The following is a 58,765-nucleotide window of genomic DNA, read 5'->3' as shown; positions in this document are numbered from 1 at the left end:
TTAAGATGGCGTTGTTTATTTCGTCTTTACAATGCATGTTTCCTCTCATTAACAGGAAGCAGGGTCAGTTAATAAAAATGGAACGAACTGATAAGAAACAGTTTTTAAAAGGATGAAAAATGTATATCATTTTCTTTCTTTTTTTATTTCTAAGACATGAAGTTCCAGCCAACATGGTGTGAAATTTATCGATATGATTTCCCTTGTATCATTCAATGATAATTCTATTGCTACAACGTGTTGTTTTGCCGATACCTTGCTTTCCACACTCATCGATTGGTCATTAAGTTCGTGTGAAAAAATATTTAACGTCTAAAAGTCTCCGAGAAGTAATTGAAATAAATTTATGTCAAGAAAACGGTGATGGTGCCTGTTGAGACTCTTACTTGGGAGACAGAGTGTAAGAGATATTTGCTCAATCACTGACATAACCGGATGTTCAAATCATGCATGACAAATAAATGGAAGTTTCCTCAAGGCTTCCGTAGATATGGATAAAGCGCCAAAAAATTCATTTCTTTATCTTCTTTTTTCTTTTATCCGAGGAAATAATATTTTTGGTTTCAATTATGTAAAAAAAATTCTCAGTGATAAAACGGTTAGCAAAATGACAGAGGAAAGACTAATCTGTTCTGTGATATACTCTAACAGCGCACTGAATAAATTACACTGCAATTGCAATAGTTAGCATGTCGAAAGTATCCATAATTGTTCTCCCCATTTTATTCTCATCTGATTCTGAACGCAGGGGCGAAAACGGAATCAAACTCGCGGTTTCTTCCTTGTAATATACTTGCTAGGTTATTCATTGAGAGCAAGTGGAGAAATTTTTCGTCACGAACGAGCAAGTGGTTTAAAAGCTTTTACAGGTCAGCGTTAACTCTTCAACTTAGTCAATTTATATTAGTTAGTGCGTGATTATTTACTCGAAGACTCGAAAGCGACCGGATATGTTGACTCCTGACAGAATGTAAGAAACCACTCCCTATCTGAAAAAATATACAAAATGTATTACTTTTGTACTTTTCAAGAATATTTTGGGGTGCATTCATGCGGCGCGAGGCCTAAAGCTAAATTTTATGAAAACAAAGACAAAACATTTTTGATTGTTTACAGATTTAAAATTTTTTCGTGATGTCCGACTGAAACGTGCAAATGTATGCGCTGAAATAGCTTTGCACCTGTTTTGTTTTATTTACGTCTTTTGCGAGCGCCAAAGGGTCATTAATTGAAGCTGTCAAAGTAAATGGCACGATAGCAAATCGAATCTTCATTTATCACTAATCTTGTGCCCTGTTTGTGTTGGGCAGAAACTTTCACCAAACTTTGATCCTTGTGACGATCGGGGCAATTAACATTTTGAAAAAACCTCGCTGTGCTACCGGCAGCTGATTAAAGAAGCATTCGTTTGCGCATGAGTTTAGTCAATTTACGTCCAGATTAAAGCTGATGACAATCAAATTTATGCTCACGAAATTGAGAACTTGCTAGGTGGGCCGTGCTTTTCATTGGGACAATCAACCAACAATCAAAAGTAAAGCTACATGTGCTGAAAATAAACCTTTCTTGACCAAATTGAATTAAAAAGATCCGCTGTTTTAATTATATGCTTGAAAGCGACCACCAAATTGTCAACTTTGAGAATAAGTGGACGCGTGTCAATCATTCATCGCTTTCAATTAAGCAGTATAAAGGTTTTGTGTTTCCTACAAAGGCTTAGCGGATTAACATCAAGGGAGCTTAGGTTATTTCTTCTCACTTCGTTCGACCGCGCACTGCGCCGATCAAGTTGTTTTGGATGAAGTTTTTCCGATTATTGTGACCATTTTGGATTTGTGTTGCTGCTTCCAGAATGGAGAACCTCTACACTCTCTTGAGGGTATTTTCAAGTCTCCTTGTTTTTTCAGTGACTCTTACGGCAAGTCAACTTCCAGAACCTCCACAGTACAACTGCCCGGCAGTCTGCTATAGATGTGCCGCTGAACATCTAACACTTAATGGAACAAGGAAATGGTATGCCACTGCGCTCTGCAATTTTCGAAGCGGTGTCAAGTTGAAAAGCATCCCTAAGTTACTGCCGTTAGAGCTTGGAACTCTAAGGATCAGTTCTCATAACATCCACGAATTAAAAACAACATCCTTAGAAAAATACCAATACCTGTACCGTCTATATTTAGATAAAAACGCCCTGAATAGAATAGAAAATGGATCCTTCCGTCGACAGCACTTTCTCAACTTACTGGACCTCTCAGAAAACAAGCTTGTGAACCTTAGCGCAGGCAGTTTTCGAGGACTGAACACTTTGCAGTTTCTTCAACTGGATCATAATCAACTCGAGAGAATTTCTCGTGGTACGTTTGATTCCGTGCCTTCCCTTAAAGAACTTGACCTTCAAGGAAACAGAATAAGCGTTCTCGAAAAAGGAGCATTCGACAGATTGGATTACTTGAAAAATCTTTCATTAAGCTATAATAATCTGCGCGCAATTGATAGCGGTGCTCTTGGGAACTTGATGTCTTTGAGGAAAGTAGAGCTTGCTTCCAATCAGATACGAACAATCGATGGAGATGCATTTAGCTGTGCTCCGCTTGTTAATAAACTCATGCTCAAAGACAATAGCCTGGATAGGATTCCCAAAGCCATTGGGCATCTTAGGTTTTTAGATTTTCTTGATATCAGTAAAAATTCCGCCATGAATTTTATAGAATCGGACGCTTTCATTGGGCTGGATAGGATTACAACAGTTGATTTAAGAGACTGTAACATTTCTTCGATTCAAAATGGCTCTTTTAATGACCTCACGAAGATTACTGCAGTTTACCTTCATAACAATCCCCTGAATTGCGACTGTCACTTGAGTTGGCTTCCAAGATGGCTATCAGGAAAGCCAGAAATGATGTTTAATGGCGCCGTTTGTCAAGTTCCAAGTGACATTTCTGGAAATAACTTGACCGCAGCTAATTTGTCGTCATTCATCTGTTCTTGTGCAGCCTGCGCTAACGATGCAGCGTGCAGCCTGGTACCGACCAACTGTACCTGTTCTGAGAACTGGGTGGGGTCATCTTGCAGTGAAACCTGCCAATCAAAGGACACCTCTGTCAACAACTGCAGACGTTTTGACGGGAACTGCTTCTGCGAGAGAAACGCAACTCGTCAACAAAGGCAAAGAGCTGCTAACTGTTCTTTTAGCATTACTTCAGAAAAATGCAGCAAAGACGGGGAAATAAAGAAATCCGGATCTCATTTGAGGTGTGTTTGTAAAGCAGGATTCGATGGGAATGGAACTTACTGCAATGACATCGACGAGTGCAAAACGGGAGAAGCAGTGTGTTCAGTACACGCAGACTGTGTGAACACGCCGGGATCACACTATTGTAAGTGTCATCAAGGGTTCGAGGAACAGAATTCGCCCATACCCCAGTTGAAGTGTAAAGATATTGATGAATGCACGGAACAGACACCATGCCATGTACATGCCAAGTGCCACAATAATCCAGGTAGGGGAGACTTAATTCTGGACGAGTGCATCAATGAGTAAATAAGTGACTGACTGACTGTTGGAATGACTGCCTGACAAAATGACTATAAACTGACTAATAGACTGACTGACTGACTGGCTAGCTGGCCGGATCATAGACTGTCTGACTAACTGGCTAAATAGAATCACTAACTGTTTGTCTGGCTAACTTGCCGACTGACGGACTGACTGACTGACTGACTGACTGACTGACTGACTGGCTGACTAACTGGCTAAGTAGAATCACTGACTGTTTGACTGGCTAACTTGCCCACTGACGGACGGACTGACTGACTGACTGACTGACTGACTGACTGACTGGCTGACTGGATCATAGACTGTCTGACTAACTGGCTGAATGACTAACTGACTGACGGACGGACGGACGACTGACTGGTTGGATCACGACTGACTGATCTCTGACTGACTGGCTAGCCGGATGGTTAGATAGACTAACGGACTGTTTGACTGGCTAACTTGCCGACTGACTGACTGACTGACTGACTGACTGACTGACTTACTGACTTACTGACTCACTGACTCACTGACTGGCTCACTGGCTGACCGGCCGGCCGACCGAATAAATACCTGCCCGACTATAAAACTTAATGAACAATTGACTGACTCACTGCCCAAATGACTGACGGACGGTCTGACTAAGTGACTGACTCAATGACTGACTGACTGACTGGCTGACGGACTGTGTGGCTGACGGACTGACTGACGAACTGATTGACTAACTGACTGACTAAATGACAGAGTGACTGACCAGCAAACTGGCTGGCTAATTAGCTGGTTGAATCATCGGCTGTTTCTCTATCTGACTGATTGCAGTCTGGCTAGATGGCTGGCTTGATCTCGACTAACTGATTGACTGCTGACCGACCGGCCGATGGTATGGTCTGGCGGGCTGGCTCACTAACAGAGCAACCTTATGTCTGCCTGATTTACTGCCTGACTGAGTGACTGACAGCTGGAAGGACTTTCCAGCTATGTGACAGACTGAACAACTGATTGATTGACTGACTGACTGACTGACTGACTGATTGACTGACTGACTGAGTAATAACTGACTGACGGACCCAGTAATGACTCCATGTCTTAACTTATCACACACTGTACCCAAGCAAAGCATAGACAAGTTTATAGTCAGTTATTCCACCCGATGACAAAAACAATTGTATATCAAGAGAGTCAAATGATAATTATTTAACCTCTTGTCTAGTCTACAGGCTGCTATTTCTACAGAAATCAAATCTTGAGAAGGCTGCCTGACATCATATTCCCACCCGTCTAAAGAACCTGTATATTTGTCGTCAGTTGCGCCATTAAAAATGATAGATTTCATCGCGAACAGGTCAATTGTGACCGAAGTTTTCTTCAATTTGATAAAATGCAGAAAACATTGTTGCAGTCAAAGGAATGACAACGATCATTATCTATGAAATTTTATTTTTAACATGGGTTTGTGAAAGTTACCAATATCATTGTCACCACAGCGTAATCGCTTTTGAAACTTGCTTAGTTTTTTTTTTTTATTTTACCTCATGAAAATCAAACCTAATATATATGTTACCTTTTTGACAGGTTGTTCCAAAACTCTTGGGATCTATCCTAAATGATTTATCAAAGTGCTCTTTAAGAGGAAATTCCCCCTGGGGGTCTTCTTGCAGTTCAATGTATTTTAACATCCCCTTGATTCATAAGAATCCGCTACAAGGCGATATCTAATCAATGATTTCACATAAACGGAAAATTGGCTACTGTTCGCTGCCTTTTCATGTCTTTTTTCTGATCAGATAAGGGAAATGTAATATTCTTCACAAGGTAGGTACATAACTAGTTAAAGATATTCAACTGCGCAAACATTTCCTTCCCTGAGGGTGCAAAATCTTTATCAGCGTGTCATGTTTTTTCGCTTAAACGTGCTGACATCCAGGAAACAAGGCAGACTTGCGCAATTCGCCAAGAAACGAACAAATTTGTTGTTTTATTTGCGTGGGTTCAAAAAGCTGTATTGCGCAAAATGGTTATTAATAAGTAATTCTATAGTGCTCTCGATCTATATATGTTTAAACTTCAACTGGAGGAAGGTGACCGGCGTCTCGCCCACATAGTTTTTGTGGTCGAAAATGTATTGCCATCAGCGAGAGTTTTAAAATCAAATAAATTCTGCGCTTTCAGTGTTTGCTTAGAGTTTTTTTTTTGGCCTCTGAAGGTTTATTGCTGTTGCGCAAACTGAAAACTGCTTACGTAAACCTTCGTTGAAAAGAGAGAATGAATTATATATTCTGTTTTTTTTAATACCCTGCGGAAAACATTTCACAATGCGGCTTTTGGTGTATATTTTTTCGGGAAGTCGAAACGCGCTGAAATTAAACCGCGATTATTAAGCTGAAAATAATTTGAACTGTTTTTTAGAACAAAGGAGAGACCAATTTTTCGTTCGAATCATATGAAATTAAGCCAGCAAATGTTTTAATTATTCTCCGTAAGTTCTGTGCAGAAAGCAATTTGTTCACTGGGGCTTTGTTTTTACAAGTACGGTTCTTTTATTTGACTAATCCCCTATGTTGACTTCACAACGTACCAAACTGTCGCAGTTATTCCGGCACAATTAAACTGTCAACTATAATAGATTTCCGTTGACGTTTTAGTCGTTTATATAATATCTGACCCACCGGTGGTTCAAACATCAATATTGCGACATATAAATGAAAGATTTTTAATCAATGAAGCAGAGTTTTTCATTTAAACATTATTTTCTGAGGCTAGAAGTAAATGCCATTAGTTTTATTTCTGGATTGGGGTCAAATTCAAACATTTAATCTTTACAATGAGTTTGTGACCCACCAGTCTCTATAGAACCAATATGCGTGCGGCTCTATTTGTTTTTTGTTCATTTACATAAAACATTTTATGATTATCGTTGTCGCTTTTAGAGCTACAATTGGTTTTGGTTTTTAGTTCTCGGTGTAGAAACCAAAGAAGATTTTATCGCAAAGAAGATTGTATCAATTTAATGCGTACTGGTAGCAACCACTTTGGAAAAAGAGTTAGCGGTTTTCACGCTGAAGCGATTTCCAGTTAATCCTTCTTTTTTATGGCCAACGATCATAATACAACGAAGTTTTAGAAATTTTAGCTCCGCGTTTGAATAATTCTCGTGAGAAGAATTTTAAGGGTTTTTTTCTTCGTATTGTCTAATGAGAAAGCTTTACGCGCGCTTAGAAGTCGTGACCTAAGCTTGATCATGTGATGGATCATGTTGCTTAGCTACCACTCTCGCGACAAACGAGCTCAAAAATTATCCAAGACAGATTGGGTTGTTATACATGAAGCTTAAACGACTGACTGATTTTTCGGAAACCCGGGAGCTTGTTTCCCTCATCACCCTATCTCATTTACAGAGACACCACATTCATGCTTATATGCGGTACTGAATGCCCGAATTTGGACAGTACAACGATATTAACTGTTACCTTTTTGTTTTTCTCCATGAAAGGCTCATATACTTGCACATGTGTCACGGGCTTCACGGGGGACGGTGTCACGTGTTATCCTGTACCAGACAGGCCAACAGACGTCAGCGTAACAGAGATTAATCCCACGAAAGTCTCTGTAACGTGGAATGTTGTTAACACGTCCATAGTAAGAGAGCTTAGAGTGGAGTACAAAGAATTTGAGATTAATGGCACGGAGTGGGAGATAAAAGCACTACAGCCTAACGAAACAAAGACATATTTAAAAGACTTGATCCCTGATTCAACTTACCTAGTTCGCGTGGGTAGGTTTCTAAGCAGAGTTTCTATGGCCCTGTTCACACTACGCCGGAGAAATTTGAAAACGCAGCTTTATTTCTACGGTTTGGCCCACCGTCTACACTAATCCTGACCAAAAACGGAGCTATTTGAAAACGCTCTTCAAACCGGAGGAATTTAAAAACGCCGGCATTGCGTTTATTCGAAAACGGGGCTTTTCGACGTGACGACAATGATGCGATTTCCCCGACTGAGTTTTCCTTAAGCACAAACCCAAAATGAGAGTTTTCACTGAATTTCTCCAGCGTAGTGTTGACGGAAAGCATTTGATGCGTTTTCAAAGTGAAACCTCCGTTTTCAAATTTCTCTGGCGTAGTATGGACGTGGCCTGTAACTGCATGCTCAGTCAAAATATGGAAGTTTTTGAAGATAAATTAGATGGGAAAGTTCTATCAGTGTGACGAGTTTCACTGATTTGATATGAATTCAAAGCTGTTCAATCTTTTGTTTAGAATATCTGCGGTCATAAGCAAGTACTAGACTACAAAATAATTTTAATATTGATGGGACGCTAACTTTTTGTTGATAATGTCGTTCACAGTGTTGAAAACAATAATGTTTAAATGATTTAATTATTGTTGATGATGTCATGACCGTGAAGATGAAAATAACTACGCTGTTTTTGTATAGGTGCCTTTTCCATTTATAACACAAGCAGATACAGCAGCGAGAAAACGTTTGAGACCTTCCCGGTCTCTACACCATCTGCAGCAGACAGCACAGCTGGCGGTAAATCACAAAATATCATTGTTATTGCTGTGGCTCTCGTTGTCAGCTTAGCCCTGTTGGTGATCATTGCTGCGGTGCTATACTGCTTGATGCGAAGAAAGAAGAAACAGAAAAAGAACAGCAATACTCAATATGTTCGTGGGCTCGAGGACTTGATTGAAATGAGGACTCGCACACACAGCGGAGGAGCTGAGTCCAGAGGGAACAGAGATCTGTTGGAGCTCGGTAATGAAAGGCTATTGTTTGTGTTCAATGTGAAAAGTTATAGTTTCCAAACTTGCGTCTTGTATGTAGGAGAATCGATACGTTCTATCATTTTGACCGGATCTAAAGAGCCAACAATGTATTACGACATTAGCTGTTAAAGCCAACAAGGAGGATAAAGACAATTCCATACATTTACAACGAATTATCAATCGGCATTTTCGTTACATTATCCTCCATACAGACAAGTAGTAAGTACACATATATGTACGCATTGCGGACCTATGTACCGTTTCTTCATGGCGCGCGCATGGCCAAAGAATCAGCTAGCTGCCTGTTATCTGACTTTTTCGAGCTAAGCCGCTTGTAAGACCAGTATATACTCGAGTAAGGCAATGAAATCGCTGACGGGAGGTAATTTTTCGCAGGATCTTTCACGAGCTGTGCTGTTGATTACACTGATGAATGGGAGATTCCACGCGATCGTCTCATGACTGGCCAGAAAATAGGCGAGGGACAATTTGGTATGGTACTAGAGGGTACCCTAATGACAGGTGAGTACATCTATGGTTGTGGATGTATGGTTGATATCCCGGGAGGGAGCGTGCTTAGGGATAGAATTGGACCATTTGGTTTAGGAAAGGGGAATGGTTGGTTAACTCTGGTCAGTAATTAGGTCAGTACAATTCTAAAAAGAAAATATATGGGTTATTGACCAAGAGTGAGGAGGAGATGGCTGGACATTGGCAAAGTCTCTTTTTGCGTATTTATGGACCGATACAGAGTCAAGGTCCATAAACACACAAAAAAAAACTGAGGCAAGTATCCAGCCATCTTTACCGAACAGGCTTGGTCAATAAAGGATTTATGATATGGAGAAAGAAAACTATTTTGTTGCGGGGCGCAGCGGGTGATCTCGAGCACTCAAAATAGCGCCATCTTGCCCGCTGGGGTAGCCAATCACAACGCAGGATTTAGTTCATCTTGCGCGCTCACGGAGCTAGCCTTATAACATCTCCTTACATCTGTCAGTACTGATCACAATTTTATGACCATCGCAGATGATGGGCCAATCAAGGTCGCCGTGAAGACGATCAAAGAGCATGCAGATCGTTTTGATTACAAGGATCTGCTTCAAGAGATGGAGATGATGAAAGAGATTGGTCAACATCCGCATGTCGTTAGCCTAATGGGCACGTGCACCACGCCAGGACCGCTGTACATCATTACCGAATACGTGTCAGGTGGTAATTTACTAGACTATCTGCGGGCCAGCCGCCCAGATGATGAAACCTACGTCAACATCATCTCCACGCTGAGTTCACGTGATCTACTCAAGATCGCGCTGGACTGCGCTCGTGGGATGCACCACATTGCTGAAAAGAAGTTCGTCCATCGTGATCTTGCTGCTAGAAATATTCTTCTAACGGAAGAATACGAGGCTAAAGTGGCGGATTTTGGGTTGGCGAGAGATATTTATGGGGATGGACAATATGTGAAGAGTGGTGGGGGACGGGTTCCCATCAAGTGGATGGCCCCAGAGTCTATTCAAGATCAGATCTACACCACCAACTCGGATGTGTGGTCATTTGGAGTCCTCTTATGGGAGATTATAACCATCGGGGGATCCCCGTATCCCTGTGTTCCCGTTAATCTCCTCCTTACGAAACTCCTCTGTGGATATCGTATGTCTAGACCAGCACACTGCTCCGACGAGCTCTATGACTTGATGAAGACCTGCTGGCAGTTGGATCCGAAAGAAAGACCGACTTTCTCTGAAATTTGCTGCACCTTGTCGGAGATGCTGTCGGAATCGGCGCGTTCTTACGTCAACATTACTCTTAGTGAGGAGCGGGTGGGGCCTGAGGAAGAGCTGCTTGATGACGCGCATGAGCAGACAACCTCTGTTTGACCTTGCAATCTGTTGTTAATAACGCTTGGCGATGATTCATGTTTATTACACGAGGTGTGCCACCAAGCCACGAGAGAATAAGCAAGCAATGATCTGTGTTCAGATATAATGTAGATAGTATTTGTTTTTAAAAACATGTATTTTGCTTTGTTTCATAATGTTGTAATTAGTACATATACGGCTGCGTTTGCTTACGTATACGACTTTTGCTAAGAAGTGTGTCAATTTTGTAGCATAGTTAAGTATAGAACAGTTGTAGAATGTAAATAAATAATTTGAAATAAGGCTCATAATTTAATTTTAAATGAACCAAACAATGGTAGGTTAATTAATCAGAGTGGTTCTTTTTCTTTTGAATTAGCATGCACAAATATCTAACTGGAGTCCTGAGGAGATAATAAAACGACAGACTCCACTGGCATGTGACGCCGGATCTTTTCTACAACAGACCTCCGCTTGCCTTGTTCTTATTTTATGGTTACATTTTTAATTCATTATTATTTCAGGTAATAAAATTAGCCACAAGAATGACAGTGCAGGAAGCAGGATCTGTTATACTAAAATCAGATCGAGCAATCTAGGAAGAAATTGCTTTTAAAAAGGTAAAATAATATTTCCAAAAGGTCTAGATAGCAGCAGACATGTAAAGATTTTAAGGAAAACGACCAATTTTTTAAGTTTGCAAGACATGTTTCGACAGAGCTTCTGTCATCTTCAGTTGAATGAATGATTACAAAGCAAGTTGAATAATAAGTAGGCAAAAATGCTAATTAAGACAAATAGTAACAACAGAACGTGAAAAGGTGTAAGTAAAAAGGATAATTTTAGATTTACATGGTGTAATTGCTGATTGAGGGAAGGTAGTTCTTTTTGAATATGAATAGCCTCCTTTATAAGTTTACATGTGCGGGCTGTAATGGCTGTAATGCCTGTTATGTCGGTGAAACCTCCCGACATTTTTCCACACGCGTACGTGAGCACTTAGCCGTTGATAGGGCCTCTCACATCTTCAAACATCTTCAGAATTGTGAACGTTGTCGCTCATTGTGTTCAATAGACTGTTTTCATATTTTAGATCACGCCACTACCAGCTTTCAACTCAAGATAAAGGAGGCTATTCATATTCAAAAAGAACTATTTTAGATCATACTCTTGAAATAAATGGCATTTTCGACACTTTCCTCAAGACTTCCGTAGATATGGATAAAGCGCCAAAAAAATTATTTCTTTATCTTCTTTTATCTGTGGAAATAATATTTTCTGTATCAATTATGTGAAAAATATATTAGTGATAAAACGGTTAACAAAATGACAGAGAAAAGACTTTTCAATTTTGGGATCTACTCTAAACAGCACTCTAAATAAATTATGCAGTGATAGCAATGGTCAGCATCTTTCCATTTTACTTTCATCTTTTCCTTAATTGAGCAAAAGCCTTATCTGCCTATAGGTTTATGCGTAGCTTCTAACAACAGATGTGTTTACACCATGGTTTAAGTCTATTTTGCCGTCTTTTTTGGTCTGAACAACAAGAAGATCATACAGTACTAGTACGCCATATTGGAAACTCGTTTCCTTGGTAACTAGATAATGCCAGTCTCTCTCGTGACCTCATTTGCGTTATAAGAAATGTCGCAGCGGTTATTTTTTGACTACATTACCACCCTCCTTACAACGGAATTTTGTTTCAGAAAACGCAAAACAATATTGGGTCGATCGGACGACGAGAAACAGAGAAAAATATTTTTGTTTCATTTTTTCCAAGCCATCCCTTCGAGACAGACCACCTGGACAGAAGAAATGCCTGCTGAAACGCTGTTATTCCTAATACGAAGATAATTGCTAAAGGAAACTGTAATTTAACAATCTGTGCATATCAGTCTTTCGAAAATGAAGTATAGAAGATTTTCAACTGAAAGACGAGAGTTTGACGCTTTTTAACCAAATAACCCCGTGTGACTTTGTCACTTAATATTGATGAAACTTAAGATGGCGTTGTTTATTTCGTCTTTACAATGCATGTTTCCTCTCATTAACAGGAAGCAGGGTCAGTAAAAAAAAAATGGAACGAACTGATAAGAAACAGTTTTTAAAAGGATGAAAAATGTATATCATTTTCTTTCTTTTTTTATTTCTAAGACATGAAGTTCCAGCCAACATGGTGTGAAATTCATCGATATGATTTCCCTTGTATTATTCAATGATAATTCTATTGCTACAACGTGTTGTTTTGCCGATACCTTGCTTTCCACACTCATCGATTGGTCATTAAGCTCGTGTGAAAAAATATTTAACGTCTAAAAGTCTCCGAGAAGTAATTGAAAAACGGTGATGGTGCCTGTTGAGACTCTTACTTGGGAGACAGAGTGTAAGAGATATTTGCTCAATCACTGACATAACCGGATGTTCAAATCATGCATGACAAATAAATGGAAGTTTCCTCAAGGCTTCCGTAGATATGGATAAAGCGCCAAAAAATTCATTTCTTTATCTTCTTTTTTCTTTTATCCGAGGAAATAATATTTTTGGTTTCAATTATGTAAAAAAAATTCTCAGTGATAAAACGGTTAGCAAAATGACAGAGGAAAGACTAATCTGTGATATACTCTAACAGCGCACTGAATAAATTACACTGCAATTGCAATAGTTAGCATGTCGAAAGTATCCATAATTGTTCTCCTCATTTTATTCTCATCTGATTCTGAACGCAGGGGCCAAAACGGAATCAAACTCGCGGTTTCTTCCTTGTAATATACTTGCTAGGTTATTCATTGAGAGCAAGTGGAGAAATTTTTCGTCACGAACGAGCAAGTGTCAGGTCAGCGTTAACTCTTCAACCTAATCAATTTAGTTAGTGCGTGATTATTTACTCGAAGACTCGAAAGCGACCGGAAATGATGACTCCTAACTGAATGTAAGAAACCACTCCCTATCTGAGAAAATACACAAAATGTATTATTTTTGTACTTTTCAAGAATATTTTGGGGATTCACTCACATGGCGCGAGGCCTAAAGCTAAGTTTTATGAAAACAAAGACAAAACATTTTTGATTGTTTACAGATTTAAATATTTTCGTGATGTCCGACTGAAACGTGCAAATGTATGTACTGAAATGGTTTTCCACCTGTTTCGTTGTATTTACGTTTTTCGCGAGCTCCAAAGGGCCATTAATTGAAGCTGTCAAAGTAAATTGCACGATAGCAAATCGAATCTACAGTTATCACTAATCTTGTGCCCTGTTTGTGTTGGGCAGAAACTTTCACCAAACTTTGATCTTTGTGACGATCGGGGCAATTAACATTTTGAAAAAACCTCGCTGTGCTACCGGCAGCTGATTAAAGCAGCATTCGTTTGCGCATGAGTTTAGTCAATTTACGTCCAGATTAAAGCTGATGACAATCAAATTTATGCTCACGAAATTGAGAACTTGCTAGGTGGGCCGTGCTTTTCATTGGGACAATCAACCAACAATCAAAAGTAAAGCTACATGTGCTGAAAATAAACCTTTGTTGACGAAATTGAATTAAAAAGATCCGCTGTTTTAATTAGCTTGAAAGCGACCACCAAATTGTCAACTTTGAGAATAAGTGGACGCGTGTCAATCATTCATCGCTTTCAATTAAGCAGTATAAAGGTTTTGTGTTTCCTATAAAGGCTTAGCGGATTAACATCAAGGGAGCTTAGGTTATTTCTTCTCACTTCGTTCGACCGCGCACTGCGCCGATCAAGTTGTTTTGGATGAAGCTTTTCCGATTTTTGTGACCATTTTGGATTTGTGTTGCTGCTTCCAGAATGGAGAACCTCTACACTCTCTTGAGGGCATTTTCAAGTCTCCTTATTTTTTCAGTGACTCTTACGGCAAGTCAATCTCCAGAACCGCCACAGTACAACTGCCCGGCAGTCTGCTATAGATGTGCCGCTGAATATCTAACACTTAATGGAACAAGGAAATGGTATGCCACTGCGCTCTGCAATTTTCGAAGCGGTGTCAAGTTGAAAAGCATCCCTAAGTTACTGCCGTTAGAGCTTGGAACTCTAAGGATCAGTTCTCACAACATCCACGAATTAAAAACAACATCCTTAGAAAAATACCAATACCTGCACCGTCTATATTTAGACAAAAACGCCCTGAATAGAATAGAAAATGGATCCTTCCGTCGACAGCACTTTCTCAACTTACTGGACCTCTCAGAAAACAAGCTTGTGAATCTTAGCGCAGGTAGTTTACGAGGACTGAACACTTTGCAGTTTCTTCAACTGGATCATAATCAACTCGAGAGAATTTCTCGTGGTACGTTTGATTCCGTGCCTTCCCTTAAAGAACTTGACCTTCAAGGAAACAGAATAAGCGTCCTCGAAAAAGGAGCATTCGACAGATTGGATTACTTGAAAAATCTTTCATTAAGCTATAATAATCTGCGCGCAATTGATAGCGGTGCTCTTGGGAACTTGATGTCTTTGAGGAAAGTAGAGCTTGCTTCCAATCAGATACGAACAATCGATGGAGATGCATTTAGCTGTGCTCCGCTTGTTAATAAACTCATGCTCAGAGACAATAGCCTGGATAGGATTCCCAAAGCCATTGGGCATCTTAGGTTTTTAGATTTTCTTGATATCAGTAAAAATTCCGCCATGAATTTTATAGAATCGGACGCTTTCATTGGGCTGGAAAGCATTACAACGATTGATTTAAGAGACTGTAACATTTCTTCGATTCAAAATAACTCTTTTAATGACCTCACGAAGATTACTGCAGTTTACCTTCATAACAATCCCCTGAATTGCGACTGTCACTTGAGTTGGCTTCCAAGATGGCTATCAGGAAAGCCAGAAATGACGTTTAATGGCGCCGTTTGTCAAGTTCCAAGTGACATTTCTGGAAATAACTTGACCGCAACTAATTTGTCGTCATTCACCTGTTCTTGTGCAGCCTGCGCTAACGATGCAGCGTGCAGCCTGGTACCGACCAACTGTACCTGTTCTGAGAACTGGGTGGGGTCATCTTGCAGTGAAACCTGCCAATCAAAGGACACCTCTGTGAACAACTGCAGATGTTTTGACGGGAACTGCTTCTGCGAGAGAAACGCAACTCGTCAACAAAGGCAAAGAGCTGCTAACTGTTCTTTTAGCATTACTTCAGAAAAATGCAGCAAAGACGGGGAAATAAAGAAATCCGGATCTCATTTGAGGTGTGTTTGTAAAGCAGGATTCGATGGGAATGGAACTTACTGCAATGACATCGACGAGTGCAAAACGGGAGAAGCAGTGTGTTCAGTACACGCAGACTGTGTGAACACGCCGGGATCACACTATTGTAAGTGTCATCAAGGGTTCGAGGAACAGAATTCGCCCATACCCCAGTTGAAGTGTAAAGATATTGATGAATGCACGGAACAGACACCATGCCATGCACATGCCAAGTGCCACAATAATCCAGGTAGGGGAGACTTAATTCTAGACGAGTGCATCAATGAGTAAATAAGTGACTGACTGACTGTCGGAATGACTGCCTGACAAAATGACTATAAACTGACTAATAGACTGACTGACTGACTGACTGACTGACTGACTGACTGACCAAATGACTGACTGACTGGCTAGCTGGCCGGATCATAGACTGTCTGACTAACTGGCTAAGTAGAATCACTGACTGTTTGTCTGGCTAACTTGCCGACTAACGGACTGACTGACTGACTGGCTGACTAACTGGCTAAGTAGAATCACTGACTGTTTGACTGGCTAACTTGCCGACTGACGGACTGACTGACTGACTGGATGACTGGATGACTGGCTGACTGGCTGACCGGCTGACTCGCTGACTGGCTGACTGGCTGACTGGCTGACTGGATCATAGACTGTCTGACTAACTGGCTGAATGACTAACTAACTGACTGACGTACGGACGACTGACTGGCTGGATCACGACTGAGTGATCTCTGACTGACTTGCTAGCCGGATGGTTAGATAGACTCACTGGCTGTTTGACTGGCTAACTTGCCGACTGACTGACTGACTCACTGACCGGCTCACTGGCTGACTGGCCGGCCGACCGAATAAATACCTGCCCGACTATAAAACTTACTGAACAATTGACTGACTCACTGCCCAAATGACTGACGGACGGCCTGACTAAGTGACTGACTAAATGACTGACTGACTGACTGACTGGTTGACGGACTGACTGACGGAGTGATTGACTAACTGACTGACTAAATGACAAAGTGACTGACCAACACACTGGCTGGCTAATTAGCTGGTTGAATCATCGGCTGTCTCTCTGTATAACTTATTGCAGTCTGGCTAGATGGCTGGCTTGATCTCGACTAACTGATTGACTGCTGACCGACCGACCGATGGTATGGTCAGGCGGGCTGGCTCACTAACAGAGCAACCTTACATCTGACTGATTTACTGCCTGACTTAGTGACTGACAGATGGAAGGACTTTCCAGCTATATGACAGACTGAACAACTGATTGATTGATTGACTGACTGACTGACTAACTAAGTAATAAATGACTGACGGACCCAGTAATGACTCCATGTCTTAACTTATGACACACAGTACCCAAGCAAAGCATAGACAAGTTTATAGTCAGTTATTCCACCCGATGATAAAAAAAGTTGTATATCAAGAGAGTCAAGTGCTCATTACTTAACCTCTTGTCTAGTCTACAGGCTGCTATTTCTACAGAAATCAAATCTTGAGAAGACTGCCTGACAGTCATATTTCCACTTGTCTAAAGAACCTGTATATTTGTCGTCAGTTGCTCCATTAAAAATGATAGATTTCATCGCGAACAGGTCAGTTGTGGCCGAGGTTTTCTTCAATTTTATAGAATGCAGAAAACATTGTTGCAGTCAAAGGAATGACAACGATCATTATCTATGAAATTTTATTTTTAACATGGGTTTGTGAAAGTTACCAATATCATTGTCACCACAGCGTAATCGCTTTTGAAACTTGCTTAGTTTTTTTATTTCACTATACCTCCGTGAAAATCAAACCTTACATATTTCTGTTACCTTTTTGACAGGTATTTGTTCCAAAACTCTTAGGATCTATCCTAAATGATTTATCAAAGTGCTCTTTAAGAGGAAATTCCCCCCTGGGGCCTTCTTGCAGTTCAATGTATTTTAATATCCCCTTGATTCATAAGAATCTGCTACAAGGCGATATCTAATCAATGATTTCACATAAACGGAAAATTGGCTACTGTTCGGTGCCTTTTCATGTCTTTTTTCTGATCAGATAAGGGAAATGTAATATTCTTCACAAGGTAGGTACATAACTAGTTAAAGTTATTCAACTGCGCAAACATTTCCTTCCCTGAGGGTGCAAAATCTTTATCAGCATGTCATGTTTTTTCGCTTAAACGTGCTGACATCCAGGAAACAAGGCAGACTTGCGCAATTCGCCAAGAAACGAACAAATTTGTTGTTTCATTTGCGTGGATTCAAAAAGCTGTATTGCGCAAAATGGTTAAGTAATTCTATAGTGCTCTCGATCTATATATGTTTAAACTTCAACTGGAGGAAGGTGACCGGCATCTCGCCCACATATTTTTTGTAGTCGAAAATGTATTGCCATCAGCGAGAGTTTTAAAATCAAATAAATTCTGCGCTTTCAGTGTTTGCTTAGAGTTTGTTTTTGGCGTCTGAAGGTTTATTGCTGTTGCGCAAACTGAAAACTGCTTACGTAAAACTTCGTTGAAAAGGGAGAATTAATTATATTTATATATATATTTTTTAATACCCTGCGGAAAACATTTCGCAATGCGGCTTTTGGTGTATATTTTTTTCGGGGAGTCGAAACGCGCTGAAATTAAACCGCGATTATTAAGCTGAATTTAATTTGAACTGTTTTTTAGAACAAAGGAGAGACCAATCTTTCGTTCGAATCATATGAAATTAAGCCAGCAAATGTTTTAATTATTCTCCGTAAGTTCTGTGCAGAAAGCAATTTGTTCACTGGGGCTTTGTTTTTACAAGTACGGTTCTTTTATTTGACTAATCCCCTATGTTGACTTCACAACGTACGAAACTGTTGCAGTTATTCCGGCACAATTAAACTGTCAACTATAATAGATTTCCGTTGACGTTTTAGTCGTTTATGTAATATCTGACCCACCGGTGGTTCAAACATCAATATTGCGACATATAAATGAAAGATTTTTAATCAATGAAGCAGAGTTTTTCATTTAAACATTATTTTCTGAGGCTAGAAGTAAATGCCATTAGTTTTATTTCTGGATTGGGGTCAAATTCAAACATTTAATCTTTACAATGAGTTTGTAACTCACCAGTCTCTATAGAACCGATATGCGTGCGGCTCTATTTGTTTTTTGTTCATTTACATAAAACATTTTATGATTATCGTTGTCGCTTTTAGAGCTACAATTGGTTTTGGTTTTTAGTTCTCGGTGTAGAAACCAAAGAAGATTTTATCGCAAAGAAGATTGCATCTATTTAATGCGTACTGGTAGCAACCACTTTGGAAAAAGAGTTAGCGGTTTTCACGCTGAACTGATTTCTAGTTAATCCTTCTTTTTTATGGCCAACGATCATAATACAACGAAATTTTAGAAATTTTAGCTCCGCGTTTGAATAATTCTCGTGAGAAGAATTTTAAGGGTTTTTTTTCTTCGTATTGTCTATTGAGAAAGCTTTACGCGCGCTTAGAAGTCATGACCTAAGCTTGATTACGTGATGGATCATGTTGCTTAGCTACCACTCTCGCGAGAAACGAGCTCAAAAGCTATCCAAGACAGATTGGGTTGTTATACATGAAGCTTAAACGACTGACTGATTCTTCGGAAACCCGGAGCTTGTTTCTCTCATCACCGTATCTCATTTACAGCGACACCACATTCATGCTTATATGCGGTACCAGAAGCCATATTCGGGGACGGAGAGCGTAAGCATGCGCCATTTCAAGTATTGGGGTTGTCCCCATGATATGGGACAATAATTCTATTTTTAGAACAAATTGCGCCATCACCTGCGGCACACGCGCGTGCATGCTGCGAGGATTTTTGCGGATGTCGCGCGGGGGAAAAGGCGTCCGAAATTCCCGAAATGTTTCATGTTTTTGCCGCACAACTCAACGCGTTTACGTCTGTTGAAGTTTTGCTTAAGTATTTTCGTCGTAAGCTGCTCCAGTTTGAGTGAAGTAAGACGGTGTCGAATTTAGGTATGTTCCGCTGTAAGCTTATATATATCGCTGACCAAGTTGTGTTCCGACCGGCTGATACTTCTTTTACATGAGCTGTACATTACTCCACTTTAAATTCCACATATGTTGAAGATTAACAGCTTTTCCATTACACAGCAAAAAACTAGCTGGATATATTTAGATATAGCAGAGCTTCAGGATTTCATAGTTTCATAGCTCCTCTTGCCACACGCTTGTCAGTCTATCGCGACCGAAAAGTAAAACAACATAATTGCTAGTTTGAGTTTCGCTTGAATTGTAAGCAACGCTTGATGTTGCATCGAGGCTTAATAACTTTACGTCCGTAGATACTGCTCAGTTTTATTCGTGTAAAAATCCAGTAAATTCTCTGTTGTCGATGAATGAGAGCGCCCGCCGATGCGTGTTTTGTACAGTCAGTAAACATGACAAATTGTACTTCCGCCGCACTTTCGTGTGAAAGCGTGCATCGAACTCAAACAATAGCTCTATAGTTTTTAAATATGTTTAAGATTGATAAATGTTTGAGAACATATTATAAGCTAAGCTGAAAATATGTAAATAAAGCAGAAACAATCAGCAAAGTTACGATGACGCTTTCTTTAATCAACTTGCAATAACGATTTCGATTTTGTTGATCGAGTTATAAAAACTCCTTAAGCTTGTCTATTTTCATTTTCGCAGTGTAAAACTTCACTATGCTTATGTTGAAGAAACACACATGATGTTAGTAGCCTTTTTTGCATTCGTGAAATTTGTTGCAGCATCTCAACACAAAAGATAACGAAAGAAATCTTTGTCAAGACTCGGACTTGAAAGTGCACGAGCTGCACTATGCAAATGAGCTAATTGTACGCGTCAGACTTTCCTTTCAAAAACCTTTGCAAACTCACCAAACAAGCAGAGACAATAAGAAACCATCAAAACAGGTTTTGGTTATGATTAAACATTGCCTGAGAAACTCACAAATTAACTCGATACCAGAGTAGAGAGTTTTCTTGCTATATTCTTAAGCATACGCGTGAGCTTACAACTAGCGTGAGCAGATCTTATTATTCATTCCCAGCGCGAGATTGAAGTCTTGTTTTCGACCCTGAAAAAACCACCTTTTCCGTTAGCTCAGAGCATTAAACTACATATAAGCGCCCTGGTTCGTATTCCCTGCCTTATTCCCTGCCATCGCTGTGAAAAATACGCAAGAGAATCTCTAACTCTCACCATTTGATCACGCAACGTGACAACATCCACGCGAGAGTCCCTGACATGTGCGTGAATCCGCGCGGATATATGACCTCAGGATGGGGCAATTTGTTCTAAAAATAGAAAAATTGTCCCATATTATAGGTGCGCGCGAATCCCGAGACTTACGGTCTCCGTCCCCGATTATGGCTCCTGGCGGTACTGAATGCCCGAATTTGGACAGTACAACGATAATAATCGTTACCTTTTTGTTTTTCTCCATGTAAGGCTCATATACTTGCACATGTGCCACGGGCTTCACGGGGGACGGTGTCACGTGTTATCCTGTACCAGACAAGCCAACAGACGTCAGCGTAACAGAGATTAATCCCACGAAAGTATCTGTAACATGGAATGTTGTTAACACGTCCATAGTAAGAGAGCTTAGAGTGGAGTACAAAGGATTTGGGATTCATGGCACGGAGTGGGAGATAAAAGCACTACAGCCTGACAAAACAAAGACATATTTGAAAGACTTGATCCCTGATTCAACTTACTTAGTTCGCGTGGGTGGGTTTCTAGGCAGAGTTTCTATGGCCCTGTTCACACTACGCCGGAGAAATTTGAAAACGCAGCTTTATTTCTACGGTTAGGCCCACCGTCCACACTAACCCATCACGAAAACGGAGCTTTTTGAAAACGCTCTTCAAACCGGAGGAATTTAAAAACGCCGGCATTGCGTTTTTTCGAAAACGGGGCTTTTCGAGGTGACGATAATGAGGCGATTTCCCTACCTGAGTTTTCCTTAAGCACAAACCCAAAATGAGAGTTTTCACTGAATTTCTCCAGCGTAGTGTTGACGGAAAGCATTTGATGCTTTTTCAAAGTGAAACCTCCGTTTTCAAATTTCTCTGGCGTAGTATGGACGTGGCCTGTAACTGCATGCTCAGTCAAAATATGGAAGTTTTTGAAGATAAATTAGATGGGAAAGTTCTATCAGTGTGACGAGTTTCACTGATTTGATATGAATTCAAAGCTGTTCAATCTTTTGTTTAGAATATCTGCGGTCATAAGCAAGTATTAGACTACAAAATAATTTTAATATTGATCGACGGCTAACTTTTTGTTGATAATGCCGTTCACAGTGTTGAAAACAATAATGTTTAAATTATTTCATTATTGTTGATGATGTCATGACCGTGAAGATGAGAATAACTACGCTGTTTTTGTATAGGTGCCTTTTCCATTTATAACACAAGCAGATACAGCAGCGAGAAAACGTTTGAGACCTTCCCAGTCTCTACACCATCTGCAGCAGACAGCACAGCTGGCGGTAAATCACAAAATATCATTGTTATTGCTGTGGCTCTCGTTGTCAGCTTAGCCCTGTTGGTGATCATTGCTGCGGTGCTATACTGCTTGATGCGAAGAAAGAGGAAACAGAAAAGGAACAGCAATACTCAATATGTTCGTGGGCTCGAGGATTTGACTGGAATGAGGACTCGTACACACAGCGGAGGAGCTGAGTCCAGAGGGAACAGAGATCTGTTGGAGCTCGGTAATGAAAGGCTATTGTTTGTGTTCAATGTGAAAAGTTATAGTTTCCAAACTTGCGTCTTGTATGTAGGAGAACCGATACGTTCTATCATTTTTACTGGATCCAAAGAGCCAACAATGTATTACGACATTAGCTGTTTTTAACAAGGAGGATGAAGACAATTCCATACATTTACAACGAATTATCAATCGGCATTTTCGTTACATTATCCTCCATACAGACAAGTAGTAAGGACACATATATGTACGCATTGCGGACCTATGTACTGTTTCTTCATGGCGCGCGCATGGCCAAAGAATCAGCTAGCTGCCTGTTATCTGACTTTTTCGAGCTAAGCCGCTTGTAAGACCAGTATATACTCGAGTAAGACAATGAAATCACTGACAGGAGGTAATTTTTCGCAGGATCTTTCACGAGCTGTGCTGTTGATTACACTGATGAATGGGAGATTCCACGTGATCGTCTCATGACTGGCCAGAAAATAGGCGAGGGACAATTTGGTATGGTACTAGAGGGTACCCTAATGACAGGTGAGTACATCTATGGTTGTCGATGTATGGTTGATGCCCAGGGAGGGAACGTGCTTAGGGATAGAATTTGACCATTTCGGTATAGAAAAGGTGAATGGTTGGTTAACTCTGGTCAGTAATTAGGTCAGTAAAATTCTAAAAAGAAAATAAATGGGTTATTGACCAAGAGTGAGGAGGAGATTGCTGGACATTGGCAAAAGTCTTTTTTTTGCGTATTTATGGACCGATACAGAGTCAAGGTCCATAAACACGCAAAAAAAGAACGAGGCAAACATCCAGCCATCTTTACCGAACAGGCTTGGTTAATAAAGGATTTATTACATGGAGAAAGAACACCATTTTCTTGCGGGGCGCAGCAGGTGATCTCGAGCACTCAAAATAGCGTCATCTTGCCCACTGGGGTAGCCAATCATAACGCAGGATTTAATTCAGCTTGTGCGCTCACGGAGCTAGCCTTATAACATCTCCTTACATCTGTCAGTACTGATCACAATTTTATGACCATCGCAGATGATGGGCCAATCAAGGTCGCCGTGAAGACGATCAAAGAGCATGCGGATCGTTTTGATTACAAGGATCTGCTTCAAGAGATGGAGATGATGAAAGAAATTGGTCAACATCCGCATGTCGTCAGCCTAATGGGCACGTGCACCACGCCAGGACCGCTGTACATCATTACCGAATACGTGTCAGGTGGTAATTTACTAGACTATCTGCGGGCCAGCCGCCCAGATGATGAAACCTACGTCAACATCATCTCCACGCTGAGTTCACGTGATCTACTCAAGATCGCGCTGGACTGCGCTCGTGGGATGCACCACATTGCTGAAAAGAAGTTCGTCCATCGTGATCTTGCTGCCAGGAATATTCTTCTAACGGAAGAATACGAGGCTAAAGTGGCGGATTTTGGGTTGGCGAGAGATATTTATGGGGATGGACAATATGTGAAGAGTGGTGGGGGACGGGTTCCCATCAAGTGGATGGCCCCAGAGTCTATTCAAGATCAGATCTACACGACCCGCTCGGATGTGTGGTCATTTGGAGTCCTCTTATGGGAGATTATCACGATCGGGGGATCCCCGTATCCCTGTGTCCCCGTTAATCTCCTCCTTACGAAACTCCTCTGTGGATATCGTATGTCTAAACCAGCACACTGCTCCGACGAGCTCTATGACTTAATGAAGACCTGCTGGCAGGTGGATGCGAAAGAAAGACCGACTTTCTCTGAAATTTGCTGCACCTTGTCGGAGATGCTGTCGGAATCGGCGCGTTCTTACGTCAACATTACTCTAAGTGAGGAGCGAGTAGGGCCTGAGGAAGAGCTGCTTGATGACGCGCATGAGCAGACAACCCCTGTTTGACCTTGTAATCTGTTGTTAATAACGCTTGGCGATGATTCATGTTTATTACACGAGGTGTGGCACTAAGCCACGAGAGAATAAGGCTGTAATAGGGCGAGCAATGATCTATGTTCAGATATAATGTAGATAGTATTTGTTTTTAAAAAAACACGTATTTTGCTTTGTTTCGTAGTGTTGTAATTAGTACATATACGGTTACGTTTGCTTACCTATATAACTTTTGCTAAGAAATGTGCCAATTTTGTACCATAGTTAAGTATTGAACAGTTTTAGAATGTAAATGAATAATTTAAAATAAGGCTCATAATTTGATTTTTAAATGAACCAAACAATGGTAGGTTAGTTAATCAGAGTGGTTCTTTTTCTTTTGAATTAGCATGTACAAATATCTAATTGGAGTCCTGAGAAGATAATAAAACGACAGACTACATTGGCATGTGACGCCGGATCTTTTCTACAACAGACCTCCGCTTGCCTTGTTCTTATTTTATGGTTTCATTTTTAATTCATTATTATTTCAGGCAATAAAATTAGCCACAAGAATGAGAACCAGAGACGTCTGAAGTATTTATTCTCCACTCGTTTTCCCTCTAACGCCTTCCTGTAACGAATGCCTAGCTGTTTTATAGTTCACTATTAAAGATATCCGAGATTATTTTTTCTGCGCATCCTCACTGCGCACATAAATCAAGTCTAACTGCGACGCAAATTTGTTCCCAGAGCCAGCGATCCTTTTGGCCAGCACAACGAACTCGAGACCTCTAGGACTTAAGGTGAGCCAGCACAATTCCCAGCTGTTACTCTCTTTACGGATGCTTAGAAACCCTTATTGAAATTGAACGCATGCGCGCAATCAGACTAGAACCAAGATTTTCTGGTTCGTCGAGAGCGTCGAGCGTTCGGTCACCGCTGACCGAATTGGGGGGTCTGGGAATGGGATTGGTCACACTTTCAGACTACAACATGCAGCGAGCGTGCGCACTTAGGAAGAAATATAAACAAGTCAAGGACTGGTAACCGGTTATATCAACTTTGCCTGCAGTTTATCCTAGTAAATGGTCGGTGACCCCTAAGCCCATTTTCGAATTGATAACTCTTTTTGTGGCAAAGCAGCTTGAAATCCCACCATCTTGTAGCAGTCAAGCCAGTGCAACGGAGGTAATAAATGGTTATATCTTCACTGCGCCACAGCAAAAATGTTCTTAACTATTCTAAATCGAATAAGTAATCGTAACGCCATAGAATCCCAGAGTACTCTAGGCGCAAGCAAAACGCGACGTGCAACTGGAATATGCAATTAAAATTACAAAAATCTAATAATCTATTAGCATATTTCAGGTGTACTTTACGAGTCACGCATCATTGAATACCTAGGAATATTGCGACCAATACATCAGATTTAAAGGCTGAATGGGATGAATGACAAGTTCACTACAAGAGAAAACGTTGTTAAATTAAACACGTGCCACATCTAATTAACGCGCAAACTAAAAACAGATCTCTTCTTACTAGTTTAAGTATTTATAACTTAGTTGTAACATATTTAGGCGATTTTGTCTCAAATTTGGACAATGACGTGCTCATGAGTTCTTCTGCCACAACATTTTGAATCTGCACAGAATCCAGACCGTCTAAGCTGTCGGTCACACTACATTCGTCATCTTTGATCTCGCACATCAAATCGTCAGAATTTGCCCGAACCTGTTCCAACTGAACTCCCGAACCTCCCAAGTTGATATACGCCCGCCCGGTTCGTGCAAGAAATTCGTGTAAAATATTTGCCAACTCAGCAAAAGTGGGCCTCGCTTCCGCGTCTATCTGCCAGCAGGCTTTCATCACCTCGTATACGTCATCGGAGCATTGAGTGGGCTTCTTCATGCGATAACCAATCATAAGCTTTCTTGCTAATAGGCGCGCCGGGATTCCTGGGTAAGGACATTCGCCAATCGAGATAATTTCCCATAACAGCACTCCGAATGACCAAACGTCAGATTTGGAGGTATAAATATGAAATCGTATGGACTCGGGTGCCATCCATTTCACCGGAAGTCTACCAGCAGTCGTGGTCTTCATGTAAACACCCTCCAATTGTACATCCCGCGCCAGCCCGAAATCTGTCACCTTTGCTACTCGATCTTCCGTGAGCAACACATTTCGTGCAGCCAGATCTCGGTGTACTAGGCTCAAAGTGCTAAGATAATTCATTCCATTGGACACGTCCTTGGCAATTTTCAACAATTCTCGTTCATTCAGTGACGATGCAATGTTTATATAGTGAGGATCTTGACACCTGCTGTTCCTAAGGAAAGCCAACAGGTTCCCGCCAGAAACCAGTTCCATCACCAAGTACAGCGGTCCTTCCACGGAGCATGCTCCTAGGAGGCTGACAATGTTGGGATGGCTTCCGGCTTGTTTCATGATCGACAGTTCCGCCATCAAGTCTTTGTAGTCATGGCGATCCGCACCGGGTTTTAAGGTCTTAACAGCCACTTTTGTGGTCCCTTCATCTGAAAACAACATAGTAAGATAGCACATTTTGCTGTGGTCATTTCTTTATTGGGTCGGTCTCAGAATATCTCCTTTTATACCATGCCATAGAAAACACAGCCAATTAGAATAGATGAAAGCCATTGTACCTCGACGGTATTACAAAAACCTTCCCATCATGCGCCGCGCGTATGTCGCATTGATTGTGTTGGCCACTGTATTTTCTATGGCATGATATAAAATAGTTATGCAACGTTCTGTCATGGTAAAGGCTCCTTTGTATACTGAGAAATACAAGTGACTCGTGGGATATTCCATGGTATACCACACCAAAAACGTCGCATGCATAACTGGTCTGTATTTGAATGGCTACGCTTACTTTAGTATTATAAGGAAATTTTCAAGGTAGAAATTTTTTAAAGGTAGAAACATCAACTCAGAAAAAAATTCCGAGTTCCAGATGAGATTTGAACCCACGACCCTCCGTGATCTGGTCGGATGCTCTAACCACTGAGCTACTGGAGACTCTATGGTGAGTAAGGGTGAAATGTGGGTCTTTGACTGGAACCGCATCGCGCAGTCACATTAAGGCATATCAAAGATGCAACCAGCCACCCTCCAAAGTGAGTATTATAAGGAAATTTTCAAGGTAGAAATTTTTTCAAGGTAGAAACATCAACTCAGAAAAAAATTCCGAGTTCCAGAAAGAAAACAAAAAGTTCTACCTTGAAAATTTCCTTATAATACTCACTTTGGAGGGTGGTTGGTTGCATTTTTGATGTGCCTTAATGTGACTGCGCGATGCAGTTAGTGAATTCATATGCGCCAAGACATCATTTGGCTGTGTGACTGCGCGATGCGGTTCCAGTCAAAGACCCACATTTCACCCTTGCTCACCATAGAGTCTCCAGTAGCTCAGTGGTTAGAGCATCCGACTAGATCACGGAGGGTCGTGGGTTCAAATCCCATCTGGAACTCGGAATTTTTTCTGAGTTGATGTTTCTACCTTGACGCTTACTTTAAAAGACGAACTTGGTGTTCTCGCTGAAGTGGTAAAAGGAAAGAGCTAATCTGTGTTCGTGAATTTAATTTCTGTTATGCTACATTTCCCATGATGTTCACAGTACGTTACACATCAGTAACATTGATTTCTGGTTATCAATTAATTATTTTTCAACACTGTTTGCTATTCCAGTGAAACAGCGATGAATACAACAAGTAATTACCTGAATCCCAAACCCCTTCCATTACTACTCCAAAGGCTCCCTCACCGATTACACTGAAGGTGTGCAACTTTTCTCGGGGGATTTCCCACTCGTCCACTCTCTTGCCTTCCTCTGTCAAAGCAACAAAAGGTGTGTGATTGTATTTATCTTGTTATCGTCGTCTTGGTGGTCCCGTTTACAGCAGTCTCACAGGAATAATAAGGCCTAGTGTGAATTAATATTTCTTTTCCTTATTTTAGCTCAGTTGACGCCAGAGAAGAGACTAAACTAACAGAGTAAAGTGTTTCCAGACTTAGACTTAACCTATGTGGTTGTCATCTGCTCTGAACTGAGTTTTTGCTCTTGCCCTGCTCTCCTTTGTTCTTCCATTGGCAGTTGTCGTAGGAACAACATGGGGGAGGGGATATCCGCAGTGGTCTAGCTTCCCACAGAAGATACCCCAGGGAAATGACTCCCTATAATCATTAAAAGCAATAATTTTCTCGATCAATATAACTCTTACCTGGTGTACAAGCAGTATTAGTAAATCCCTGCTCATGAATTTTATGCAAGTCCACATATCGCCTGGTTGATTGTTTTTTCTTTCTTCTTCTCTCAGTAGATTTTTTCGCTTCTTTGATCTGTTGAATTCTTTTGGGAGCGACGCAGAAGATCAGCGTGCTAATGAGTGTAACAAATATTACAAGAGAAAGTGTTGTGGTAACGATAGCAACCGTCTTACGATGCTTGATTGAGTGACAGGTCACTCCGTCTCCATGGTAACCCTCAAGGCAAACACATCGATACGAGCCCACGGTGTTGATGCAGTCAGCATCGCTGTGGCAAACATTACGCGCTTGCACACACTCATCAACGTCCGAGCAGTTGAGAAATCCGTTGCCTTGGTAACCGGTTTTACAGGCGCACTGTGCACTGAGGTTGGAATAGGTAAGATATGCATTGTCCACACAAAGCTCAGACATGTTGGAGCAAAAACACTTGCCTTGCGAAAAGCAACATATCATTTCATATGGTGCGACTCTACTGGTGTCGTTGAATTGACAGGTGTCACAACATGAGGGCACCGCCAGCTTGTTTGCGCAGTTGCAGGTTTTCCCGCCAGAAACGCACATAGAGGACCTTTGACAGTATTCACACGAACAGCCGAAGTCTGTAATGTTTAAACTCAAGAGCGATTTTCCTCTCAGCGTTTTAGGATATTTACATCTCACTTCAGAACTGTTGAGAAATGTGCTGTTTTGAGAAGTGTTGTCGTGAAACCATTCTTTGAGCCACCGCATATCACAAGTACAGTCCAAAGGGGTGTGTTGTACGTTAATTTTCAAACGAGGCAAGATTGTTTTGAGATATGTACCATGAAACACCCGAACGCTGGAAGAGCTCAAGTTTAGGAATTTCAAAGCGCGCAAACTGGAAAAAATATCCAAAGGAATAAACTCTATTGGGTTTTTACTGAGATCAAGATTCGTTAAACCCTTCAGAGGTTTAAAAACCTTCCTTGGTAGACTGGTTAAGTTATTATGACCAAGGTTCAGGATTTTCAAGTGCAAGAAAACAGAAAAAGATTTAGATTCAAGAAAATATATTTTGTTGAAGCCAAGGCCCAATGTTGTTAATGACGAAAGTTTGTTGAAATGTACCTGAAAGATTTTACCAAGCCTATTTCCCGACAGGTCTAGATATCTTAAGTGTCGAAGACCTGCAAATGCTCCTTTGTCGATTACGAGAATGTCGTTTTCGCTCAAATCAAGATTAATTAGTGATATCAGATTTTCAAAAGTTCCATTCCTTAATCGAGAAATACAATTTCGATAAAGGTACAGCTTCAATAAGTTTTTCAATCCTTTAAATACCCCTGAGGTAAGATCATGGAGTTTGTTGCCTCCCATATTCAACCCTTGCAAAATGAAATTACTTTGAAAAGTTTCTTCGCGGATAAACGTAATGGTGTTTCCCTCGATCATCAGCTCTTTAAGATAACGAATCCTTTTCATTTCTTCAACATTTAAGCTAGGAATCGGGTTGAAGTCGAGTGCAAGTTTTCCAGTATTTATTGGCAAATGTGTTGGGAATTCGCTCAAGTTCCTCGCGGAACAATTCACCGTAATCAGGGGAATGCCAAAGTTTGCACCAAGTTCTTGTAAGCACGATGAATTGCAGTAGTTTGACATATAACTACACCCAGTAGTTTGAGACGGCACGTCTCCTTCATGAGCAATCAACAGTTGCAAATGCTGACAGATGATGTAAAGCAAATGAAAGGCAGTGAACAAAACCGCAGCCGAAAAGCTGCTCATTTTCGGTATCCAAGCTCAATTTTGTCAAGTTGCTGACAAAATCAAATTCACGGAGAAAAAATTGCACAGTGACCTCGTAATATTGGGTGTGGCTTCTATCGCTCCTTGCTTGGAGAAAAAATAAGAGTAGGCTCCGTTCTTTCTTCTCTCTCGAAAAATAAATAATCAATCGAAGAGGTTCAATTCCGCCACATAAGTAACTCTTGTCATTTTGTAAAAAAGGGGAATGCTCAACTATCAATACGGTCTCGTTTGCGGCCTTTTTCCTCTGCACACAAAGAAAACACAATTTACTGTGTATGGCTTCAGTCGGGAAGCGTTTCATTATAGAGAAGTTTGTATACATTAACTTACCTTAATGTCGCTTTCATCATTTCCGGAATCGAATGAGGATATCAGTTTTTTTCTTCCCGAGTTAACCGCCTCTTGCAAATTGACTTTTTGATTTTACAGGCCTCTTGCTTTGATACACTTTTAACCTCTTATGTAGCGAATTTTCTTGAGAGGAGAAGTTTTTTTTTATTTAGCAACTGACAACATGGAAAACCTTGCATCACTAATGGCCTAGCACAATTTTGAGTTATGGACACGTATTTTATTTTATCCAGTTTTCTTATCTACAATAACATTTAAAACTAGAAACGAAACAAACATCGCCTCGCCTCAGGGTTTGTTTGTTCACCTCCGCCAGTTTTAAAGTAGTGCCGGCGAAACGGGCGATACGGTCGTTTCAATTGGTAAAGTGGCAGTAACAGAAAATTAGGCCAGATTAAAAACGTTTAAATGTTAGATGAACAAGTTCCCGTTTCAAAAGGAAAATTGTTGCTGCTAATGAAAGTGTCACCGAGCTTATTTACTGCATTATTTATTTGCGACTGATTCGACTGGTATGTCTTAAATATTAGCCTTTTTGATGCCTGAAAAAATTGCAGGCGTGCACTTACTTTGAATGCGCAGTCGATAGCTGATCCGAATAGCCGGTTTATTCACAAATGTATTTATGTCCTCGATGGAGGATGAAGGAAATAACACTGCTCAGTTAAGGGCCGTCGTCGCTGATTTCCGTTCCGTAAACGGTCGATGCCATCATTGGTAACCAAGCCTTTCAGAATGGACAATGCCATATCTGCTTTAGTGTAGGCGTGGACAAGGTAGCAACAGGTTTTAATTTGTTGATTGAGTAAAACGCACTCGTCAAATGCTTGAATTTTCATATTCACTCTGGTTTGCTTGCGGTTAGCTTTTATTTGATGGTTGGGGCATCTTTATCATTAATATTCAAGAAAGTCACGTTTTATAATTAAATTTTACGGAGATTTGGCGGATCAACCTGGTAGTGTAGTGGTAGAAGAGGGATGTTAGGAAACAGGTTTCGGGTTCGATACTGGGTGGTTACTTACAAAAATTCGTTGATAGTTAAAAAATTTCTAAGTGTCGCGAAATTACGCCGCCGTCTTAACGTTGTAAGTTGGGGTCTTATTTACATGCACAGACCCTCCCACAGTGTACTAGCAAGGGGAGGAGAGTACGAGATGGACTGGGACGAGAAAGGCCGCGCGACCCCGGTACTCATTCATTTCGATCCCATGGCCACTCAGTTTGGGTGACCAGTAGCGACGGCATGTCCGAGTAAAATACGAGGACAAAATGTTCCGACAAATGATGATTTTAGTGCACAGAGTGGGACTGCTGTGCCCCACCCCCTCCCCCCCACACATTAAATTTGGATGGGTTACCAAAATAAGTTCTAGGAAGGAGATAGAGATTAGGCTGCAGCCAGGCCATCCCTATCCTGGCAAACACTTTCAATCCCAATTGATCCCCCTCCCAGCACCAACTCATTCATTACCATAGCAAATTAAAACGTTCTCCTGCACAGCTGTAGGTGAGAAGGGCATGGGTTATACATAGGGCATATGGCTTAGCCTTACATCTCACAGGGGTGGGGGTTGGGGCAATGAGAACAAGACAAAGCGAGCGTGTGAAATGGCAAGAGGCCCCCTTCTCTCTTCCTACTTCTCTAGTGGGGGCCTATTTATGGGCCTGAGAGTTGAATGTTGGTTGAATTTATTTGCCTGGCTTAAATAAATGTGGAACACTTACTGAGACCAACCCAGTGAGTTCTTATTTCATATAAAATTTTCTTCACAAAATCTTGATCTAAATTCAAATTGTTTGAACGAAATTGCTATTACTGCTGTAAATTCACTATGCTAGTAATGAGAAGTGATACACATAAAGATCGAAAAAAGCAAGTTGACAAATAGTGCGATAGCACAAGCAACATTCTCGTTCTACACATTTTTACTATCACTGTAAATCAAATCCATGACTGTCCACATCAAATCACATTTAAACCAATACGCCAGTAAAATATACATGAGTATCTACTTCTGAAACTGTTTACCTGTGTGAACTAAATGTTGTAGTTTTAAGGAGTGGTGACATATTATATTGGTGACATAGTATCATGAATTTACGACAAGTTTTGTAGAAAACACATAATGGCTATCTGAGGAGACAGCACAAACCCATGTGAAGAAACTCAGAATGGTCACTGACTATTATCCAAGAATTTAATTCTCTCCCGTGAAACTTAACAGCCAATGTGGGTCAGTATACACACATCACCCACCCCTTCTCCCCCCCCCCCCCCCCCCCCGCACCAAAAACATGGCTTGCTTTCTTGGAAAAATTATTCACAACAAATTAATTAATATTATTGATTACACCACTAAGGGACTGATAAGTGCAATTGTTAAAAAAAAATTTACACAACAGAAAACAAGATAACTCAAAACAACTGTCTATTGACCAGTAGTAATAATCGAAAAAATAAAGCTAACTATCAAAATATTTTAACTCTCATAATAAATTTCCATGTATTGAAAGCACTATCCAAATCAGTGTTGCATGAATGAATGCAATCAAATTCAATGGCATATTGTATTGTGAAGCATTATAATATTTTTGAAAAACTATCTTCTCTTAGTATGCATTTAACCTATCTAGGGTAAAAAATTCTGTAAGATATAATCTTTTCTTAAAGATTCTCTGGTCAAATCTAACCACACCACACTATCAATATTCAACACCTCTGTGAATAATCATTTACAATAAACTAGACTTTGAAATTCTATAATTATTAGATTTTACCAAACAGTAAGTGAAACCAAACTCTGCAAAATTGTCTATTCCTCTTGACCAAATATTGTAATAATCAGTTTTCAACTCATAGACAACTAAGACATCAGTAACAGGAACATAATACCTTGCTTTTCATGACTTAAGTCACTTAACAAAAAAGATTCAAAGCCACCTTATTGCCTGCCATGAGTGAGAATGAAAATACCACTCTGGGATGATAAGTTACCATATTAACCTTGATTGATAAAATTATACAATTTCAAACTAGTACTACGTGGCTAAACTTGCAGTAAAGGTGGCGACATTCTTCTACATATATGACAAGATGGCTTCTTGCCATTCTCAAGAGGAAATGGACACCACACCTTGCGCATCATAAAATTAACCAGAAACACCAAAAATATTCCTCCCACTGCGTCGACGCCATAGTGGTGATTTGAATAAAGAGCAGCCCATGTGATCCATACAACATGAAACATGGCAAATTTTTCATTTATCCAAGGTCCACTAACTAAAATCACGGCAGGCCATGCGACATGCAGTGAAGGAAATGCTCCAAATGGTAACGGAGAAGCAGCATAGATGCCGTGAAAGAATGGAAATCCAAGAGCTGCGTCAAGTCTATGAAATCCAGCTTCATTTGCTCCTGCTTTCAGAACATCACCGTTCGGACTGAACACAACAGAGTCCACATACCAAGGTGGCGCTGTAGGAAACAGGAATTGAATTATGGTCGCGACAAGATTCACCCAGCCAGCACACCAAAGGAAAGGAAATACTCCATGAATGCTGCGATTGCTTGCCACTTTGAAAAATATAAACAGGAATGGAAGGCCAAAGTGAAATAAATATGGTACAGCAGCGATACAGTCCAGGACAGGATGTGCAAATTTTGCTAGCATCTGATGAGGGAAACAGTGAAAAACTAACACCTCCATCCATGGCAGGAATGTATGATTAGGTTTAGTCACTTTTCCAAGTCCTATAATTCTCCGAAGAAGAGAATAATTTGAATAAACTAGGAGATACGCTAGAAATGGAATAGCAGCAAGGGCTGTATCCTTGAAAGGAATCTTTTTTATCTTTCTTGGTAGTTCCTCAAACCAGGAGGTTAGCTCGGCCTATATGAAAAAAACAATATGAATTTCTTGTGTTAGTACATGTAGACTTCCACGTGTAAACCAGTCACACAAGAAACTCTAAAACCTTGGTAGAGATCTAAGGGGAAAAAGTAAGCCTATAACTACAAGTAAATTGTCTTTTTTGTCCTCTATCAAGTACCCTCCTAGAATAAACAACTACAAACAAAAACGATACTAAGTGTCAAAACAAAACCTAGTGTTTTGTTGTCCGCACCTTTCAAGTTTGCTTCCAAGTGGTTTAAAATTTGAAAAAATTTCCTGACAGACCCTGCGCCGCCAAAGGTGCCCTACATAGAGGGGTTGGTCAGAGGGGGAAGTGTGCAAATAAAAAATACAAAAATAATAATACAAAAAATCAGCCTAAATTCCAGCGTTTTGTTCAAACATGGGAATAAAGTTGTTATTGTTGTTAAGAAATAAGAACACGATAGCTTTTTTAATAAGAAAAAAAAAACAACAAACAAACAGTGGAGAGACTGTTGGGTTTTATATAAAATATCAAATGACAAGGCAATGCCTCGTGCCCACGCTTATTCACGTGTATTTTGCAAAATTTAAGTTGCCAGCTTATCAGCCCAAGAAGCGGCCTATATTACAACCACTTGGACAATGAAACGACTTAAATTGGAACTCTATGGCGAGCTAAATGGATTTACGGGGAATAAACGTTAAATTGATATTATGGCGTGACCTCTGTAGTGCACACACTCGTAGCTTCACATGGACAGCACGTTCAATTCTGCAAAGGATAACTCGCTAGATGAATTCCTTACACGAGACGAAGCCAAAACACTTCAAAAGGCCGAAAATGCTCAACCTTGAATATTTTACCTAACCGCAGCGGTTCATAAAAATATCAAAGAGATTGCTTAGTTTATTTGTACGAGTGAAACGTGCTGCCCGCGGCCATCTTCACATGCTCTGTACGCAACTTCTATTATTGCGAAACACAACTTTCGAGAAGCATGCATAGACGGAAAGAAACTTTTTAGCCAAGACTGAACGAATTATTATTGAGCTTTGGGAACTGTGTAAACCAGGAAAATATGTGAGCTTCTGTAATCAATTATTCAGGAAACGCCTGAATTAATTCCACGCTTCAGTAGCATCAGAAAGAAGAGCTAAAAACAAGCAAATACCAGCGAACGAACCCGATTGAAAAGAATAGAAATGTACCACGGAAATGATCATCTCGTTTTCAGTGAGACAAGGAATCAAACAAATGTACCAGCAGAAATCTAGTGGGATTTGTATGCACACAACACAGAGAAAGAGGGAGCGCCGATTTGCACAAACTACTCCAATCGTCAAATCATCTAATGTTTAAAACAGTTAGTACGACTTACCTGTTTAGTTTCCCAATAGAGTTCGAAAGCTTCTTTCAGAGATCTTGCGAAGCGGTTCCAAGAAATCAAAATCTGCAAATAAAAGTAGATGTATACAGTGTAAAACCGACAGCCGAGATTAGAAAGATTTACAAAGCAACGCGGAAAGATCCTACAACTTTGTATACAGTAAGGAACACGGGAGGTCACTCCAACAAATGCAAATAAATTACCCTTCCAGTTTTGTCGTGAATGATGAGGTCCTTATCCCCTCTAAAATGTTTTCCAGTCCGCCCAGTCATGGTGGATATCACCCAAGTTATTATTTGAAATGTTTATCTTGTTTGAAGCAGCTAGTCGGTTAACCACGCCAACGAAAGTAAAGCGCGGAAACTCTCGAAGTTTCCTTTAACGATCTCTCCACCACGCAGATCCAGATATCGTGAACACTGCTATCTTGCCATTGCTAGTTTCGTAGATTTCCAAACAGAACGGTTTTCTCTCACTTCTGGGCGAAAAATTAACTCCCTGTATCTGTCTTGCGGTTTAGTGACTGCAAAGTTGTGAAATAAAATCAACAATATGGCGATCGTGGAGCGGGCGTGTCGCAATGAATCGACCAAACGTAGTTTAATAAAGCCGTTCAGGTTGCACTACAATTCGTGGAAAACGGATTCTTCGGCGGACGAAAGGCTTAAAAATATATTGCTGTTTGAATGATGGATTTTCTTGCGTGGAATGGCGTGTTTTGAGTGAGTACCGTAGCTTATCGTTACACTCTACTCACTCCGTTTCAGAAGAGTGTTGAAAAGGAAGAATACTTGTGCAGCATGCTGGGAAATAACGTTTGTTACCATAACGATAGCGCAAAGTCCAACGGGCGACGTCATCGATATCCTTTGTTCGTGCTGCCGGAAGTCGTTGGCACATGACGGCCACGTATATACTTATTATTCCGATTTCCCCAAGAGGATTCAAAATAATGATGGAGATTTTTCGGGAATTACGTGATTTCTCGGCGGTCACGTTTAGCTTAAGCTTTTTCGGTCTTTCGCACGAAAGCAATAAATTTTACTTGGTCACTAGCCGAGACCAGAAGCTCATGCTTCTGCCGAGACTTAATTTATATTTACGGCATAATTTAGCTCGGGCATAAATGAATTTAGCTCGCCTGGAAAGAGTAACACTTTTTGAGGGTGTTTGCATATAATTGGCACTTGGCCACAACGTTTTGGAGTTTTTAGGAGTACGTATACTGTATTTCTCTGCTTTTCGCGCGATCTGTAATCTTGCAAACGGTAATAAAAATACAGATAACTGGTGTATAAAAATTAATTCGCGGCTCCCACATCGTCATGTTTCGCAGAAAATTCTCGCTTCGGGAAGAATTGATATTGAAACCCACTTTACCCCTTGACTTAAAGGAAATGGAATTGCGAGGCTGCCAACGCCCGTCGGTTGGCATCACATTGCCAAGAAATGGCAAATATTTAACCTCTTGTTGTAACATATCGCTTAAACTTTTCTCTCTCTTGAAGAAAACCGAGAAAGCTCTTATGTTGCGAGGGGTTTCACAGTAACGGTTTGGACTTTCTGTGGTCTCTAAGAGCGCAGATCATGGAAAAACGTTGTTTATTTGAATTTATTCATTGAAAGTTCACCGTCGCACACGCTCCTGTTTGGTCGCAAGATCACTTTTTTCATTTTAGAAAAACAGACGAGTTCCTGAAACACTTTCTAACCATATGTCCCAATCAAAACTTCACAACTTGACGATTTCGGTTGCTGAAACTTTTTTTGCGAACTGAAACGGGTTTCGACAAAACACTACCCGGCCAGGTCAGCTGAGCCCCTACTGTCCCTCTACTGAGCCCCCAACTGACCCACTGCTAACCCCTATAAAATCAACGGAAAAAAGAAACTAAAGCCAAGAACTATCAATGGGACCGATTTCCCGGGGGGACTCCCATACAAAAAGGATGGGGTGCTCCTCGTAAATTTTGAAAATAACCCGACCCTAAGAAGTACTATTATACTGTTTTGTGGGCGTGGCTTCAATTTTTTTTCACTCCCGCCTAAGAGGTACCAATTCTAAAACAACACTGACACTGAATTTCGTCTACCGCGGAAACTTCCACTGTGGACCTTTTTGAGGCTGAACACCCTAAGAGCTACCAAAACCGCTTTTTTAACCCCTAAAAGGTACGACAAGCACCCCCCGTGTTTTACATGGGAATCACCCCGGGACCGATTCATGTTTATTAATGAATTTAACTTACTGAAATTTCCAAGACGGGGGGATACGTTGCAGATTTGCGACTCTCATCTCCTTTGACTGCTAATGGAGGTTTCTTTTACGAAAGTTCGAGCAAAGAATAAGCTGGAATACAATCTAGTATGGTATTCGTACTCGTAACCTTTAGAAAATAAGGCAATAAGAGGAACGAAGAAAACGCTGGCAAATGAACAAAGGCGTCATTGATTGCGAGCGACTCGCGTAACTCACTGGAAGTCGAATTTTGCATGGTAGTTTCAGGTCTAGCCAATTTTCTCCAAGTTAAAGTAGTCGATCAGTTGGATCATAACCTTCGGTTTGACGGATTCTCAGGGTTACTCAATCTCATTTAGTCGACACTTTCTTAAAACTTTACACGTGCAAAACATTAAAACCAAAATTAACGTCCTGCTCATGTACGGTGTACGTGGCGACCGTGGCACTCGCGTTTGTGTTCCTTGCCAGCGTTTCGTCGTTTCTTTCGTTGCTTAATTTTCTAATGGGTACCAATACCATACTTGATGGTATCCCAACTTATTCTGTGCTCAATCTTCCGTAAACCAAACCTCTGCTTGCAATCAAGAGAAGAGGGTTAGAGATATGCAACGCGTCCGGGTGTCATATTGGAAATTTCAGCTAAACTAAGATTCATTACGAACTTGAATCGGTCCCTTTGAAAGACCTTGGCTTTTCCAAATGTCTTTCCCTGTTGATGTTACATGAGGTCAGTAAAGGGGTCAGTAGGGGGTCAGCTGTCCTGGGGAGTCAGTGTTTGGTCGAAACCCGCGAAAAACGTGAAAGAGCGCGTTCTTCTTCTCTTCCAGTCTCCCCTTCTTTCATTCGCGCTCTCCCACCCCCTCCCCCATTTTAGGCCAAGCTGGAGAGTTTTTCAAGCGGTCTCGTCTCGAGGGTAGAGGGGTAGGCCAAATCAAACTTAGTACACGCGCAAGGACCCATGGGGAGACACAATGGTTCGCGTACACAACGGCCTGTAATTATAACTTCGTTGGTTGCTCACCTCGTTGAGACTTTCGCCGGAATATAAATGACCATCAATAGAGTTTATCTTCGAATGGCTAGGGGATGTTACTCTTTCGAAGCTGAAAGCTACATTTTAAGGTAGGTGTTAGTGTAAATGGTAATTAATTTTAATTCAGTTTATATACACATTATGTCGTGCTAGAGGCGATCTTGATACGATTTAATTTGCTTTAGCGTAAGCATACATAATGGTCTGAATTTGTAAGCTTTATAATTTCATATATTCAAATTAGTAAGCTTTGTTTATTCTGATAGTTGTATTTAAGAGATTTGTTGTGAATATTATTCAATGGATATCTGTCTGATACCGTGCATACGTGATGATCGAATTCAACTTGAACCACGTGGAGACGCTGTGCACTTTATAGCTTTTCAAGGTTATGAACGGGTTCATCAGAAAAAAAAGTATACCTTCATTCGAGATACTTTAACAAAAGCAAGGCAGTGAACATAATTCCAAGCACTTGAGCCTACATGGGGATATCAAAACAAACGAATCCTGTCCGAAAAATGCCGGTTTCTTTTCGCGAGGTGTGAATATTTTTACAGCACACACACATGACAAAATGATACTCTCCGGCTCTTCCATGTCAAAACTCTTCATATATCTTGATAACGCAAGTATTGTAACTCAACTGGGTGTTTAATCATCGTTTAACTGAGATTTCGCTTTTCGCAGTCGGAAGCGATACGTAGTAATTCAAAGGATTTTTTTCTGTCGGTCTTGGCGGCAATTTCAGGATTATATTTCGAGTACGCAGGAACGCACAGAAATAGTATTTTTTCAACTTCCTCTGAAAAGAAGCAGTTCCGATGGGTAGGGAATGGTCTCTTTCTATGTGTCCGGGAGTGGTGAATACAATGTGCAGGAAAAACATCTCCCGAACTGGTGGCCGTGGGGGAGGGGAGAGGAGGCGAAGTGTGACAACTAGAAGTGGACCATACCTTAGTATACATACTATTCATTTCAGGACACGCTTATATATAAAGGATTTAGAGTTCGCAAGCTTTGAATTTTGGACTGATGGTCTTCTGACATAGTTTAAAATCGTGCCTAGTAAGTCTGGCAAGACTTCTGGCCTCCTCCTCCCTAACCCACATCATTATTGCTCCCAGTACAGCTATGTCATATGTCATTTGTTTGCTTCGTCACGCAATCCTTTCTTTGAAGATTGCGTGACAAGCCTACATACACAATGTGCACACTCTTTGCTTGTCCTGAAACACTGAATTTATTTTCGGTCACAGCTTGTTCATGTCTTGTGACTATAGTAGATGTAATGTGAGGCTGTATGAGCCAGCTGTTGTGCGGCAAGCCCACACAGCTCAAGACTAAAAACTTTGTTCACTACCTGTCACATGGACAGGCGATGTAAGCTTAAAGGGGCTCAGTCACGGTATTTTGAGTTATTTTGGCCACATATAAAATTACCTTTAAATGGTAGGAAACCTGAAAATAACAGTTTAATAAAATAGAGAAACACCAAAGAGATAATGATAAACCATAAAGGAACAAGGATGGCCAAGGATGGAGAAGATTGACACGGATTACAAACGACGAATTTGAAAAATTGAGGCTAAACTTTTCAATATGCGTAAACCGTGACTGAGCTCTTTTAAAATGTAAGAATATTGAAATATTCAAATAAGATGCACATCTACCATATATGCATCGACTTTCAAAAATAATTGAGTTCTAGATAAAACTCCTTTGTCTGGTTAGAATCTGTTTTTATAACATTACTTTCTCGAAAAATCAAAGTCTTGTGGAAAACTAGAAATCTACTCATAGCAGTTCCTGATATGACTAATACAACTCTACGAAATGTTTAGGCGACTATGTACATTTATCGTATGGCAAATGATACACTGCGGAAGGCAGCGTAAAAGCACTGCATCATAAAAAGCTACTCTTACATGAGTTATCAGTTTCACATTTTCTCATGATAACAAGCTAATCATTGGAGAATTCGCTCCGTTTTTTGCGCGGATTCTTTGTATGTAAGGCTGTGCTAGATAGACTCGCAGCTTCGACCGCTAAGGTACATCTGATCCCATTCACAGCAACGAGAACAAAATTTCTGTACATCTTCCAGCCCAAAAATTAAGATCCAATTTAAAATCAGCTCGTACCTCTGACTACCAACAAGAGACTATGCTCATTTTCCCCCACTACCAAACAATGTTTTTATCCTTACATGTAATAACGGACCGTTGCAGATTACGAGGGGTGGAGGGGCGAAAAGGTGTTGTTTTATTGCTCGATGAAAAAGGGATTGACGGTCTCGGTCCTTTTTTGATTTCCACAATAAGCGCCGTTGGTGGAAGGGGAATGGGGAAGGGGTGGGATAAAAATGTTCGACCTCTGGGGACCTAAATGTTTGTTTTGTTGTTATTGTTCAAGCTTCAATTCTAGTGCACTAATAAGGACGTCGTTTGAATCTGTGCTAAAGAGGAAAAAGGGATAGACCATAAATGGCGGAGTGAACGTTTTCACAAGTTATCCGTTCGCGTAAAGAGACTTCTCTGTACACTATCGCCTGCTGCTGAATCAGCAATGTTCTTTTCGCTACAGCTGAAGTGTTTTCCCCCAAAATGGCTTTGCGTGGTTTATTTTATCGAGAGACCGTTATCGCAGACGTCAATTTGAAACCCCTGTTTCGTGTAGCGATTTTCCCTTAGTCTTTTTTCTCTCAAAATGTTTGTGTGAAGCGACGAAAGCTGAAAAACGTTGCCGCTCTTTTAAAAGCGTTCACACTTTTTGCAAGTAACACACAAATTCACACCCAAGTCTCTAAAACGTCTGCATCGCAGATGGTCAAGGCGCATTGTTGTTTTCTGTTGACTAAGACCACTTTTGTTCAATAAGGGCAAGTTTCAAAACAAAGCAACATCTTGCCGTTTCTAGCCATCTCCGGCGTCTTCCCATAAATCACAGCGGGCCCTGTGTTACGGAATAAAAAGTCCCCTGATGCGAGGAGATTGCAGAAAAATGGCCATCGCTGAGACGGAGCCTATCACGACCGACGCCAAAAGCAGAAACCGATCCAGGATCCTGGCTGCATCTTGCCACTGTTTCTTGTAAAACTCTTCTTTGCTGCCATCGTAAACCGGAAACCTGGCCTCGGATACTTGTACCTCAGTTGTCTCGGTTTCAGTGTCCTGCGGTTTTCTTTTGACCGAGCGCTTCCTGGTAACGTGGTTTGTGGGAATGTTTCCATTCTGGGCTAAGAGCACCTGGTCACGTCCCCCACGAGGTTCCTCAAAAAGGTCCATTTCAAATTCGATCGAGTCTCTTTCCAGATCAAACGCGTCGTTCCGTTTCCTTTCCGAGGCAGCGTTCGATTGAATCATCTTTTGCGTGCTTTCGTCCACAGATCCTGAATCTGACAAGTGTCGGTTGGTCACGCGAGGTTCGTATCGCACAAGCTTAGCCAGCCATTCTAACACAATCTTGTGAAACCAGCCCGGCATCTTTGTATTGCGATGATGAAAGTTTAGTATGATGCACGTGGCCCCGAGGGCGGTACCTATTTCCATGATTGACACTGAATAGTACATAGCTGCAAAAAGCGAAAGCAAGAAATTCAGTTATTAATTGAGACTCTGCTGAATGTGCCCTGGCTCCTAGCTGTCCCCAGGCGCTCTCTTTTGTTTCAGTGACCGCGCAAATCAGCGACACTGCCACTGAGTGAGCAATTTCTAAAGACTCGGCTGTGCAAAATAATTTCCTACAACACAAAGTACGCACTATGGAAAACAGTAGACACGTTGACGCGATGAAATATTGCTTGACGGTGAAACAACAACAAAAGACCAATCTTCACAGCCAGTTAATATTGAAAACACTGAATGTAAACAGCTTAGTCCTAAGAAGTTCACCTGCCTCAAACTAAAGTTACCAATAACCACAATAGTCGCAATTATAACGGTATCATCTCAGGGAACCGCGAAAAAAGTTCTGATTCTAATCAGCGCGGAAACGTAAAATTGTTTCACTGAAAGTCAGTTTAGCATACAATCTCTTATTTCTACCTGAAACCCAAACGTGATTTCGGTGTTATAACTTGATGAACCATCTTGCTCGCTACCGTTGGAACAGAGGTTTTAAGTGCATGATTCATACCTAAAAGAGGAAAGTGCTCAGAGCTTGAAGGTAGCTTCTCTGACGTCAACTCTTGAAACACGGCCATTGATAGAAGAATAGTGATACCCAGGCCGACTCGTTCACCAGACTCTGCTGGGAGAATAAACTCCAGGAAGATGGTACAAGCTATGAGAGTACAAGGCAAGATCAGGCTCATGACGTAATAGTATGTACGTCTGCGCAGAAGCATGGTAATGGTCAAGTCCGCCACTGGTAAATCACAGCAATCATTTTCTTTCTGTTGAAAGGAAGAGTAAAAGATTTGTAAGCCACAACGACAACCAAATTTAACCCAGGCTGTTTTTTCTTAAGAACCTCTAAGGACGTGATATAAATGTTGCAATTTCTTCTGGAGGACATAAGTATGCCACCTATGTCTTGTACATAGAAAATGAAGGGCCTTATGCATTCTCATTTTTGCAAAATGAATGTCTAGCTAGTTCACAGGCATGCCACTTAAACTGAAAGAAACAAACATATCAACTAAACATAATAGGCTTAAACATCCCAACTGGCGGGAAGCAGACCAGTTGGCTATTTACAAGCATGACCAAGGAGTTGAACAAGAGTCTACCGAGAGACAACTCCGGCTAAGTGGTCAGAGCGGGACTTAAACCCAGCGCCCTGACCACTCGACCACGCTGCCTCCTTTTTTTAACGGTAAATTAAAAACGCGCCTCATTCCTCTCGATGTCTATCCACTCCACAGTCCATTCCTCGTTTTCCTGGAACACGTCCGATCCTCTCTCTTTCTTAGCAACAGCTTTGCCGTCTGTATGACCACGCCTCTCTCGTAAGTCAATCACGCTGACGTCATAAGACCAGGACGCGAAAACCATCTTACAGGTTTGATCGTCGAACGGGAAATACTTGACGTTGATGTTGCACATGCTCCTGTAGATGATATGAGCCCGCCAAGTCTGGTTGCCATCATGTCGTACCTTGACGTAGGTTGTGAAGCCGGAGGTGGCTTTCAAACTAAGTCGATCATCAGCACTGTAGAGATGAATGAAAATCGTTTAAAGCGTTAGAATTGTTGCATTTTGGGGGAAGTCTTGTCATTCTCACCTGTTAGTGGGAGGAAGCAGAAAATCAGAAGAGGAATCCCTAGGAGAGAAAAGCTCAGATTGATAGGAATTCTGAGAAATAAGTGGGTGCAGTGAGGTTGATGTCGAGTTACCCATGCTGAGTAACTTAATTTAAGGACCTGACAATGGAGGTACTTATTAATAAAGCATTAAGTCGAAACAAAACAAATTATGACCGTAACGGTGTTTGGATATCCGATCTTACATTACCATAGAATTTATAATAGACGATTTTATTTCTCCGTTTTCCCCTTAGTTTCAGTTTGATTGATTAGATATGTCATTTGCACACATTTCCAAATACCTCTAAGTTCGTCAGAAATACTTCACTACTTGTCATATTTTCAGCTCTCTTCTTGTTGTTTGAAAATGTAGTAACGCTCAGTCTTTCGTATTTAATATGTTACTTGGTATCTGAGAAGCCTGGCTCATCAGCGTTGGCTCTTGATCATAGCTTTCGTATCATGGACCGAGTATTGTTTATTGCTTCCTCTTGGTTGGATTGCTACATTTTGTTGCATTTTGGTAGGTTTCGCCGACAATTCGCCACCAAAATTTGAACCCCTGCTTTTAGTTTAGAGTATCAACGTTATGAGTAAAGTGTTTTCGTCTCCGGCTACGAACGAGCTCTTGTCACGCTGTATTAGCGACCTCCCAATCTAAAGTCCGAAGTGCTGATCATCGAATTCACTCGTTGCGTTGGTTTGGTATTTTTCTTAGATAAATGACAGGGTTTAAACTTGACAACATGTGCATTAATTTAGATGCAAGATGCGTTTGTTAATTAGCAATTTGAAGAAGACGTTAGAAATCAAGGCAAACCAGCAAACAGACAGGAGTGAGGCCGACAGGTAGACATGCATACAGACAGACTGACAGACAGACTGGCAGACGGGCAGACGGGCAGATGGGCAGACGGGCAGATGGGCAGACGGGCAGACAGACAGACAAAAAGAAAGACAGACAAATAGACAGACAGACAGACAGAGGGGCAGATGGGCAGACGGGCAGATAGGCAGATAGGTAGAGAAACAGACAGACAGACGAGCAGATGGGCAGACGGGCAGATGGGCAGACGCGCAGACAGACAGACAGACAGACAAAAAGAAAGACAGACAAATAGACAGACAGACAGAGGGGCAGATGGGCAGACGGGCAGATAGGCAGATAGGTAGAGAAACAGACAGACAGACGAGCAGATGGGCAGATGGGCAGACAGGCAGATGGGCGGGCAGACAGACATTCAGGAAGACAGTAAGACGGACTGTAAACAAACAAGCTCAAAGAAATCAAGACTTACTTGTTGTACAGAATGACGTCTGGTACCCAGATCATCTCAGGAGGAATCATAATCTCCTTGGCGCCGCCATAATCGCTTGGTTTCCACGTCATGTAAGGATTGTTCCAGTCCTTTGGAGGATGAAAATAGAATAGAACTATGCTTAAAAGGAAAGCCTGATATGATAACACAGTTGCTCACTCGAAAAAATCAATCTGACATGGCGTTGCCCAGCCCATGTTTATTAAATAGTGAAATGAAAATCAGTTTCTGAATATTTCCAGTGATTCAGTTGGTTAAATTGACGAAGCCCGTGCTTTCTCGGGGAGCTGTCAGTGGTGAGCTACATGAAAATTTGCACTAGAATTTGTGGAGTGCTTGAGAGTAATTTCGCGAGTTTCTGATTGGATAACAGAATTCCAAGTGTTCGTTGTTCGTTGTATTCAAGAAGGGAAAATGAAACTTATTATTTCATTTGAGTGCACAAAACCATCCCTTTTATAAGCAAAATATGTCTCTCGTTATTTCTATAACCATACTTAAGGGGGCGTACAGAATCGTTATATAGTTTGAAAAATGCCCCTCTTTAAAATGTTGAATGCCAGTAATCGTGGCAAAACTTAGACAATCAAAAACATTTAGAGACCATGCTTTTGTTAAAATATCGATGCACTGAGATATATAATCTAGAGAAAGGATAATCTCACCAGACGAACCCAGAAGTGAGTCTTGATTATCTGCTCCTTTTCATCCTGCAACATTCACAGAATTCCGTTTAATAAGAGTGACAACAAGGAAAGGGAAAGCTTTTGTTTGTGTCTAAATGATACATAATCCGTACGCTTGCCTCCTGTTAACAGAACTGAATATTATGGTATATCAGAAGGGGCCAAAAATCTAACTACCCAGGAAATCCCACTGAGCTGCAGCCGAGACAGGAAACAGGAAATTAAACAACGAGGACAAAGAAAATGTTAGTTCCGGTGGGATCAGTAAATCTTGTGAGGTCTTCCTGTTGATAAACTCCCACGCAGACGCTCTTAGGGCTCGTCACGCGGCGGGAGGGGGGGGGGGGGAAGGGGGGGAGGGGAGGGGAGAACGAGTGACGAGTCCCAAGAGCATTTGCGAGGAGGCTATAGAAGTTCCAAAGTTAAGAGAAGCCAAGTCGTTTTGCTTTGGAAGATGCCTTACCTATCTTCCACTTAGTGTATACGTTGGATTGTGCGCCACGTGACAGTTCATTGCAAAAGGCCCATTAATGCTAATATTTGTACCCTTATTCTGTTAATTGAGTATTTCTTTTTCGTGTAAACCACACCAGCCTTTCCTCTGATGTGGACAAAATTATTCCTCTGATTGGTGCTCATGATATTTAGCCAGCACCTGAACACAGGCTTATTTAAGTCTATTAACAGTGGCTAGTGCGTCAAATTCTATATGAAGGGCGCATTCATTGAGAAAATTATGTGCATAAATTTGTCGAGTATCAGATATTCACGCCAATCAGTCAGTCTCGAGTCTCAGTCTCGGATCATTTTCTACGCATAGGTACCCGATGCGCCGACAAATCTAAGTATGTATGTTGCTTCTTGCAAGGCATATTTGTCGTTGTATATTCCACAAATCAAACCAAACACAGTAATCAGTTTGTGGTATCACAGAACGCCTACAAAAAATGTGCGGATTCTTTTTGAAAATACATGTCTGCGATATTACCATTCAATTTTAGTTCATAAAAATTAAACAAAAGTGGCCACTATAGTATAGTTTGTGGGAGCCCCATTTGATAAAATATTTAGGTGATTAAACAACAGAACCAAAAAAACGAGTCAGAAATTTTCTTTGTTTGTTTAGGTAAACACCAAGAAGAGAACAGTTACTGCAACTCACAATCCGTCTAATCCACCATTTTAAAACAAGAGACAAAATCTAAAGCATTCAATATCTGTGAAATTAAAATCTAATGTCTTCGGACTTGGAAGGGTTTTCAGACAAATGTGTAGAAAGCTTATGAAACACCACTGCATGCTCCCTGAAACCTGAAATTTTATCAGCAAGATCTTTTGCGTGTTTTCTTGAGTTTACATACTGCTTTTAGTCAAATCTTTCGAAACATTTTGATGTTGTATTAGATCTTTTTAACCGTAATTGTTCATCAGCGCACCACGTGCTTCCCATTTTCAAAATCGTGAATTTTTCCGCGGAAGGTTTATGGAGTAAAGGGAATATCCTCAACGAGGAAATTGGGTGATAAAACTTATGCTTCTCCGAACTAACGCTGTGAGATTGAACAAGAATACGTAAGGAGAATTAGCTTGTTCACATCAGGGTTCGAAGTACAGTGGAACCCTGCCTTACGACCACCCCGTTAATACGACCACCTCGTTATTACGGCCACTTTATTCTGGTCCGCAAAAAAAGCTCAGACAGTCATTTTGTTATTTAAAGAACCCCTTTAATTCGACCAATTTTCCATGACCCGAAGGTGGTCGTATAAACGGGGTTCCACTGTAGTTACTTAACGGATGCATGTATCTTGTTACTCGTTCGTCTTTCATTGTCTGCATGTCTTAGGCAATGTTCAGACTTGGTGCCCAAGCACGGTGCTACAGTGCGATTCTCGCTGGGCATCGCACCAATGTGAACACACCTTTTTTCCAAGTACTCACCAGAATTTGGGCTCTAAATGGTACTTGGGTAATTGGAGTACACTGTGTCTGAACGCAACACTATTTTGTACCACCGTCCAGCTGGCACCAGTGTCCAGGCATCAGCGCTCAGGCAGCAAGCGTGAACACAGCCTTAAGTCATTTAATTCAAAGCCATTCAATTGCTTTTGGTTTTATGCCTTAGTGAGCTATTATTGTTAGGTTGCTTACGATTTGAAGTTAATACTGAACATTGCAACCTGTGAAGTTGCTCAAAGTCGTAGTCATTTAAAAATTTTCGACGATTTTAATTCCTTTCTTACCACTTTAGCGACACCAATTAACTCAGCGCTAAAGCCGATGACAACAGCCTTAGAACGATCCTTCACAGGCCGAACAAGTCTGCGGTTCTTGTAATCCCGCAGAAGGTATTTCAATAATCTCTGGTCGTCGGTAGTGTTCCCAAGTCGTTCTGTGGAACGTAAAAAACGCATATTGAGTAGGGTCTAAGCGCAGCACATTTTGAATTGAATAAATTAAGAGCACATATATAAAAACCAAGGCCCTGTCCACACCACGGCGGAGAAATTTGAAAACGCAGCTTTATTTCAACGGTTAGGCCTATCGTCCACACTAATCCAGACCAAAAAGGGAGCTTTTCGAAAACACTCTTCACACCGGAGGAATTTGAAAACGTCAGCTTTCCGTTTTAGTGGGGACGGAAAACATTTTGAAAACCGAGGTTTTCGAAAACGACAACGTCTTGATAATCATGTGATTTATCCTAACCCTCAGGATGTAATCAAGATTTTCAACCGCCGGTGATTGTTGCGTTTTCAAATTTCTCCGACGTAGTGTAGACGGTACGTAAAAATTCGCAGTATGGATCAAGTGTTTCACATGACGTCACGGCGGCAGTGTTAGAGTTCTCGTACAACTAAATTTTTTTTCGTTTTTGTAGATGCAAATATTTTCTATGGTATGGAAACATCAGTGTGTCTGTTTGAAAAAATATTTAAATGTTAGATTGCAAGCTGGAGATTTCTATCGCGTGATAGTTGACTTGGGTTACGCCCTCGTCAACTATCACGAATAATCTTAACTGTTTTGGTGTAAATACACCAGTACTAATGGTTCAAAACTTTATCTAAATTCTTTTCACAGACATTGTAGTCTGAAAAGAAGTGGCCGCCTTTTCGTTAACAACCGCATACTGTTAGGTTGCTCACTATCAACGAGACCTACAACAATAGATAGTCAATGGCATACGTAGCCAATAAGAGAACACAAGAGACTAAACAGCATTCATGATAGATAGCTAGTAGATTTATACTATTATTATACATTGAACTCACTATGTCTTTTCTGATTGGCCGAAAGCGTATAGTGAATTTTCGAAATCAGCGCCTGTGACGTCATCTAGCTGCAGATTATACAATAATCATGTCAAGGACACTCAAGGTCACGGGTAATCATGTCATGTATGACCGCGGTGCATGATTTGTAAGGGTAATTATGTCAAGTTCGCGCACTTTGTGTTGCTTGCCGTCAGTGAAGAAGTAAAAACATGACTTCCATTGTTTTTTTTTTCGTTCAATGTGCAATAAAACAATTATTACATTCGGCTTTGGGATATCCAGAATAACCCCTACCTCGACCTTGATTATTCTGGATATCGCAAAAACCTCATCCAATAATTGTTTAATATTCGTTCTAATCAAGATTGTTCCTACAAATATTTCTTTCTAAGATATTGTAACCGAAAGTTGATACAAATTTTGGTTTTTTAGATAAAACATTTTACTTAAATTTCTTCACATTTATGAAAACCCAAACAATCGTAATTCACGTTCTTTTTACCTAATGTTTCAATTTGTTGACAAGTGAATTATTTAAGAGTTTTGTCTTATGTTCGACGTTTTGGTGTCCAAATGCAATCATATGTCACAGTATCATTTTATCAAATATTCTTTTATCTGCTTTATAGTCCATACAGGTTTTAACATCGAAGGTCCGCAAACACCAGTAAAAATCTGATCCTAAATATTTAACACTAAAAACTTTATTACTTCCTTGACGTCATTTCACTTTACGTAGAAAGCCTTGTTAGTGGATTTCTATGTTTAAACAGGTTACACACAATTCGATTGCAAATCAAATAATTCCTTATCGGACTGAAGTTTGCAGACGAGAGTGATGCGCAAGATCTAGCCCTTGGACCAAAATATCAAAATAAGGCAAACATTGCGTCAAACAAGTTACATGTGATAAAACATTTTGGTCACCGTATTATTAAAAACATTCTAAGAAAACCCTTTCATTTTATGGTACTTTTGTAATAGGCCGTTTTGCATTATTCTTTTAAACCCAAACACTTCTCGTAAAATGGATCATGCTTTCTCGGCAGATTGTACAGAGCAACATTATTAAATATAATTACGCTTTAGGAAAGCCTCATGTTCAGAATCAAATAACATATTACATTGTCAAAGTGAACTGAAGTGCGACCAAGTAATTTAATGCCTAACATTTTGCATTTTCTGACATGTGTAATTTACCCCCGTGTAAAAAATAAAAACAATCTGTTTCCGTTGTTAACCTTGGCATTTTAAGATTTATCAAAACCTCATACGGTCGGCTTTTTCAAAGGTCACTGGAATTAAATGGGATTTCCACAGGAAGAAAATTGAGTCGTCACTCAGTTAAATGAAACAGCACATGCTAAATGCAAAACGAGAAAACCGGCAACATAAAATAAATCATGATTTAAGACTTTCTTGTTATTCGTGCAACATGATTTCGTTACTCTTTTTTTGCTTAACAAAACAACAATTTATGGTGTAAAGCTGCAAACGAGCAAAGAAGCAAAATACGAAATAACCATAAAACAAAACAGCAGTTTGCATTCCGGTGCGTATTTCGTAAGTTTCTAAAATATATTTGCACACTGTGTTGTGAATTAAATATGGCACCAAATCGAATTGCGTTTGCATTGCCATGTTGTGGTTGAAAGTTTGGTTTGACTGAGAGTATCATTTCAAGAAGATAAACACGTATATCTTTTTAATGTGAATCACAGCAGTCTTCGTTCTTAATACTGTATTACTGTATTAAACGGACGATAGACATATCGCATAATGTAAAAACCAATGTTTTGATATCAGAGAGCAACAGACATTAGCTCCTTCTAGAAATATCGGATAGAACATATATGACGAACTAATTATTTTCTTGTTAATTTTTAAAAACAACACGAAGCTAACCTTTTTGTATTAAAATAAGGGTGGTAAATTGACACTATCGCTTACGTCAACACCGTACTGATTTTAAGCGGACATGACTTATCGGCAAATACTAAGAGAGTATCAAGACTGACAGACTATACCTTGTTTTGGCTATGAACTTGAGATTCATCAGTCGCCCGTTTCTGCTTTACTCGACGGAATAGTTCTGTTCAAAGTTATATATTTAGCTTTGTTAGCTATATTTACCACAGAGCTTGTCACCTTTTGTTTTTTATACCATGAGTATCTGGGAAAACACGGCAAACGCAGAAAATATTCTTCAGGTATTTTGAATAGATCATCAGCTATCGCATGAAACTCGAAAGTGAATTTGTTAATTTCTTCTATTAAAGCGGCTTTTTCATTGGGAGACTGTTAAATGCCTTTTATGTCATTGCCATGTTAATGAATCGACAGACTATTAGAATACACAACAAGAATCAATTTTGGCTCAGAGGTAAAATGTTTCAAATAAAAACTGAACACGTATAGTTAATGGCAGGTCCTCAAGGCGTTTGAATTCGTTTGTTCTTCGTAAATGCAGGTCAAATTAAATACTGGTTGGTCAGGAATCTCGTGCATTTCCTCTCTCTATCATAAATTGAAGCGTGAAATCAAAATTACCGAAATTCTGAAGGCTATCATTTGAAAGTGTAATTTAATTTGAAAGTAAGTTTAGCATACAGCTCACAAGCGCCTTTATCAATTTAGGTGACACGCACGGGTAGTTAGATCTTTGTAAAAGGCGCAAGTCTCGAATTTCTAAGTTGGCATCAATAGGACTATTTGAAACAATTTTCTTGAAGTTTTTTGGCTTATGAAAACCATTAACTAGACGGAAAGTAAAGATTTGTGAAATCTCAAGAGAGCCAACCAGAGTTAAGAGCTGAAGTGGCTTAATTTTCCTTTCTTGTACTCATGCAAATTGGTTCTATTCATGTACCTCCAAGGGAGAAGTCAATACGGGATTTATTTCATTTTGCAAAATATCAGTAATATCTCGTGATAACAGTTGATTTATGCGTGGTCCATACTTTTAAAAATGGCAGCGAATGTCTGTAGACATGGCGACTAGTTCAACTTTTCGTTTACTCTTAGAAGGAATGACGCACTTTAATTTAGAGTGGAATAAATTTCGAAACTACAACACTAGTGTCTATCTGCAGAAGTCCTGTTTTATAAAGCATAGATGCACCTCACCGTTTTATTTTTTCAAACTCCAGTGGTGGTCGAACATTCATTGAAATAAAACACGAAGCAAAGTGACAAAAAAGTTTTTTCATTCGGCGCTACTGGTGTTTCTTTTTATGGCGGTGAGATTTTTACCCTCTTAAAGTAAAAACCGCGAATTTTAATATTCTATCGATGCTATTTATATCTTTTCACTTACTAGGCAAATCTCTAAATAACATTCTGCTCGAGATATTACAACCTTAGCAACTGTATAGATGTTTTCATATCATTAAAAATTTATGGAAAACGCAATTCGTCGATTATTTGGGTCTTACACAGTACATATGTTTTAAAGCTGAAAGATGTTTTTATACCAGGGGGTCATAACATCGATCGCCTAGATTGAAAAGAAGGCTCAATTCTTGCTTCGGGCATCGCCGAAAAAAAATGCAGTGTGAAATTCAATTATTTTTTGTCAGAGGAATAGAAATTGTAATAGAATTAAAATCACCTCGCGAACTTCTTAGAGAAACCGCTACGCCACGAATAAACCCGCTGAGAGGTAACTAAACAAGCAAAATCTCATGTAGATACCAGAAATGTGGACCTTCTAATGTAAGAGAAAATTCAAACTGTAATTTCCCTTATCGTATTTAATGGAGGTAGACCATTTTAAGTAAGATGGGTCTCAAGCAAACAAATTGAAATTCGCGAACACAATTCCAAATCAAGCCTATATGATATGCGTTAAAACACAAACATGACCAAAAATCCTATTTCAAATAAACTTAACTACTTTACGGATCAGACTGGCATTTACAATAGGCTAAGAATTTCATACCTTGTGTTTTCATCTCAGCGGAGGCGAAGCTTAGAGTGAGCGTACAGCTGCTTAGAAGGCACAACATAAACAAGGACATCTTGACAGAAATACTTAACGATGGCAGGCTAGAAAAAAGAAAAAGCAAAGGAAGTTTCAAGGCGTTTTCTTGAATTGAAGTTGCAGTGACGTGTGTATAGGCGAAGAGAAATGCGTATTTGAAATACGACGCATGAGTAATGTGTTATATTACTCTGACGTCAGACGGTCTAGAGAAAGATTAAATGCGCGTGGAATCATACTCTTGATGTCTTCCATGGATAATTCAAACATATCAACGCGGTTATACCGTAATTTATCCACCGCCTTTGAAAACCCAACAATTCACACCAAAGAACACCCTGCATGGATGCGTATACGCCTTGTTGTAATCAAAATGTTTTAAGTCAGCTAGGTATTTTCGAAATTAGCGGTTGTTCTCGATTTAACTGAATATTTAGTATATATGATTAACAACGATGCCGACGTAGAAATACTCTTGAGTAGACCCAAAATGTTCTTTTTTGTGTTGTTTTGAAACAATTTTGAAACATTACTTCTTGAATAAGAAGTACATAATTTGTGTAACCTTTCTAAAAACCGTTGAAATGTTGTCGCTGTGCGACGAAAGACCAGAAAAAATCGATTGAATTCAAACATAATTTTGCCTTTTAAAAAAAGGGAGTGCAGAAGATATCTTTATGTTTTGACAATAACAGGATTAATTTTGATTTTAAAGATAAATACATTTTGGTCTCTTTGTCAATAGTTCTTATTCAATGGATCCGAAAACAAAGTTCGCTTTTTCTCGTAGTATGATCATTGGCAACTGATATGTCTGAATTAGCGGCTAACAAAATTTCTCTCGGGCATGTATAAAATAATAAAATACTTCATATATTTTACTAAAATACGTTTGTGCGTTTATAAACGGATGTTTAGTTTCCTGAAAAAAATTAAGTTACTGACAGTGAGGGATGAATAATCCAAAACGGTAAAAAAATAATAATAATAAGAAACCATTATTCAGTATTCACGTAGAGTGATTCTTTCTATTTTCTCACCATTATGAAAAGAGGTTTTGTTTGTAATAAAAGGCGAACGTAATTAGGGGCATTATCACGTTTGTCCTTATCGAGAGTCCAATTTTATTGCTTAACTAGCACAGAAATGTCGCTTCAGTGTGATACGCCGCCCAATCAGATTCAAAGACAGGTAAACAAGGAAAATGTTTGTGGCTAATTACGTTTTTCTTTTACAGACTATCATTAATACAGTTGAATAAATCATACGTTCAATATGTTTGACACTGCTTTTCTTAATTACTTTCTCTAGTTTGAGCCCATCAGAGCAAGATTGATGTTCAAGAGCGTTTTCAATACTTGGACGCATAATTGGTTTGCAAGATGTACGGCACTGTTAATACTCTGAAAAGGGTATTATATTGCACTGGGCTGTCAAGGTGTTATTGCTCTCCTGTCAGGTAAATTATTACTGATTTTCTCACAAAACTCTTCGCGTTCGTATGAAGGTTATTTAAGTAAACTTTCGTTTTGGTTTAATAGTTTTTATTATGAGTTTATGTTCAAATGTCATCTTGCCCTGCTGTTGCGTAATTTCCAAAATGGCGGCGTCGAGAGAAACTCGGGAGAGTATATTGACACTTTTTTTTACCTCTGTATGCCGTAGAATGGCTGCGAAAGATGCTACTCTTATCTTTACTTCAATGTTAATTTGTATTATTTAGCAATCATTCCACAGAATATCTACTTCACAACGATAACAGTTGCTTTGTGCTCAATTTTGTTGTTGCAAGGGCCGCTTGTTACTCCGCTTTCTGAGCATGTAGGGAGTACATTAGCTATGTTTGGAGAATCCACAGTTAAACCAAGATCATAGGAAAGCCGATACTATCTTTAGTTCTGCATCTGTAAATTCCTGACTATTTTGTACAAAAGTCTATTTTTCACTAGCTATCCGGCCTATATGAGAAACATGTTCTCGTTCCGTTCTACTTCATACAACATGCGTGGAAACTATATACTGGAAATGCCCAAACCTAAAACTACAACTTTTGGTCTCCACTCCTTTACTTATCTGGCAACAAAAGAATGGAATTCTCTACCCAATTTTATAAGGTTATGTAACTTCTCAGACTTTAAAAAGCACATCAGTAAAGCCAATTCATGAAACATGTAAATGACAATTTTATAATTAGTTAATATAAGTCAATTGTAAATATGTAAATAGCAATTTCTATTTTAATTTTTCGTTATCAATTATTTTGTTCTCGGAAATATTAGCTTGTCAAGCTACTCTGAAATTCGAGCTTAAATGAAGTTTATGTATTTATGTATGTATGTTTGTTTGTATGTAGGAAAGTTGTCAACCAGGTCATGAAGTCATTAGGACGTGATTTTAGCTAACGACGCCCGGCGAAGATGGAACTGGATATGGAAATTAACACACTTATTTAAAACGTTTTGCATGAGGTTGGCCAGATTGTCAAATTCCTTGTTTAAAGAAGATATATTGGAGCTCGCTGTAGAATGCAGATTATGAGGATTTTGAGAAAACAGCAGCAACACAATGAGAGATTTGGAAACTGAGATAAGGAACTTTCGTTTTTTCCTCGATAGTCGACAACCTAGGTTTGAACAGGCTAACGAAAGTATTTTCACAGCAACAGTTGCTTTTAATAAGTATGTCTAAAAATATAAGTTACTGTCTTAAATCATATTGCACGAGATTCAGTTGTTTTCACGAAAACTGAACTTTCTTTATCTAGTACAAATGTAACTACAATTCCATATTTAGTTGCAATTACTACAAAATCATTTTTCAACTTTATTGCAGTTTGCCCATGGATGGCACTATTAAACTGAAGTGTTCTAGTTTTAACTATAAACTGCAACGTAGAGCGCGTGATTTGAACTGATTGATTGCCCGCGAGTGTACCCGCCTGCCATTTATAGCATATTTTGAAAAATCCTAGACGACTGACAAAGTTGGGCATACGAGAGTTTCTGGGCCTGGTTGCCTTTCTGTTTTTCAGAGGGCGGAAACTTCTAGGATTAATTTAGGATAAATCAAGGATTTATCTAGGATTTAATCACTATAAAGCGCTTAGGAAAGCAATGCATAAGCTATTAAATTTTATTTGTAAATTCATTTATCGAGTAAGACATTGCTTTCAACGTATATATTGAGAGATATTACACTGATCATAGAAACGCTGGCATTAGTACTTTCTTGGTAAAGTGATCATGCTAGCCTCGTACGTTAACCGATAAAGTTTGGCTTCCTTTGAATGGAAAGAAACCTCGAATGTACAAGAAGGGGAGTGAGACCAAACACAAATTGAAAAACAAACCCGAAGATATAAACTCAGATTTTCAGGATGTCACGTGATAACTGTAGCGGGAACTCTCATTATTCTTCATTTAACGCAAATGAAACGAAATTAATTTGTTCTTCGTAACCACAAGATATATTCTGCTCACGAATTTCACCAAAGAGTGAGGACTATTCTGAGATTTACAATTTCCCTTTGTTTCAGGGCATTTATTTGCCGTTGTTGTAGCTTGCGTTAAATCCCTGATATTTATTCTTTTTTTTCTTTCAACTGGATAAATGGGTCCCCCTTCTAGCACAATCATCGACAGAACGTACCTTGATATAAATAGCCGAAAATTAACTACCCAAAATTATGATTTTGTACTCGGCAATTGACAGACCAAAACTGAGATAGAAATGACACATAGCAATATGAGACATACTTAACGACATACAACTGATGTCTTTTCATTTGATTCGAATTCATTTGAAAGTTTGGAGAAAATTGAGAAAATCTGAAGAGATTACTTTATGTGATTAAATTATAGTTCATCAAAGCTTTTTCCCATAAATCATTGACACATTTCATGCACTTTTAAGAAAGGCTAGCGACATTGTCCATTTATGTTTACAAAAGGAAGTTCTTAACGTCTTCATATGTTCTTAGTTCAATCCATTGTTTTGACTCAAGTGACATGTTTTTTTCAAACAGTACAACATCGGTAGAGTGTTTGGAGATTTATAAATAAACACTGAAAATGACTTGCATTTAAATTGCACTTTGTTTTGCTTTAATTGCTTTGAGAGCAGCTGGGAAGAACGATTCTTTGCTGTTTATAAACATGGCAGCAAATGATCTAGCGTATACATGCTAAAGAATCGTAACATCTTCGAAAATTTCAAGTACACTCGAAAATGCGTGTAAAAAATACTTACGACAATGTAACACAAATTCTTTTGTAAGCTCTCGTTCATATGTCAGTTGTGTAGATGTGTGTGTCCCTAGCTTAGAAAATAGGCAACTTTAAAGGTTTTTAAATTCATTGTTTACAAAACTTAGTTAAGCCCTACTCCATTAGTTTTATCTAAATTTGCATAGAGAAAAAAAGGAACTTCTATAACATATATTAGTCCTTATACATTGCAGTTATTTTATTCGGTTGTGTCACAACTGCATGTACAAGAAGCAGGACTACTTTTTACCTGCTCTTCTAACAGGCGAGATCGAGAAAAAGCCAACATGAACGTTATAAATATGTTTTTACAACGGGTAAAATCTGGTATTCTTCAGTTCGTCGAATTATCATTTGAGGTTACTCAAAATAAAACTTCACAGAACATGTATGAAAATCGGGCGGTTCTATATTCTAAAGCGCGGTCTCCTCAAGGTTATTTGCGAGAAGGCTCTTTTCAACTGAACAAAGTAAAAAAGCAACTTTCTTGAATCGATAAACTATGCGACACATAATAGAATAAAATCATTCAGTGCAAATAATCGTTTGTTCACCTTTCTTAGTAATTCCTTGTACCTTCCTGGTGTCAATCAATATGCCAGATATCACATCCCATCCCTTGAAAGAGGATAACAAGAAAAATCCGTGTGTGCTTGCCAGGGTAACAGAGCGAATCCAGTAACAGTGAATCAAGAGTGTTCCGGTTTCGCTTTAAATGCTACTGCGCATGTCAGTAGAGACGTTGTGGGAGTTTTGCTTACACCCTTCTCCTACGCATTATTTCGAAATTTTCATGCAAATTTTAATCCAGAAATGACGTCCCGAATAAAACCTTTTACTCCAGCCAAAGGCTATTTTTGACCTGCAAACAACCGTTTCCTCTTCACAAGCAGTTCCTCTGCTTAATTGCTGGTTTCTGTGTTCCAAGTTTTGATTGGCCGCGCCAGAGGACCTTTGAAGTGTTTGTAAATAACGCGCGTGAATGTCATTTGTCTGGCGTCAGCTTTAACGCGAATTTATTTGAACCACTAAAGCTAAAAGTCTAACACGCACA

General features: G+C 39.9%; 4 protein-coding genes, 1 long non-coding RNA gene and 1 other non-coding gene across 8 annotated transcripts; 4 read left to right on the top strand and 2 right to left on the bottom strand.

The window, feature by feature from the left end:
- Positions 1-1,618: 1,618 nt before the first annotated feature.
- Positions 1,619-11,566, top strand: LOC149103429 (uncharacterized). The gene is made up of 5 exons (XM_089273205.1): positions 1,619-3,497; positions 7,023-7,304; positions 7,969-8,292; positions 8,700-8,825; positions 9,333-11,566. The coding sequence occupies exons 1-5, from the start codon at positions 1,853-1,855 to the stop codon at positions 10,181-10,183; spliced, it is 3,228 nt and encodes a 1,075-aa protein (XP_089129331.1). The 5' UTR covers positions 1,619-1,852; the 3' UTR covers positions 10,184-11,566.
- A 2,283-nt stretch (positions 11,567-13,849) lies between these two features.
- On the top strand, positions 13,850-24,553 carry LOC110066894 (uncharacterized). Its single transcript, XM_089273206.1, has 5 exons — positions 13,850-15,621; positions 20,844-21,125; positions 21,790-22,113; positions 22,518-22,643; positions 23,154-24,553. Exons 1-5 carry the CDS (start codon positions 13,977-13,979, stop codon positions 24,002-24,004), a joined length of 3,228 nt encoding a protein of 1,075 aa, XP_089129332.1. The 5' UTR covers positions 13,850-13,976; the 3' UTR covers positions 24,005-24,553.
- A 2,841-nt stretch (positions 24,554-27,394) lies between these two features.
- Trnas-aga (transfer RNA serine (anticodon AGA)) lies at positions 27,395-27,468 on the top strand. Its single transcript has one exon. It is a non-coding gene; the product is annotated as a tRNA-Ser (tRNA).
- A 5,104-nt stretch (positions 27,469-32,572) lies between these two features.
- LOC110066962 (uncharacterized) lies at positions 32,573-36,445 on the bottom strand. Its single transcript, XM_020774225.2, has 3 exons — positions 35,862-36,445; positions 35,650-35,721; positions 32,573-34,282 (listed from the first exon to the last, which is right to left on the bottom strand). The coding sequence occupies exons 1-3, from the start codon at positions 35,928-35,930 to the stop codon at positions 33,440-33,442; spliced, it is 984 nt and encodes a 327-aa protein (XP_020629884.1). The 5' UTR covers positions 35,931-36,445; the 3' UTR covers positions 32,573-33,439.
- Positions 36,446-38,875: 2,430 nt separating this feature from the next.
- LOC110066972 (uncharacterized) lies at positions 38,876-57,526 on the top strand. The gene is made up of 3 exons (XR_002298641.2): positions 38,876-39,022; positions 54,758-54,905; positions 55,800-57,526. It is a non-coding gene; the product is annotated as an uncharacterized LOC110066972 (long non-coding RNA).
- LOC110066970 (neuronal acetylcholine receptor subunit alpha-10-like) lies at positions 40,153-58,476 on the bottom strand. Of its 3 annotated transcripts, XM_089274320.1 has the most exons (9): positions 58,266-58,476; positions 53,405-53,511; positions 48,430-48,578; positions 46,166-46,210; positions 45,480-45,589; positions 44,160-44,198; positions 43,769-44,087; positions 43,071-43,329; positions 40,153-42,507 (listed from the first exon to the last, which is right to left on the bottom strand). In XM_089274320.1, exons 2-9 carry the CDS (start codon positions 53,481-53,483, stop codon positions 41,894-41,896), a joined length of 1,614 nt encoding a protein of 537 aa, XP_089130446.1. In that variant the 5' UTR covers positions 53,484-53,511; positions 58,266-58,476; the 3' UTR covers positions 40,153-41,893. The 3 variants fall into 3 exon arrangements, with proteins under 3 accessions (XP_089130446.1, XP_089130445.1, XP_089130447.1); XM_089274319.1 differs by lacking the exon at positions 58,266-58,476 and having other exon boundaries at positions 53,405-54,412; XM_089274321.1 differs by lacking the exons at positions 44,160-44,198; positions 58,266-58,476 and having other exon boundaries at positions 53,405-54,412.
- Positions 58,477-58,765: the final 289 nt, after the last annotated feature.

The sequence above is a fragment of the Orbicella faveolata genome, unplaced genomic scaffold (assembly GCF_042242905.1).
Source record: "Orbicella faveolata isolate gen_17 unplaced genomic scaffold, um_ofav_v1 contig_35, whole genome shotgun sequence".
In the NCBI taxonomy this organism is placed as follows: domain Eukaryota; kingdom Metazoa; phylum Cnidaria; class Anthozoa; order Scleractinia; family Merulinidae; genus Orbicella; species Orbicella faveolata.
The sequence above is the reverse complement of the archived record's forward strand: the minus strand, read 5'-3'. Positions and strand labels throughout refer to the sequence as shown.

Coding starts and splice junctions, on each gene's coding strand:
- LOC110066962 (XM_020774225.2), bottom strand. CDS start 35,930: ATGACTGGGCGGACTGGAAAACATTTTAGAGGGGATAAGGACCTCATC. Junction 35,722..35,861: donor TTCACGACAAAACTGGAAGG/GTAATTTATTTG, acceptor TTTTATTTGCAG/ATTTTGATTTCTTGGAACCG. Junction 34,283..35,649: donor TCTATTGGGAAACTAAACAG/GTAAGTCGTACT, acceptor TTTTTCATATAG/GCCGAGCTAACCTCCTGGTT.
- LOC110066970 (XM_089274320.1), bottom strand. CDS start 53,483: ATGTCCTTGTTTATGTTGTGCCTTCTAAGCAGCTGTACGCTCACTCTA. Junction 46,211..48,429: donor TAATTGGTGTCGCTAAAGTG/GTAAGAAAGGAA, acceptor TGAATGTTGCAG/GATGAAAAGGAGCAGATAAT. Junction 44,088..44,159: donor CTGCTTCCTCCCACTAACAG/GTGAGAATGACA, acceptor TCATCTCTACAG/TGCTGATGATCGACTTAGTT.
- LOC110066894 (XM_089273206.1), top strand. CDS start 13,977: ATGGAGAACCTCTACACTCTCTTGAGGGCATTTTCAAGTCTCCTTATT. Junction 21,126..21,789: donor AACTTACTTAGTTCGCGTGG/GTGGGTTTCTAG, acceptor GTTTTTGTATAG/GTGCCTTTTCCATTTATAAC. Junction 22,114..22,517: donor CAGAGATCTGTTGGAGCTCG/GTAATGAAAGGC, acceptor AATTTTTCGCAG/GATCTTTCACGAGCTGTGCT.
- LOC149103429 (XM_089273205.1), top strand. CDS start 1,853: ATGGAGAACCTCTACACTCTCTTGAGGGTATTTTCAAGTCTCCTTGTT. Junction 3,498..7,022: donor CAAGTGCCACAATAATCCAG/GTAGGGGAGACT, acceptor TCTCCATGAAAG/GCTCATATACTTGCACATGT. Junction 8,826..9,332: donor AGAGGGTACCCTAATGACAG/GTGAGTACATCT, acceptor TGACCATCGCAG/ATGATGGGCCAATCAAGGTC.